Genomic DNA, 72,089 nt, shown 5'->3' on the forward strand with positions numbered 1-72,089 from the left:
TCATTGTAAAAAAATGTATAGTCGTTGTGGTATTGCTTTATGTATTATTATATTATTGTGTATTCTTTTGGCGTGTATAAATTGGATTGTTATTGCTCTGCAGCGAAAAGTTGTCTCTCCTTCTACCTCTTCGTCTTCTTCTACTGTCTCTCCACATCTATTTCATACACTTCCTCAACATGAACTCACTAGGAGAACTGAATACTACAACAACTCATTTGTCCAATTGTTACATCAACACCAATTAGTGATCAATACAACTGACTGTTGGGTGTGTGGACTTATGCCACATACCGTAGAAAAAGGAATGCCATATTTAGTTCTTCCGTTCTCCTATGAAGGTTCTGCTTGGGCTTATTTTGTTATCTTCTCCAATGCCTATCAAAGCAAATTCAGACGATCCGTTAGTTCACATATTGGTGGTCCGGATTTTAGTCATAGTTCATTGATAAAGGGAATGGTAGCTATGGCTAAAATCATGGAAAATAGTAAGATCTCAGTTGACGAAAGAAAAGCGTACACTAACTGGAACGTCACCCATTATGTCACTAGCCTTAGTGATAAAGTTAAAAAAGGAAAATCTTCACCGATTTGGACTATCCCACATCAGGGCAATTTCTGTCTACAGATAAATGGTCAGTCTGCTGACACCGTACAAAGAAATAGCTGTTCCCACACATGTCTACTCCTCTCAGAATTCACCGCCTCTAGTACCATCTCAGGGTACATATTTTATCTGTTATAATAGGGCTTACACGTGGTTGCCAACTGTTTTTTCTGGTACCTGCTATATAGTTTTCCTTCTTCCCCCTACATACACCACTTCTGCAAATCATCATCGAAACAGATATGGCAGAGGGATTATTAATTCCAAGGACACAGCAGGACAAGAGGGAGGAGATTTCCTGAAAGGATTTCTTCCTTTTTGGGGTCCAATGGCCAACAGTAGAAATATAAGGCAATTGGTTCGTGTTGTAGAAACCACCATAGACATCACTGTAGGAGCCTTAAGTAATATCACGGCAGAACTACAGGCAGATCGTCTTATGACGTTACAAAACCGAGTTGCCTTAGACTTTGTTCTTGCAGACCGTGGTGGAGTGTGCAAATTGATCGGGTCAAGTTGCTGTATTTTCATACCTAGTGACGCTCCGACAGTATACCAAGCTATCTCTAAGTTACATATAATCTCTGAGTCGATTCACCAGGACGAAGGAGATTGGTCATTATTGGAGTGGTTTTGGGGACTACTGTCCAAATGGAGTTGGAAGAGATTGACGTTCCTTGGAGTAATTTTAGCCATCATATTCTCTTGTTGCCTTTGTGTGCACTGTGGCCCCGCCATCTGCGACCTCTGTGCTACTATGTGCATCCCTAAACCCAAGTCACAAAGAGCAGAGAATATCAGAATGATGCTACAGCAACAGCTCGATGACCTCATGGCCATCGACATTGACTCAGATTAATGTGAGTCTGTGTATCTTGCCTGAGTTCTGGCAAAAGGAGGGTCTGAGGAACTTCGATTTTCGATCGTGGTCACATCGACCCACCATTTTGTGCTCCGCCGCCATTTTGTGTTGCCCTCACTCAGGCAGCACGACGATCAAAGTCTTTTTCTGCTTTTCCTGCAATAGTGTAACAAAATAACCTTGTGCCTCTGTTTACAAAAAGCTGGTGTTTGAGACTGACCGAGTACACTAATCCCTGTCTGGTTTTCCTAATCCCTGTCTCAACTAGCTGTTGGTTCACACTATTCTCTTCTGATTTTATCTTATCGTCTGGCCTTCGCTGTCCTCTGCTCGTATTCTCTTGTTTCACAACTATCCTTAAAAACACACAAACGTATCTCGTCACCTGCAAGACAGCTACAAGTTAGATAATGAATTAGCTCGTGGGGAGGGGTGACAAACACAGTTAGAGGGGAGGCTTCTTCGAGTTACTTGATAATTTGTTTTCAAACCTTTTCTATTGGTTCTGTCCTGTTTTCCAACTTTTCTTATTGGCTCCTTCTTATGTGTTCTGGGTGTGTATTTGGTTAATGTATATTTCACATATGTGCTATAAAAGATTGTGCGCCACGGAATGAAGTGGCAGTCTCCTGAGAACATACTGTGTGTACTTCTAGGACAACTGTACTAGCTGCAGCTAATAAATCTAATCTTTTACGCCGACAGAGTGTCCCCGTGTCTCTGTGTAGCTAAGCAGGAGAACCCAGGAGATTAAGGCGTACCCTGCGCCGCCAGGTCCAAAAGGTTCTGGTTCTTCACCTTACGGGTACGCACTAGTAGTACATGTACGTGTTCTACTAGTTCGATCCCCTAACGGGTACGCACTAGTAGTACACGTACGTGTACTACTAGTGCGTACCCATAAGGGGAACACACTAGTAGTACACGTACGTGTACTACTTCTATTGCAATCCCCTTACGGGTACGCACTAGTAGTACACGTACGTGTACTACAAGTGCGTACACGTACGTGTCAAACGCACTGTACAACAGGTGCCGTAGGGGTATGTGTGAAACGCACAGTACCTGTGTGTGGATTTAAAAATTACATAGGGGACACATAAGGGACAAGTGTTAGGCCATAAATGCATGCTGGTTGTCATGGATACCGAGTTTTCATTTGAAATTTGTCCATCAGGTGTCCTGGAAAAGTCAGTTGGCCACAAAATACAATGTTGCAAAGTGGTTGTTGACTTGACATAATGCTCAAAGTTTGAACGATGCAAATGCTGTCACTGGTGTATGTTTAAAGGGATTGGAGTAAATGTACGATGCGAATGATTCAGACCAATCACTATGTACTCCTCAAAATGAATGCCCCTCAGCAAGACAGATATAAGGCAGCCAGAACCCATGAGAGGGCACTTGCCTGCACAACTCAAGAGTCGACAACACTGCTGCTGCCTCTGCTTCCTCTGACCATGTCACGTACTGTGGAGAGGGCCCAGCCATTCACCCAGGAGGAGAATGAAGCCTTGCTGGACGTCCTCCTCCCACAGTACACCAGCCTGTATGGGAGACCAGGCCAGGGGAGCAGGTGAGTGCTGACTCCACTACCTTTGCTTATGCACCTGTTGTGTGACAGTCAATATAGTGTCCAGGTGGGACACACATGCAATGTTGTTTAGAGTGTGTCCCGGGGGGGTCATGCTTATGGCTCACATGCAGAGCATGATGTAGTTCCTGTGTGCACTCCTCACTTGCATGGTGCTTTAAGTGACTTTCACTGCATAATGCATGACACATTCAGCCTGGCAAATCCTTGGTGGCTTTTTTTCCTGTTGTCCTGAGGTGATTCAGTGGTCCCCCCGGTGTGACAGGTGACTGTAAACACACATGTGTATGAGTTGAGTGGACCTGTGGTGAGAGTGTCCAAATGATGTGTACGGCCTCATGGACATTGATGTGTGTGAATGTTCCTTGTCATGTGGGTGAGTGTCTATGTGAAGTGTTGCACCACAGCTGCATGGTGGAGGCAACAGATCTACCCATCTGATGTGACAAGTAAGCCGTGCTTTGTGTCTGACTTGCAGAGCTAGCACGACACCTGTGACTCCCCACTGGCAAATGGCACATGTGCAGAGTGAGGGTTGTATCCGCTGTTGTCAATGACAGGCGAGTGATCTGTACCTGGGTGTGTCTGTCTAGTCTGCTGAGGGTGCGTCAGTGGAGTGGGACCTGTGACTGCTTGGCACGTGCTGGCCATTAGCCTGCTGTTGCATGTGCTGCACAGTGTGGGGCATGATCAGTGAGTGTGTTGCACCCCTCATGCCACCTTGACTTTCAATGCCATGTAGTGCATTAGCGCTTGCACACAGGGCTATTTCTTGTTGTGAATGAGGCAATTCATGTCAGCATCCTATGCCCTGTTCAACATTTCAAAGATGCTATAATGTGTGCCTCTGGGACATGGAACAGGTGTATTGATGTTGTGTCACTTTGTCATCCTGACAGGTAACTGGATACGAGAAGGGGGTGATCTGGAACAACGTCGTCAGGGCTGTGAGACCTGCGGGGGAGCGCAGTCGGCAGCTGCCCCAGGTATGCAAGAGGTGGCAGGACATCCGGTGCTGGAACCGGTGGATCGTCCGGGTCCAGCTGGGGTTCGACAGTCCTCGCCCCCACGGCGGCCGCCGACGCCTGACCCCCCACATGAGACGTGTCCTGGCGGTGGTCTTCCCTGACCTCAATAGGCAGTTACAGGATAGACTGCAGCAAGGAGGGGGTAGGTACATGGCTTTTGGTCGTGTTATGTGTCGCCTGCTTTTAAAGTGCTCTTTCGCATGAATGCACTCCCAGAGTTGATATGTGCAGTGCATTTTCTGTTCCCCATTGTCACCTGGGGCTCTTTTTCATCCCTTCCCCTCCTTGACATGTGTCCCCTGGTCTGTGTGTAATCACATTTGCACATGGTCATCTAGGGTGCCAGTGAATCTAAGTGCACATAGCTTTCTGCATCATATTGGAGGGTGGTCTGTGACTTGTGTTGGTACCTTGCCTGTGGCATGACCTGCTCACTATGTTGGGGGTCCATATTTGTTGTCACTGATGATGATTTTCAACATAGGAGTGTGAGCTTTCAACTGAACCCCCTTGCAGCATGCATGACCAATGTTGTGGCCTCAGACATGATGTGCATGAGTGGGAGATATGCATAGTGCCATGACAGTTGAACATGGTACAGTCAGCTCATTCCAGGACCACGGAGCAGTGTGCCCACGACAGTCCCCTGAGACACCCTGGCCTCCTAATCATGTGTGTCATCCAACACTGTGCACATTCACTGTGGGTTCAGCATAGGTCTGCCTCTGTGGCATTGTTACCTTGCCAAGTTTGTATTTTTCAAATGTGTGCTACATGTGTCCACTGGACAGGGATACACCATTTTGCTTGTGCATACTCACACTGGGCAGTGCCTGTGTGGCTATTCACAACAATCTGTTGATGGTTGTTTGTCACAAATATGTGTTGCCAGCCCCACGAGGTGATGTTGTGTCAATGAAGCAAGTTTTCAAGCACAGTTATTGTAACCCTGAATAAGAGGTGTCACTTCTTGATCTGTATCAGTCACATTGACTCAGGTATGGGGGGGGGGTGTGCGGGAGGGGCATACATGTGCAACCCTGATTTTTCATTGCCAGGTCTGACTTGTGTGTGAGAATTGGCTGTACAGAAAATCAACATTCAGTGCCCCTGTGATGGCGGCCAGTGCTTAATGTTCATGCTTTGCAGCCTGTGTCAGTTTTTTACAAACATGTATCGTGCTCATACATTTTTTGACACCTGTGTGTGGTTCAGATGCAACGCAGTTTTGACTTTGTGTGCTGACATCTGTGTGTACATTCTGGCTTGCTATGAGGGTGTCCCCACAGTACAGCTAGGCTATTTTTCAAACCAATTGCAGGCCCATTAGCTTATGCATTGTCCTGGGTGTGGACATGTGTGCCACTCCAGATGACAGGCAGTAGGTCATATGTGTAGCCAACTGTGTAATCAGGTGACGGATAGCCATGTGACAAATGACATAATTCAAGTTGTTACTCTAAATAAATTGTACCTTGGCACTCACAGCACTTGGGAACAGTTCTTCATGTTTTAAATGTGGTAATTTGATGATTTGTGTTAAGAACAATGATGTGCCTGCATGAAAGATATCTCCCAAGGAAGTGCACACCAAACGGCATTTCCACTTTCATTGAACACACTGGCACCTTTTCAAAGAAGCCACTGTTAGAATTAATTGGTGTTGCAGATTCTCCATATACATGTTCCCACTGTGGTCTGGATTTTGTGAGACTCCTTTGTTGTTGGTGATACGAACTAACGAGTGTCAAGACATCAAGACCTCCATGGGCACATGTATATGTACTTTCTGCAACACCATTTATTTCTAACTGTGGCTTCTTGGAAAAGGTGTCAGCTTCTTCAATGACAGGGTAAATGTACTTTTGTGTGCACTGCCTTGTGCGACATATTTCATCCAGGCACATGAGTGTTCTTTTCACGAGATGGCGAATTTCCACATTCAAAACATGTCGATTGTGTAAAGTATTGTGAGTCCCAAGGTAACCACAATTTTTTGTTTTGTGTTCCAAAGTACTTACAGGTCTCTGAGTGTGGTCACACCTTGAGTATTGAGGTGTGTTAGTTTACCTTGGGTGCACCACTACTTTTTCTTTCAGGGTAAACAAGAGGTGGCAAGACTTCATTGTATTGCTGTGCTCACCGGTTCACAGACACTAGCTTCTCAGTGTATTTCTCATTCAAGTTGTGGCCTGGTGTGTTCTTTTTTTCATGGTGTCCAAGTGGCATAGTGGGTCTACCAACTGGGCAGTACAGGGCATACATATGTGCGGAGTAATGTAGCTGTTACTCATGATGCATTGCCGGATATGCACTGTGACCAATTGTTTTGTGCTCATGTGTCAGATGTATACAGGTGACTGATGCATTTTGGTTTCTTATCCTTGCCCACAGCATCATCAACCGAAAACGAGGGAGACACCTGCATGGACCTGGAGGAGGGACCCAGCGCCAGTGCCGCCAGTGCTGTGGAGTCAGCAGGAGCCAGTGGCACGGAGGGCGAGGGGAGTCAGTTGGAGGACCTGTCTGGAGGCGAGAGCAGCTACGACGCCGACGTGTCCAAGGCTGAACTCACTGAGGAGGCGGAGGCTGCAATACCAACTGGCAGCATCTCCACATCTGTCCCCGCCTCCTCCATTCCCATCTCCGCCCTCCCAGTTGCTCCCGTCCCTCCTGTCCATGCAGCGTCCCACCGTATCTCCTTTGTGCCAGGCACCGCACCCCCTGCCCCTGTCACCCCTGCTGCCCTCAGTGAAAAGTCTGTGGACATACTGCGGGAGTTGCAGGTTGGGCAGGCATTGATGCTGCATGTCCTCCATGACCACACTAGACTGCTCACACAGGTGGTGTCGTTCATGGAGGGCATGTCAGCAACGATGTCTGACCAACGCAGGATTCTGCAGTCCATGGACTCTTCACTGACGGCAGCAGTTACTGCCCTGCAGCGCTCCGTCTCCCCCTACCCCGGACTCATCCACACTGCCCTCTCCCATGCTTACCCAACGCACACCCAGACAGTCACGGGCACACACCCCAACAGACACATCCAGCACACCCACAAGTAAGGCACAGCGCACACATCCTGGCACGCACACTCAGGGGGATGTAGGCACACCCCCAGGGTCTGGGGGAAGACGACAGACACGCAGCCACAGTCATAGTCCGCAGTCCTCACAACCCAGTTCCTCCAAAACCACTCCCCTTAGCTCCCCTGCCAAACTGTCACCCAAGGACAGCTACATGGCTGGTCTGGCCCTCACCCCCACTGTGTCACCACCCCACAAGCATGCGAGGAAGTCCCAGGGCAGGGGAGTTGAGTCCCCCCATGTCCACCCCCTCCCCAAAGAGCACTGCACCCCATCCCTCGGCCACCACACCCTCCGTTGGCCCTGGGGTATCTTCAGGTGCAGGGGTTAGGATGGAGGCCCTAGCAGAAGTGTGCAGCGCCGTGTTCACCTCCACCTTTGGCGCTGCCTCACCCCCTGTGGTGGAGACGTCCACCCCTGCACCCACCACACCTACCCAATCCCCTCCTGTCCCTGCGGTGCCTGGTCCTGCCACAGATGATGCCCCCCCCGATCGACAAACCTTGAGGTTCGTTTGTGCAGGCAAGGTAGGGGTGGACGCGGTCCCCTACGTCCCCCCTTGGACTGGAGAAATGGACTGGCCATTGGCTTTTGTACATAGTCTTATTAATTTATTATTTTTCTGTGGTGAATAAAGCCTTTTCTTTTCCTTTCAACACTATTGCATTTCAGATACTTGATGTTGGTGATGAGGCTTATGAAGTTGGTGTTCTGGTAATGTGTTAGGGTTCTGAGATATGTTTTTGTATGATGGTCATGAGGTGGACCATGGTATCTGTGTGCCATCACAATGTCTGTGCAAATAATCATTGGTAGTGTGTGTTCATTTCCTTTGGAGACATTGTCCCAAGGAGTGTTCCTTCCTCTGTGGCACCTGACATCGTCCCTGCAAACAGTTGCACAATTGTTGTGCTGACCTGTGTCCACATTTCCTTTGTTGGTGACGGATCCCTTCAACAATGGCCATGCCTGCTCACAGATGTCTCCTGCTGAATCGTCTGTGCCATCCTTGCTAGTCACTGTACTTGTGTTTTGGGTATGTAGGAATGGCATCAGGGAAAAATTTTCCCTTTTCAGCACTATGCATGTGTGTAATCACGGCCTAACACACAAATGGTATGTGTTATGCAGGGTGTTTGGGCACCTGACTCACAATTGTGGGCATTGTATCTAGTGGCATTGAACCCTATTCCTTCCATGAGAGACAACATCTTGGGGGCTGGACCAGCACCTGGACATTCCTATCAGTCCTGAGATGTGCGTGACAGTGTGTGTTCCCTTTGGCTATCTTAGTTTTGTATGCAGTTACATGACTATACAGTCTGTTGGCATGAAATCAGGGTGTGTATTTTGCTGCATCCGCCATGGGTGGGTATGCATGTGTTATATGTCCTCACACCCACATGTGGTGTGTCATGCAGTGTGTGAAATACATCCATCCTCCTGGGAGTGTGACATTGCTGGGAGTCCTCTGCACCCATCCCTCAAATGTATGGACACTGCTGGTAGTGATATGCACCCACCCCCATATGTCTGGACACTGCTGGTAGTGATATGCACCCACCCCTCATATGTCTGGACACTGCTGGGAGTCATATGCACCCACCCCTCATATGTCTGGACACTGCTGGTAGTGATATGCACCCACCCCTATATGTCTGGACACTGCTGGGAGTCATATGTACCCACCCCCCATATGTCTGGACACTGCTGGTAGTGATATGCACCCACCCCCATATCTCTGTCCACTGCTGGGAGTCCTCTGCACCCACCCTCATATGTCTGGACACTGCTGGTAGTGATATGCACCCACCCCTCAAATGTCTGGACACTGCTGGGAGTCATATGCACCCACCCCTCATATGTCTGGACACTGCTGGTAGTGATATGCACCCACCCCCATATCTCTGTCCACTGCTGGGAGTCCTCTGCACCCACCCTCATATGTCTGGACACTGCTGGTAGTGATATGCACCCACCCCTCAAATGTCTGGACACTGCTGGGAGTCATATGCACCCACCCCTCATATGTCTGGACACTGCTGGTAGTGATATGCACCCACCCCCATATCTCTGTCCACTGCTGGGAGTCCTCTGCACCCACCCCCATATCTCTGTCCACTGCTGGTAGTGATATGCACCCACCCCCATATGTCTGTCCACTGCTGGTAGTGATATGCACCCACCCCCATATGTCTGGCACTGCTGGAAGTCATATGCACCCACCCCCCATATGTCTGTCCACTGCTGGAAGTCATCTGCACCCACCCCTCATATGTCTGGACACTGCTGGGAGTCATATGCACCCACCCCCCATATGTCTGTCCACTGCTGGGAGTCCCCTGCACCCACCCCTCATATGTCTGGACACTGCTGGTAGTGATATGCACCCACCCCCATATCTCTGTCCACTGCTGGTAGTGATATGCACCCACCCCCATATGTCTGGACACTGCTGGGAGTCCTCTGCACCCACCCCTCATATGTCTGGACACTGCTGGGAGTCATATGCACCCACCCCATATGTCTGTCCACTGCTGGGAGTCCTCTGCACCCACCCCTCATATGTCTGGACACTGCTGGTAGTGATATGCACCCACCCCCATATATCTGTCCACTGCTGGGAGTCCTCTCCATCCACCCCCATATCTCTGTCCACTGCTGGTAGTGATATGCACCCACCCCATATGTCTGGACACTGCTGGGAGTCATATGCACGCACCCCCCATATGTCTGTCCACTGCTGGGAGTCCTCTGCACCCACCCCTCATATGTCTGGACACTGCTGGTAGTGATATGCACCCACCCCCATATCTCTGTCCACTGCTGGTAGTGATATGCACCCACCCCCATATGTCTGGACACTGCTGGTAGTCATATGCACCCACCCCCATATGACTGGACACTGCTGGGAGTCATATGCACCCACCCCTCATATGTCTGGACACTGCTGGTAGTGATATGCACCAACCCCCATATCTCTGTCCACTGCTGGGAGTCCTCTGCACCCACCCCCATATGTCTGGACACTGCTGGTAGTGATATGCACCCACCCCTCATATGTCTGGACACTGCTGGGAGTCATATGCACCCACCCCTCATACGTCTGGACACTGCTGGTAGTGATATGCACCCACCCCCATATCTCTGTCCACTGCTGGGAGTCCTCTGCACCCACCCCCATATGTCTGGACACTGCTGGTAGTGATATGCACCCACCCCTCATATGTCTGGACACTGCTGGTAGTGATATGCACCCACCCCCATATGTCTGGACACTGCTGGTAGTGATATGCACCCACCCCCATATGTCTGGACACTGCTGGTAGTGATATACACCCACCCCTCATATGTCTGGACACTGCTGGTAGTGATATGCACCCACCCCCATATGTCTGTCCACTGCTGGGAGTCCTCTGCACCCACCCCTCATATGTCTGTCCACTGCTGGTAGTGATATGCACCCACCCCCATATGTCTGTCCACTGCTGGTAGTGATATGCACCCACCCCCATATGTCTGGACACTGCTGGGAGTCATATGCACCCACCCACGCACCTCCTTGGAGCTGTACACTGCTGGCCTGGACCTACACACACACCAATATGATGTTGACATGCTGGGCCAGTCCTCTAAGCCCACATTCATGGCGTGTGTACGCCTCGTATCCCAAATGTACTGATGCCGTAGGGGTACGTGTGGTACGCACTGTACCCACGCATTCATGCGTGGGTACGGTCCGTACCTGAGTTGTCATGGTGCCGTAGGGGTATGTGTGGTACGCACCGTACCCACGCATTCATGCGTGGGTACGGTCCGTACCACTGTTGTGATGGTGCCGTAGGGGTACGTGTGGTATGCACCGTACCCACACATTCATGCGTGGGTACGGTCCGTACCTGAGTTGTCATGGTGCCATAGGGGTACATGTGGTACGCACCGTACCCACGCATTCATGCGTGGGTACGGTCCATACCTGAGTTGTCATGGTGCCGTAGAGGTACGTGTGGTATCCACCATACCCACGCATTCATGCGTGGGTACAGTCCGTACCACTGTTGTGATGGTGCCGTAGGGGTACGTGTGGTACACACCGTACCCACGCATTCATGCATGGGTACGGTCCGTACCTGAGTTGTCATGGTGCCGTAGGGGTACGTGTGGTACGCACCGTACCCACGTATTCATGCGTGGGTACAGTCCGTACCTGAGTTGTCATGGTGCCGTAGGGGTACGTGTGGTATGCACCGTACCCAAGCATTCTTGTATGGGTACGGTCCATACCACTGTTGTGATGGTGCCGTAGGGGTACGTGTGGTACGCACCGTACCCACGCATTCATTCGTGGGTACGGTCCGTGCCTGAGTTGTCATGGTGCCGTAGGGGTACGTGTGGTACGCACCGTACCCATGCATTCATGCGTGGGTACGGTCCATACCTGAGTTGTCATGGTGCCGTAGGCGTACGTGTGGTACGCACCGTGCCCACGCATTCATGCGTGGGTACGGTCCGTACCACTGTTGTAATGGTGCCATAGGGGTACGTGTGGTATGCACTGTACCCACGCATTCATGCGTGGGTACGGTCCGTACCACTGTTGTAATGGTGCCGTAGGGGTACGTGTGGTATGCACCATACCCTCGCATTCATGCGTGGGTACGGTCCGTACCACTGTTGTAATGGTGCTGTAGGGGTACGTTTGGTATGCACCATACCCACGCATTCATGCGTGGGTACGGTCCATACCTGAGTTGTCATGGTGCCATAGGGGTACGTGTGGTATGCACCGTACCCAAGCATTCATGCATGGGTACGGTCCGTACCACTGTTGTGATGGTGCCGTAGGGGTACGTGTGGTACGCACCGTACCCACGCATTCATTCGTGGGTACGGTCCGTGCCTGAGTTGTCATGGTGCCGTAAGGTTACGTGTGGTACGCACCGTACCCATGCATTCATGCGTGGGTACGGTCCGTACCTGAGTTGTCATGGTGCCGTAGGGGTACGTGTGGTATGCACCGTACCCACGCATTCATGCGTGGGTACGGTCCGTACCTGAGTTGTCATTGTGCCGTAGGGGTATGTGTGGTTTGCACCGTACCCATGCATTCATGCGTGGGTACGGTCCGTACCACTGTTGTAATGGTGCCGTAGGGGTACGTGTGGTATGCACCGTACCCACGCATTCATGCGTGGGTACGGTCCGTACCACTGTTGTAATGGTGCCGTAGGGGTACGTTTGGTATGCACCATACCCACGCATTCATGCGTGGGTACGGTCCATACCTGAGTTGTCATGGTGCCATAGGGGTACGTGTGGTACGCACCGTACCCAGGCATTCATGCGTGGGTACGGTCCGTACCTGAGTTGTCATGGTGCCATAGGGGTACGTGTGGTACGCACCGTACCCACGCAATCATGCGTGGGTACGGTCCGTACCTGAGTTGTCATGGTGCCGTAGGGGTACGTGTGGTATGCACCATACCCACATGCGTGGGTACGGTCCGTACCTGAGTTGTCATGGTGCCGTAGGGGTACGTGTGGTACGCATCTTCCTTACATGCGTGGGTACGGTCCGTACCTGAGTTGTCATGGTGCCGTAGGGGTACGTGTGGTATGCACCGTACCCACGCATTCATGCGTGGGTGCGGTCCATACCACTGTTGTGATGGTGTGGTAGGGGTACGTGTGGTACGCACCGTACCCATGCATTCATGCGTGGGTACGGTCTGTACCTGAGTTGTCATGGTGCCGTAGGGGTACGTGTGGTACACACCGTACCCACGCATTCATGCGTGGGTACGGTCCGTACCTGAGTTGTCATGGTGCCGTAGGGGTACGTGTGGTACGCACCGTACACATCCACTTCCGTTGTTGCGGTACGCAGGTGTTGCTGGACAAGCCCCCCAAGTGACCAGAGCCTTTTGGTAATGTATGGCCTACATATTATAAGTTTGGGTTTGTGTATGGGGTATGTTTCCTGCCCCTCAACCCCCCTGGCCCCTGGGTGTTGTTCTCACCTTCTGCGGCATGTGCGTCGGGTGCGGTACACCAGGTCGTAGGCCAAGAGGACCGGGATGACACGTACGATGGGGTTCATAGCGTGTACGTCGCGTACCAGGGCTCCGTTGCGTAGCGGTTCGCGTCGAACTCTGCTTTTCCGGCTGTGTTTGACTCCCGTAAAAAAAGGGCCGTACGGAGTGACGTAGGGACGAATCGTACTTGCTGGGCCGGAAACCGCTGCCTGAATACGTCCGGACGTCGCGTACAAGCTGTTTCGGATCAGAATCGTAGGTTTTTTTTCCACGTACGGTCTTTTGTACGATTCGTACGGAAATAGGCTTTCTATACGAATCGTACTTCCTAGGTTGTAGGGACAGTTTACCGGGTGAGAGTCGTACGGAGAAAACGCTCCGTACGACGATTCGTAGGGCCTTTTTACAGGTTCGGAATCGACCCCTTGGTCTATTGTACTGATGTGTGGACGAAAGCCAGCCTGTAAGGGAGACATTATATCTTTATCATTGATCCAGGTCTGAATACGACTCAACACTAACCTTGCCATGATTTTTTGCATCGAATCAATCAAACTTATAGGCCTATCGTTACTAGGATTGGCGCGGTCTCCTTTTTTGTAGATTGGGAGGATTTCTGCTCCACTTTTACATCATTTGAACCTTTTCTTGATAAGATTCTATGTCCTCTAACTGAACAGCTGTATATAAAATTTAGACATGGAATTTAACAGATTAAGAGTTTCTGTATTTGTTGGGGAGATAATTACTGTACTAGCACTTTATCTCTGGCATGTCATCAGGAATCTGAATCTTTGCACCCTTTTTCTCCTCTTTTGCAGTGCTTACACAAAATCTCACAAGAAGTGGATTAAATCGGTTGGTCTTCTCATAGGAATCGGACAGTGCGAAATTGCATTGAGGATTTTGATGACTGATATGAACAAAATGATTTTTATTAGTGTTGCTATTTGCTGCTTGGATTATACATAAGAACATTTTAAAATCTAAACGTTGGTTATCCACCTAATACATCTGACATCTAGTTGTTGCTCTGAACCGCTCCTTTCATGTTATTATTAGTACTTTACAGCGCTTTATTATTCACGTGCAATAATATTGTTTCCTATAATGTTCCCGAAAGGATTGATGCTTCCTTTTTTCTTCTTCTTCCTCTTTTTACATGAGGTTAAAATCGGGACATACAATGTTTTAGCAATCTTACTGGCTGTCCCACTGATGTGTACTGCTGCTATTTATTGCCATTTTTATGATCCACTATGCTGTTTTTATTGATTGCATTGTGTCGCTGGATTTTATATTTCATTCTCTTTTCCAGTTTTGTATAGAGTGCTGATTGTGATGATTTTTATCTATTTATGTTGGTTTATGGATCTGTGGTTCTGAGATAAACTAAACTGAACTGTTTCTTTTTTATGTTTGAAATGCTTTATTTGAAGAAAAAGCATAGCGAGCGACAAATACAAGTCATATAAAGAACATTGTCATACAGAATCAAAAAGAGAAAAAATAATAAAGGGTCATTATGCGCTAAACCTAAGGAACCTGAGAAAAAATTCAAAAAGCATTTTATAAAATTTTAAAGGGAACCAGAAGGAAAAGGGGGGAAGAGGAGAGAAAAGGGGAGGAGAAAGGAAAGAAGGGAAAAAAGAAAGAGAAAGGGAGATATGAGGCGTTAGGAGAAGAATAAATGATGTAGTCAGAGAGAAAATAGATAGAATAGAAAGAGCAAATAAGCCAAGGGTAGGGAATAGTTGAAAGGCAGGGAATGAAAATGTAAATGTGAAAAAGATAAAAGGAATAGAGAGGAAGAAAGGAAGAGGAAGGGCAGAGCAGAAGTCTCTCATGGGGGTTTGAAATTCTCAGAGGATAAAGGAGAAATAGATTTCGATTTCAGAGCCATGCGGTCAAGATAAGTTGTGAGAGGCAACCAGAATAGATCTCTATTGAGAGTAGGAGTGGAGGCAGCAGCGAAACGAACATCAAGTCTGTGAAAGTGACAGAGGGAATTCCACCAGCATTGTATCGAGAGCTTAGAAAGATCCTTCCAGTTAGAAGAAATGTGTTGGAAAGCCAGAGCCAACATAAGATCTAATAGACCTGAGGAGCGAGAAGGAATATCAAGAGTGTCAGAGATACTACCTAAAAAAAGAAGAGGGATAGAGTACGGAATAGAGATAGAAAATAGGCAAGAGATATAAGACCACACCTGATCCCAAAGTGCTAGAACAGAGGGACACAGAAAAAGTAAATGATACAGATCAGCATTAGGGGCAGAGCAGGTCCAGCAGGTAGAGTCCTTATCAGGAGAAAAGCGAGAAATAGAAAGGGGAGAGAGATAAAGTCTATGATATAGAAAGAACATAGATTGAGTTAGTGAGGCGGAACGGGAGATTTTTAAGGATCTGGCCCAGACTTTGTCCCAAACAACTATTGACCATTCACAGCCCAAATCAAGCTCCCAAGCAAGTTCCAGTTTAGATTTCGGACGGGTCGGGTTGGGGGAGGAGAAAAATTTATAAATAAGAGAGGCTTTGGGGAGAGTAGAAAGAATCTGAAGAAGCGAGGACTGGGAAACAGAAGAGGATGACAAGGGGAGAGAATAGTAGACCTCAAGTATAATGGCCATTAGGACAGTAAATCTATGGAAAAAAGACTGGGGACAGTGAAACAGAAGTCGGAATCGAGGAAAAGAACATGGGAGAAAACCATCGAAAAGTTGGTTAACCCATATCAGCCCCTTTGATCTCCACGCAGTCCAGCAAATAGGACGATTATGGAAGAGAATAAGTGAATTGTACCAAATAGGGGAAGCCAAAAAGGATTCACGGGAGATCGGGTCAGGACAGACCAGAGCATGTAGAAGAGAAGTAGTATGCTTAAACAGGGGTAGAGGGGTGGTTAAATTCTTAGCAGTGAAATGTACAATTTCAGATAGGGAAAAAGGGGAGAGGAGTGAGCGTTCAATAGAGAGCCAAAGAGGAGCGAGAGGAGAAGGTGTAAGGACAAGCCAATTAGAAGCCTGACGAAGAGAAAAAGATTTATGATAAAGGCGGAAATCCGGAAAGTTGACTCCGCCATTGGCCTTCGGCTTACGAAGGGCAACGAGCGCAACTCTCGATTTTTTATTATTCCAGAGGAACTTAGAGAGATAGGAATCAATGCGCTTGAAATAGACATCAGGGATATGAATGGGGAGCATGGAAAAGATGTATATAAGAATGGGAGAAATCATCATTTTGATCGAGTCCAGCCGACCCCACCATGAGAGAAAAAGAGGATTCCAAGAAGAGAACTGCTTATCCATGCGGGATAGTACAGCGGACATGTTCAACCGAATAGATGAAGAAATGGAGTTAGAGAACCAGATTCCAAGGTACTTAATTTTAGAGGGATTCCATGCAAAGCCGGTGGCGGAAAACTGATGAGGGAGACAAAATTTAGTAAGAGGAAGGATCTCAGTTTTATCAGAGTTGATCTTGTAACCAGAAACTTGGGAAAAGGAGTTAAACTCAAGTAGTAAGGCCGGAATGGATTGGTCAGGATCAGAAATAAACAAAAGAATGTTATCTGCATACGCAGAGAGTTTCAAATGAGTCTTGTCATAAGGGAAGCCAGAAATAGAAATGTTGTTTCTAATGGACGTCAGAAACGGCTCTAAAGCTAGGACAAAAAGTAAAGGGGATAGAGGACAGCCCTGACGGACGCCACGCTGCAAAGGAAAGTAAGGGGATATCCGGCCATTAACTAACACAGACGCTTTAGGGGAGGAATAAAGTAAAGAAACAAGAGAGATAAAATTAGGACCAAAACCGTGCCAACGAAGGGAGGCAAATAGAAAGGACCAATCTACTCTATCAAAAGCCTTCTCGGCATCAACTGATATAGCAGCTAGAGAGAAGTTGAGAGAAGGTACCTTATTGAGAACATTGAGAAAAAGACGGGAATTATCTGAGGTAAGTCTACCCTTTACGAAACCGCATTGTTCCTTACCGATAAGGTGTGGGAGGAAAGGATCTAAGCGCCGGGCAAGAAGTTTAGCAAATAATTTATAGTCTACATTGACAAGGGATATTGGGCGATAATTTTTACAAAATTGCGGGTCGCGACCTTCTTTGGGTATTAAGCAGATCGTAGCCTCGTGAAAGGTACCAGTAGCCATGCCGGAGGTGAAGAAGGATTGAAAGAGGGAGAGAAGTTTAGGAAGTAAAAGACCTGAAAAATGTAGATAAAATTCCACAGAGAAACCGTCCGGCCCCGGAGATTTACCCTTGGTTAGAGATGTTAAGGCGCTATCCAGTTCGGTGACAGAGAGGTCAAGCTCAAGATCAGGGAAATTAAGATGAGAGGTGGAGGGGGCAGGAATTTTGTCCAAGTAGGATTGAATGAGAGTAGCCGAAGGGGGGGATTCAGGAGTATAAAGAGATTGGTAGAACTGTTGAAATCGGGCGAGTATATCCTCCTCCTTATGGAGGAGAAGGTTATCTTTGGAATATATTGAATCAATCAGGTTACGCTCCTTGCGGGACTTAAGATAGTTGGCCAGAAGCTTACCTGACTTGTTACGACCGCCGTAGTAGCGGGCGCTGCTGCGGAGAAGTGATGAGGATGCATTGTCAGTAGAAATTTTGTTAGACTCGAGTTTGGCGCGTATAAGGTCTGGTACAACCGTTGGAGTAGAAGAAGTGTAGAATATATGTTCCAGGGATTTGATATGGGAGAGAAGGTCTTTCTGTTTCTTAAGATAAGATTTCTTTTTCTTTGAGACAAAGTCAATCACAAAACCGCGAGCCGTAGCCTTAAAAGAGTCCCAAATAACATAAGGGGGTAAAGAAGGATCAGAGTTGAGTAGGAAAAATTCCGTAGCGAAGGAAAGAAAAGAAGAAGAAAAGAGGGGATCCAGGAGGAGAGAATTATTGAAGCGCCAGCGGGAGGATTTGGGATGAGGAGGAAGAAGATCAAGAACGGTGACAATGGGAGCATGGTCTGAGATAACTATCGGCTCTATAGATGAGGAAAGAAGATTTTGAGAGAGAGACTGAGAAAGGAAAATGTAGTCAATCCGGGAGAAGGAGGCATGAGGGGGTGAGAAGAAAGAATAGTCCAAAGAGTCAGGATGGGACAGTCTCCATGAGTCAAGAAGGTGAGATTTGGAAATAGTGTCAAGGAATTGTGTATGTGATTTGTGGGGGGTGAAACGGGCAGAGGATTTGCGATCAAGAAACGGGTCAACAATTTGATTACAATTCCCACCCAAAATGAACAGGGAATCACTGTATTGAAAACACTTAGAAGTTATTAGAGGCCAAAAGTTACAATCAGGATGAGTGGGGCCATATACATTAAAAACAGTCAAGGGAACAGAATTGATTAACAGCTTATCTAAGACCCAACGACCCTCAGTATCATTTTCTTGAAAAAGAACTTTACATTTTAGCTTCTTGTGACACAAAATGGCCACACCATTCTTTTTGTTAGAAGTAGGAGAAAATAAAACCGTTCCCACCCAACCTCTTTTTAACTTAAGAGACTCCGCCTCAGAGAGATGAGTCTCTTGTAAAAGAACTAAGTCAGGAGTGTAAGAGGCTAGATGGGAAAGCACTCTCTGCCGTTTAATAGGGCTAACAAAACCTTTCACATTCCATGAAATAACTTTAAATCAAATCACAATAAAGTGTGCTAGGAACAGAGAAAAGAGATGAAACCAAAAACGCCACAAAGGAGAATAACGAGTGAGTGAAAGACAAGAGCAGGACAAAAGAAAGTCGAAGGACATAGTGAAAAAAGAACAAGGAAAAAGGAAAGGAAGGAAGGGGGAGGAAAAGAGGAGAAGAAGAAGAGACAGTACATATCCAAAACGGACGACTGAGGAAAACATACCTGAAGGGGGAAGGGGGAGATAACAAGATGACGACGATGGGGTGTGGGAGGATTCGACAAGAACAGCCCTCCGAGCCGGAGAGCAACAACCCACCGCAACAGGACGGAGTATGAGGAAGACGAATCAAATGGTACGAAGAGGACTACAAGAGGGTTGGTCGAACAGAAAATCTAAGGGAGGGAAAGAGAAACATGTTATGCAGAAGTCATGGGGAGGTAAACAGTACACAAAGAAACAATTGTATGCAAAAACAGAAACCCAAACAACAACCATTATACAATCATATCAGGCAGAAGGAGAATCAACCAAGGAGGGAAAAAATTCCAGCAAGACCCTGTAAGGAGAAAAAACCAAACAGGTAAATAGTCAACCAGTAGGAGGATTAGATGTATCCATGCCAGCAGTAGTCTGAGTGTGGATGAATTTCTTAAGTTCAGCCGGGTCTTGGAAAGTCCAAGTATTATTTTGATGAGTTACCTTGAAGGTACAAGGGTGAAAAAGGCCATATCTAGCTCCCATAGAACGCAGAGGAGCGCGCAGAGATAGAAATTCTTTTCTTCTGGCAGCAGTGACACCAGAGACATCCTGAGAGAGATAAACTCTCTGACCCATCCAGGACACTTGGCGTTTCGCTCGAGCTGTGGAGAGGATCAGGAGGAGATCCGTAAATTTGAGGAAGAGGATGATGACCCCCCGCGGTTTGGTAGAGGAGGAGGAGCGAGGACCAAGTCTATGGGCTCGTTGGATACTGAGAGAGGTGGTAGCAGGAAGGTCTAACAATTTCAGGAGGAAAGAAGAGAAGAACGTGACAGGATCATCACCCTCCAAGGATTCCGGCAGGCCATAAACGCGTAGGTTATTCCTCCTGTTCCTATTTTCCAAGTCCTCAGTGTGTTGCTGAAGGGCAAGAAGAGACCTCTCCAGAGAGGAAATGCGATGGGAATTTGACTGAATTTCTGGAACCTGCTGCTCCACAGAAGAAACACGGGCCTCCATAGTTGACCATTTGACCTCAAAAAGCTGCATCTTAGTATTAGTCTCCTCCACGAACGGGCGCAAAGCGCGAATCTCCTCAAGTATCAACTCCATAGAGATAGGGGGTGGAGATGACTCAGATGGAGGAGGAGAGGAGTCCGGCTTCAAACGCTTAGGTAAGGAGGCAGGAGGAGAAGACTTACTGGAGGAAGGTTGTGATGAAGAAGAGCGGGTGGGAGCTGTTGTCGCCATTTGATCTGTGGAAGGAGGATGAGGAGAATGGCCTGTTGGTGAGGAGGAGGCAGAGGAAGGTGGAGCCTTCGAGGGCACAAAGACAAACTTTGGATTGCGAAGCTTGCCCATAGAAGCTTAAAACGTGCCAGTGACAGTGAACAGAAGTCAAGTAAGCAAACCAACACAACAATCTGGGCTCAGAGGCAGGGAATGTCAATATGTCAACATGTCCGGTCTAAATAGCCCAGCGGTCATCAGGAGTAGTAGAGGACACTTGGAGAAGTCGTGAAGAAACCCCGGACCTGGAGGTAATGCCAGCAGATATTAGGAGATGTTTCCACACAGAATTGGTGTTTAAATAACGTTGCCCAATAGTAGGCTTAGCACCACATAAGATTTAGCTGAAGTATCCTTAAGAGTGTATAAAAGTCACAGAAAGAGAGCCCCTGGTGCAAAATCTATCTCCATGCGCCTCCATAGCGTAGAAAACAATGTAAATCATCTCACTGAAGCATTAAAGCAGGTGTGGCAACCTCAGGGTGCAGCAGAAAACCACAGAGGTATTCACCTACCAGGGAAGTTGTAATGAATCCCTCATGCAGCTATCCCTTAGAAAAGCGCTTGTCAAACAAAAAATATTCCACATTGTCATGAAAAACAGAGCGCGTCTGAGAGCATGAGGAGAACTTACTGCTCCAGGTGCGCGCGCCGGTTCCGGATGAGCAGCACTGAGGCGACAAAATGGCGGGCGTTCTGAGGAGCGCATTCAGCGCGGCGAAAACAACGCATTCCAAGCGCAAAAGAGTTCACCTTGGGCTCACCAGGCGCACAACACGTTCCGCTAGCTGGAACATCCCAAAAAGCTTGAAGAAGGAGCGTGAAGACTGCCGTAAGTGGTACGGGTCCGTCCCGGTGCGGCGGAGCTCCGGGTCTAAGCGGCCATCTTGATCAGCGTCCAAGCCACGCCTTGAACTGTTTCTTTTTGACAGTAGTAACTTACACTCGATCCCATTTTTCAGGGTGTGAAGACCTATAACTCTACTCTTTAGAGTAACTTTGCGCTCAGATTCCGCGAATAGCACTAAGTAGAAAGTTACTCAAAAGTATAAGAGTAAACTTACATGTGTAAATTACTCATAAGTGTAAAGTTCCTTTGAGAATAGTCCCATCAGCTTTCACTCTGGTCTTTGTTGCTATGCAGCTAGAAAATCTTTGATAAACTTGAAGTTATAATATTTTTGTTTCATGCACAGCAATCTGATATCTTGTAGTGGAGTATACTTTTTAAGCATGCCAAACATAAATAAAAACATGTAAATTAAACTTGTATTAGAGTCCATGAATGCTCTGCTTGCTTACCATGCCTGTGCTTTATATTTCCCTTAATATGTTTATAGTCTCTCTCAAAGATGTCACACTCCAGCTTGATCCTCTACCATGTTGCAAGGGCCTGAAAGCATGTCATGCTGAAGGGTGGACAAGAAAACAAATTAGGCGTGAGGGCATTAACTTCCATTGTTGCCTCTTCCCAGTCATTCCTGTCCTCTATCTATGACAACCCAATGCATGCTGGGAAAGACTCTAGATATGCCGGCTGAGTGGGTCTGGTGCATGCTCTGCTGGAGGGTGGATAAGCTGGCTCGACGCCCACACTAGCACCACAAGGCTCTGGAGTATGCCAGGCTGGAAGGTGGGTGAGCTGGCTGGGTAGTGCTTAGGTGCACTTAATACTGGATGGTGGGTGAAGCAGATGGATGGTGCTTTGGCACAGCATGCTTGCAGGTGTCTGAACTTGCTAGACAGTGCTCAGCATATGCTGAGCTGGAGGGAGGATGAGATGGAAAGAGCCGTGGACCGGCTGTAAGTCACTCTAGCCTGCCATGCCTGAGGGGGGTTGAGCTGGCAAACATGCCTTCTTGTGACATCTCTGGCCATAGCGCTATTCTGCTGCCGCCCAAACGCTGTGTTCAGACCTCTTTGGTGGGTATTTCCGGTTCCATACGGGCACACTCATTGTATCATTCGACTATATATATTTATTATAAAGTTATAATTTTTGTGTTATTTGTTTTATCAGTGTTCTGTTTTTAGGTGATAGCACACGTGGCAAAAGATTAATAATGCTAATAAATAATTAACACATAGTTATTTTTACTATGACAATGTACATTTTACAATTGTAACATATCTCCTAGAGGTTATTGGCATACATCTGTCAAATGCATAAACCGTACCTGGGTTATTATGCGACAAAGACTTTTTATGTACTCTAATTTAGCACAACTCAAAGGTTCTTGTTCCAAGTTAAATGGAATTACCATGCAGCCCTGGGCTAAATCCGCTAGATTAACTTGTGGTTTTCCTCCTTGGTAATATTACTGCCTGATTCTGAGTTATTCAGGTTGGGATATGGAAAGGTTGGTTTTATTGCGCTGAAAATACTCACGTTTGATATCTTCTGAACTGTTTTTCTGTTTATATATTAAGTATTGGCACAAAAATTAAACTGGGAAAAATTGTGACCTTGTGAAAATACTACACAATGTGTTAACAGGATGGGAACGAACATTATTTGCACCCAAATCAGGATTTGATTCCAAACTGGGAATGAGAGGCAAAAATGTAAAAAGCTGTATGACAGAGGTCATTGTACATATGAAACACAGATGGTGCCAACGTCATTTCTAAACCTGAATCTAAGGTGGCGTAGATTTGATGAAGGATTCTGAAAAGGCCTTGTTGTCCCACTGTCTAGACTGCACGCACAGTAATAGAAGCCAATCCCATTAGCCGAGCAAGTGTAAGCATTTCACAGGCTGGTTAAGAACCCTTCAGGCCATCTGCATCTGACACTGAATGCTAAATAAACGCTATCTCGTGCCAAGTGTCACCGCTAATGCTTTGCCAAGCAACACAAAGAAGCACGCGTCAAATGCAAGGGAAGTGCTCTTAGCACAGAATTCTGAATTCTCGTATTACCCGCCATTCATCAAAGTCATCACTCAAGGCTGAGAGGTTCTCTGTGCTGGTTTTAGCTATTATGATTTCGCTTATATTTTGGGTATAGTTTTACCAGGGAAAGTTTCAACAACTTGTAGCTGAGGGTCTGGGCCTCAGCCAGAGGAAGCCTGAGCGGTGGAAGGAACAGACAGACACACGCACTTGCCCACACACATACATGCACACAAACTCACCCACACATATAATTATGAAAATACAGTAATAATAATACTAATACTAATAATAATGATAATAACAATAACAATAACAATATAATAATAATAATAATAATAATAATAATAACAATAAAAACAACGATAATAATAATGATAATATTAATAAAATTAATAATATTAATAATAATAATAAAAATAATAATTATAATAACAATAATTATAATAATAATAATGATAATAATAACAATTAAAACAACAACAATGATGATGATATTGATAATCATAAGTATTTTATATAATGCTTGATAGCATACTCCTGCCATCTCTAAGGCTCTGATTATGACTGCCCTAGACTAGTGCGTGGTATTACATGTATCCAATAAATACTGACCACGCGGTGAGGTATATATTGAATGTGGTAAAGTATCTCACATTTTTCCAGTGAAAATTGAGAATGATGAGCACAATTGGACACCACTCTAAATTGCACCTGTGTAGGCATTTATCCCATTCTTTTACTCAGTAAATTTAGGCAGGTCTGCCCTGTTGAAACTGACCTGGGAAAACTGAGGAGATGCAGATTTAGCCGCAACGAATACTTACCCCATGGGGTAAAATCTAGACACATAAATTCAAACACACACACAAAAATGAGTGCACACCCACAGAGACACACGTTGCCAAAGATAGGCATTACCTTGATAAACAGGTTTTCTTTTTCTTTCGCCCAGGTAGGGTTTATTTAAACAACATCTGAGTTATTTCTTTTAACCTTTACAAATTTAGGGCCTGATTATTATGGGATACCAGCACAAATAATTGTTATGCACAGGGGCAATAATTATAAATTGTGTGATGTTTATTGTTCACACCCTCCGTTACATTTCGCACGTCAAACCTGCTGGCATTTAACAAGCGAAAAAGTGCCCTTTATTTATCCGGAGATGGTCATTTGTATTTGGTTTTATGTTTTTAAGAGGTGTTATTTGTGTGGCTTATGTGTATTAATGTATTTAATAATATTTATTTTAGCCATTTTTACTTTCCAGTCTGTGTGGATTTTATTCAGAAATAAAAAAATATATTTTTGACTAGTAAAAATAATTACATACATATTTATAACTAGATTTATTTGGTATGCTTTTGTTCTTTAGAGTTCTATTTTAGATTTAGTTTGAATATTTGGATTTTTTAAAGTAGCGTATTTTTTGCTATGGGTTATAGGATGGTAGCCTGGGTATTTAGAAATACTTGAACTGTGCATTGTAGCATATTGTACATTTATTTGGTTTATTTATTTACTTGATTTATTTACCTGAGTTTTATATAGCGCTGGCTAGACCCGGAGGTATCAGAGCGCTTTATATGAGGAGAGTTACATAGGTTACAAGTTATACATTGTTACAGAAGGTACATCAATTACAAGTTACATCTGTTGGTTCAAGGCGTGTAGAAGGTAAGGGGGTAATGTAAAAGTACAACGGGAGGGAGATTAAGCGAGGAATTGGCACAAGGAAAAGCAAAGCAGGAAGGGGGAGAGAGATTCAGGGGAGAGAGGAAAGGAATGGGGGAGGCAAGCAAAGAATGAAGGTGGGAAGAGGTGGTGGGGTAGGAGACACAGCGAGGAGACAAGGAAGTAACTGTGTCTGATGTCCGGCTGGGTGGGAGACGGCTCCCCGCGGTAAAGGGTTTATTCCCAGTCTTCCATTTTGTGTGATTCCCTTGTCGCGATGGACTCTCTCAGCAGGGTCGCTGAGACTCCAGGGCATAGATGCTGGATCCCTCCCCAACAAGGGGAGAGGAGTGCTTTGGTCATGGGCACACTTAGAAGAATGAATGAGGGAGGAGGAGGGGGAGGGGGTAGAAAACCCAGCGTGAACACAGTGTCCGACTTCCGGCAGGGTAGGAGACGGTTCCCAGTGGTAAGGGGATCAATCCCAGTCCTCCACTATGTGAGACTCCCGTGTCACTGTGGACTCTTTCAGAATGGTCTCTGAGACTCCAGGGAAAAATGCTGGATCCATCCCCAAAAAGGGGAGTAGGAGTGCTTTGGACAAGGGCATACTAGATGCGGCCATTGTAAGGGAGTCGGGTTGGTAGGGTTACATAGGTTACAAGTTAGACATTGTTACGGAAGGTACGTCAATTACGAGTTACATCCATTGGTTCAAGGCTTGTAGAAGTGTAAGGGGATAATGTAAAAGGGCAACGGGGAGGGAGATTGAGTGGACCATAGGCACAAGGATAAACAAAGCAGGCAGGGGGAAAGAGATTCAGGGGAGAGAGGAAAGGAATAAGGGAGACAAGCAAAGAATGAAGGAGGGAAGAGGTGGGGGAGGGGGAAGGAGACACAGCGAGGCGACGAGGAAATTCAGGCTAGACCCAGAGGTATCAGACTGCTTTACATGAGAATTAAGACCTGTGACAGCGTTACATCAATTACAGTTACATTACAGTAGATCCGTTGATGGTGCATTCAATAAATATAGAAAAACAAGATGAGGATGAAAACAATATCTGATGTCCAGGTGGCCCCTCTGCTCACCTTTGGGGACCACACAGGGCGTAGACCTGAAATCGCCTGACCGGCGCCATTTTAAATATAGGCGACATCACCCACTATGTGACCTGTAGTGTCTTAATCAGTATTCTCCCTGGATTCCTGCAGCAGGGGCGATGGGGACACGGTGCAGCCCCAGAAGCTCTCAGGACCTCAGCGCCTCCGCAGTCCCCCAGTACAGCAGCCCGAACCAGGCCGGCAGCGCGGCTGCGTCTCCCCACAGTCACACAGCTGTGAGCCGTTTGGCTACACAACTCATGCCTCCCCCCCAGCTCAGAAGCCCCCGGCATAAGTTCCCACTAGGCGTCCAAGAGTCCGAGCCGCTCTCACCTCTGTAGTGGGAAGACCACAGATGAGAGAGAGTAATTACGGGATCGCTCATCCACGATTCTCCGGTCAGCCGCCACTCCATCCCAGCCGCCTCTTCTACAAAGTAGCCCGCCGGCTCTTCCACTGCACTGCCTGGTTTCTCCCACTGCACCGGCGTTATTCCTTGCAGCTACAAATCTCGCATATACCACTCGGCTGCAATGATTGTTTGAAGGTTTGTTTTGATACTTTAGGATTTTGGGGGGTTTAGATTGTTCTATTCTAAGTCGTTGATGGCCTAATTCTTTTTTAATATTTCTAAGAATTGATAGAGTGTAGGGTAGCTTCAGCCTAATGTTCCTTGGAAGGAGCTGTGCCACCCTTCCACTGCATTGTTTGGTCTGACTTGTTGCTCCATGGCATTGTCATGTATGTTACACCGTGGTATATGATACTGTGGTTGATATCTGTGACCAGAACGATACAGTCTGCCAACCCAAGTATCTTCAAAATAGTCACTTAGGAGAATGTATTCGTCTTTTTGTCTTTGGTAGTAATGTGACTATATTAGGGGGTTATAGTGGTTTGCTACTTCCTTTACTGGAACATATGCTAGGCCAATTCATTTTCTTATTTCATAGACAAATTGGGTGTTTATTGAGTCACTACAAACAATTTGTGATAGTATTCACTAATTCATTTGTCATTTTTACACACTAACACTGTCAAGACAAAGGTTTCACCTCATTAGTACCAGTTTAACATCCAAGTACAGTAATAAGCAATAGAAGGCTGACCAGTCGACCGTTGCATAGGGCCTCGCAGTGCTCGTCAACACATGTTGCTGCATTTTAGCAACTTTTCGTCTGTTTGACATAGAAACTCTTATGGCCTCTTGAAATCTTATGCATTCTCCCCACAGTCTTGCTGTTCCCTGCTGCCCAGTGAGTGAGGTCATTGGATGGTTGGAATGTTGAGAGTGTTTGTGCTTGGATGAGTGGACAGCTGGATTGAGAAGGGCTGAGCAGCAGGCTTCTGCTCCTGGTGGGGCATTACATGATTTACCTGTAATCTGATCTAAACCTAAGAAACCTACTCCTTTAGTAATCTATAGAATACATTCTTGATAATAACACTGGCAACGAGCAGAAAAGAAACTGCGTGTGAGGAACTAGAAATTAAGAAGAAACTAGAGGAACAGCAGAAGAAACACAGGGCCAGATGTACGACCCTTTTTTGAGGTTGCAAATGGGAGATCGGCCCGTTTGTGCCGCAAAAAAGGGTCCAGGCATGCACAAACGCTATTTTCTGAGTCACTGAGTCGCAAAATATCGTTTGCGATTTTTGCTATTAGGAAGGGGTGTCCTTTCCTAATAGCGAGTCTCAATGCCATGTACTATTGTTTTGCGACCGCATTTGCGGTGGCAACACGCTCGCAGTTTACCACCTACATCAAGTAGGTGGTAAATCACTCGAAAAAAGGGAAGGGGTCCCCAGGGGATCCCCTTCCCCTTTGTGAGTGTGTGCGAAAATATTTTTTAAGAGCAGGCAGCGGTCACATGGACCACTGCCTACCCTTTAAAAATGAATCTTAAAAGTTTCTTTTTACTTTTTTAAATGCATCCCGTTTTCCTTTAAGGAAAACGGAATGCATTTAAAAAAAATAATAATACTTTATTGAAAAAGCAGTCACAGACATGGTGGTCTGCTGACCCCAGCAGGCCGCGATCCCTGGGAGTGTTAGTCATTCCCAATGGGGTCACCAATTGCGCTTGCCTCATGAATATTAATAAGGCATTCAATTTGCGACCCCATTGGGAATCACAAACAGTCTCTGAGACACTGTTTTACATTCACTATTGTGAGTCACAAATTGTGAGTCGCAATTCAACGCAATTTGTGACTCGCAAAAAAGAATGGTCGTACATCTGGCCCTAAGTGGATTACAAAGAAAAAGAGTTTGACGCCTGTAAGGATGAATTGCGCCTAGTTGCCTAGAGTCTAAGTACATCAGAGAGCCTGCAGTCCAAGGCATTTTAACAGGCAAGCGTAAGTGTGCAGTAGACTTAGAAGGCTGCCTATTTCACATGGATGAGAAACACTGGTCTGGAGTGAACCAGTGAGGCCAGGAGAATTTGACCTGCGGGGAGCCTATACCTGAACCTAGCGTTGGAACAACCCTGGTATGAAAGGCGTTTGGATCTATTTAACTTAATTTGTGCAACCAGCGCTGTCAAGGTTTGAGTTTACAGTTGGCAGCAAGTGTCTCAAGGTACTGATGACTAAGCTTCACTTGTGGTGAGTGTGTCAGCAGCGTTGTTGAGGAGCGTGTGAACTGCGACTCTTGGCGTGGAGCTCAAGCTGCGCTGCTTGTCTGTGTGGGAGGCCAAGTGCATGATGGGAGTCTTTGCACACACGTCATAGTGAAAACTAGTGCACGTCTGCTGACCAGCTGTCTTGTGTGGAAAGACCTATGTGAGTGCACTTGTCGTTTCTGGCATTTCATGGACATTCTACAGAGGGAGCACGTGTTCCTCTGGCGCTCTGTTATATTTTGTGTCATTAAAGAGATTCTCAAAGGGGTGTGTGTGCTACATGTTTGTGGCATCCTCCTGCCACTTGGTTATGTCAAGAGGGAAGATAAAATGCACTCGAAGAAATATGAGTGCTAACTGCATTTGATTAGCAGTCTCTTTATTATGAAACATGAGCATGTTGACTTCATCCAGCGCAGCAGATTCACAAGCGGCACTGTGGAAGCGCCTGGAACTGCGCGTAAATTGGTAATGGATGTAAAGCTTGTGTGACATGCCTTGAGAAGCCTAGAACGCCAGCACTGAGCACACTGAGTTGAAATAAGCATTGAGGCAACAGTGCTTTTAAGGTAAAAAACCTAGCGAACTACACAGTGATGTGCACTGAGTACGGGAACAGATTCACCATTGACATGGATTTTGGATTCGGGTGAGCAGTCACTCAACGGAGAGGTGGGTTTAAAACTCCCTGCCAGTGAATAATTTTCAGCGCTATGTTTGTGTGTAGTGTGTTGAATCTTCAATATCGTGCTGAATCTTAGGAATGTTTTTATGGGGTTGAATGTTACAGTCACATGTGCTCAGTGACATGTTAGGGTCTTTAGACTAGTTTCACCTTTGCTAAGGGGTTAAGGATGTAGGGGCAGTGCGTAAGCCCAAGGTTCTACCCTTCCTAAGGGATTTAGGGTGGTGCGTAAGCCCAAGGTTCCACCCTTCCTAAGTGGTTAAGGGTGTAGGGGCATAAGTTTAGCCCAAGGTTGTATGGGTGTACGTTTTCTCTGTCCTGTTTACTGTGCAAAAGGAGGCGAGTGGGTTGAGTGACATTTTTGTGAAGTGTGATTTTGAGCATCCCTCCTAAGGGGTTTAGGATGGAGGGGCAATGTGTTAAGCTTGGTGGGTAGTTACCATCCGAACTATGGGTTAGGATGATAGGGCAGTTTTTAGCCCAATGTTAAGGAGGTACGTTGTTACACCCCTATGCAGTAGAGGGTAGGTGAAACCCTGGTCCTGTTTAGGTGTATGGTGATGGGGGTACGTGGTTACACCCTAATGCAGTATAGTGTGGAAGAAGCCCTGGTCTCGTTTCAGTTTTGTGCTATTGAGGGTAACAGGCTGGTCCTGCTCGAGTGTATGTGTTGTGAGGGGAATGGGTAGTTGTGTTCAGTTTTTGGGTTATCTGCACTCTTGCATGGTGAATTTGTGGGACGTATTGGTTGCCTATGTATGTTACCATCCCACATCCCACTGGAGCATTGAAGTTATTATAGAAAGTTTTATTTGACCTTTTCTGTTTGTTTTGGTGGGGTGTTATTTAGAGTTTTGTTGGACGTATTGTGGGAGGGTGTTTTGCACTCCTGCGTCCTGCTAAATTTCCTGTTGTTTCATTGGGGGGAGATGTCTTTGTATCGTATGTATTCTCCCCACAGTTTTGATGTTCACTGCTGCTGAGCCAGTAAGTGAGGTCATTGGATGGTTAGAATGTTGAGAGTGTTTGTGCTTGGATGAGTGGGCAGCTGGATTGAGAAGGGCTGAGCAGCAGGGTGTTGCTCCTAGTGGGGCATTACATGGCTTACCTGGAACCTCATCTAAACCTAATAAACCTACATCTTTTGTAATGTACAAGACTACATCCTTGATTGTAACAGAAACATAATTCGTTTTTGGTAAAATCTGTAGATTGTATATCAGATGCTGCATTATGTGGCAAAGTTGGCAAATCTATAACTATGCAGAAAACGCTGCGGCCACAAAATCTCATAATTCCAGTGGCCCTGATATTAAGTATGCAACAGAAGCATATTTTTAATAGCTAGGTTTACTCTATAACTGTGGTCATTGCGCACATTGCAACTCTGAGGTGTGAAAATGCCTGGCAGCCCCAGGTGTCTATCTTTATGCAACCCAACATATTGGTGACTTATTACCCACATATGCATCTCCCATTACAATTTTAACCCGCTTTACAAGTCATTTGTCTTCAATCTGCTTGACAAATTAGATTTTACTGCTTTGATTTTTTCCTGCTGTTTGCACATGAAATCTAATCATAAAGCTGTGTTGCTGCACCATAATTACATTTAGCATGAGACATAGTGAATCCAGAGGAAAGAAAGTATAATTCAACAGCAAAAAGTGGCGCATCTGATAAATGACTTTTCTGGGTGTGCACCAAAACTACAGACACCAGGAAACCTTTGGACGGGCAATATTAGTATATTTATGGTTTAGGCATACAATTCTACGTAATAAAGAGAAGATTGTGCATCCATTCACTTTAAGGAGACCAATGCATGCAAAACTTGCAAACCTTCTGAAAGACTAGTAATACCTTGAAATGCGATTTGACGTCTTCAATGGGCCTATAGTCATGTTACGTCATTTACATGAATGTTATCATCATACTACTTGCTGGTTTGAACCTTGCAAACTTCTACCTCCTTTTTCGGTCGATCCTTTTAGACAATACATGTGCTGTCTGCTGCAAGGCATGTTGTGCGTTACCAAGAACATAAAGGGGCTTGGTACCCAACCAATGCTTACCATTGGTGGCTTTCCTTTTTACTCTAATTTGCCTACTTCTTATTCAAGTCTCAGCTTGTCAATCTTGTGTTTGTCCCTCCCATGAGATCTTCTTTACAATCTTGTTGATTCACTGGCATAATTGCTTCCACTGTTTGCTTTTCAAGTGCTGCTGTTTTCTTTAGTATTAAGTACTCTGTGTTGGTTTCCTTCAACCCTCGTTTTCATTTTGCATCCAATCCACACCTCCCCCATTGCTTTTGCATCTCCTCCTGTGTTGTTTCTCCATGGGTTGTCACCCTCTACTCTGTTGTTTTGCAGATTTCCTCCACCATCTGCAATGTTGCTGCTTCTGCTCCCCGCGCCTGCCCTCATTAAAAAAATGTTTTTTTAAGGACATTAGCTACTGATCCAACTCAGGTTGGTAACTAAAAAATCAAAAAATGCACCTGAAGCATTTTGTAGGTACGTACACGCATGAAGCACACACCTATAAAATAAAAATACAGCTGGATCAAATACTTTTGTTTCTGAGCTTTACCCATGGTGCACATCATTACAGATGCTGCGCAGAGTGACTAAAACCGTTGCAAAGACAATTGGTCACAAAGGTGAGACCTATTGGCTTTGCCAATGCTTGTTCATCACATAATTTTAGCAGTGTGGCTTTTGGGTGTATAAGTCTGTGTGCAATTTTATATGTGTATGTTTGATCACAGTAAGGACTTGAGGAAAAGCACTGCCATCCTCGCTAGGTTTTAACAGTAAAGCTGGCAGCAGAGCAGCCACTAGAACATAACATGTGTATTTGTATAGCGCAAGTTCACCCGTAGGTATCTTGGCCCTGAATAACTGATGTTTATTGTTACCCCGCTCCACGGTACTAATTTTATCGACCTCAGATGGATGAAAGGCTGAGTGGAGTCTCTGGAATTCGAACCTGTGACCATGAGGTTAAACACAGGCTGCTGCATTGGAGACATCAGCCACTGAACCACAAGACTGAACTCACTGATTGGACTCACCATGAGGTTGGAGAGGTAGGGCAAATTGGAGGAACAATATGTTTTTGTTAAATAGAAACAATGGACTGGAACACAAAACATTTTGGCTGGTGCTATTTCATGCAATGCTGGCTCCAAACAACTTTTACCACTGTACTATAAACACAGGATTCTTTTGCGGCTAATGTAGGGCAAGAACATTTATTTGCATGTGTTGTGTGGCATTGTATTACTGTGGTGATGTTTTCTGTTGTTTTTTTTTATTCAGCTGTGTTTTGCTTTTGCATTACTGTAATGAGACTTTGTTATGTTTTATTGTGACTGTTGGGTTTTGTTCTGTTGTGAGATTTTGTTATGATGTGCCCTATTTAGTTTTAACTGTGTTGTTTTGTTGCTTCGGGTACGTTACTGTGTAATGGTCTGTTGTTTACTTTGGCTATCTCAACAAATGCTGGTACAGTTCTACTGCAAAATAAAATAAAAAGAAATACAGCATTTGTAAAGTGCACAGCCACCTCCGGAGAGGTGTCCCGGTGCAGGGGGCCGTCGGGAAGTTTAAGCAAGCTATTGCCCAGAGTAACATGGTGATGGGGTAATTTGCTGCCTGGATTGAACCAGGAACCCTGTGGTTGGGAGTCAGGGACCCTGGTGGCTGCACCACACCTCTTCCACAAGCAAAGCAAGTATATGCCCTGCAAGTCCCAGCTACAAGCAATCATGTATTATTGTCCCAGCTCTAAGCCCAAAACTATGGCATAGACTGCCCTCCCAGTGCACACTTTGTGTGAAGGGGCCCTATGGGTGGAAATGTTTTCCTGAGACATTCTTGTGCATATCTAATGCCCGAGCCTTGAGCCACGGGTCAGAAAAAGTACCTTTCACTCAGTCAGTGAGACTATTCATCATCCTACTGCTGGGAACCAGTGCTTGAATGTTAAAAGCTTGTCGGCTGACATCTTTTCTTGGCTCTGACTCAAGAGGTTGACGTTTTGATGTATTGCATGGGTTATTTGCTGGATGATGGATTGACTGCCCTGGCTTCGTTGTAACTCGTTGTAAAATGCTTTAAGCGCTGTTAAGTGTTCACATGCTTGAAGGGTGTTATTGGAAAAATACAAAATAATTGAATGCAATTTCTTTGAGGTTGGTCTACATACAAGTATGACAGCATAGCTATATTGTGTCACGGTTGGATTGCTGCAGCGTGTACTTTGTCACTGTGCATGTCAAGTTTCTCAAAAGGCCATCCAGAGGTCAACACGCTTGAATTTCCACCCTTTTAGACACAACTAGTCACAGTGGCTTTTTCGAAGATCCCAGTTGAACGGGCCAGAGACTCGAGGTAGAACCTTATCGATGTGAACATCTGCAGAGTGTTGCTCCCACCCTGCCCTCAGTTGTGAGACAGCTATGTTATGTGCTATGCCCTAGCAGCTCCAGCGGTATAGATAGGGTCGTACAATGACATTTTATTACAGTGGCGGCCGGCACGGATCAGGGCGGGGGGATGTGGGGGTTAAAATAAAAATGAAAAAAGTACCTGATTGCCGTGTCCCTACTCGTCTCTCCTCAGTTGTCTCTTCAGGTAGGAACAGGGAAGCAGGAAGCACCTGGCTCCCAGGTTCCCCATGGCCAATCACAATGCTGCAATGCAGCGTTTTGATTGGTCTGAGGGCTGTGGTTCGATGCTCAGTTAGGGACTTGTGGCCTGGGCGTGTTCACCACCAAGGCTGTAATGCAGCCTGCCTGGAAAACATGCAAAGTGTGCATGAATGTTTAGCCGTCCCGAGATGACCGCCAAGCATTCATGCGCACTTGGAGTGTGCAAATCACTCCTCCTCTGCCCCGCTCTGAGAGCAGAGCTGCCCGGCCGGCAGAGCTGCTGCAGCAGGGAAACATAAAATGATAATAACAACGAGTTATTAGCATTTTATGTTTCCTTTATTTACACTCCTAAAAAGCAGTGGGGTGATGCTCTTCCACCTTAGCGGAGTAGCCACCACTCTTTTATTAGCAATATGAGCACCAAGTACCATAGCATACAAAGACTAACACCCATAGTGTTAGGATTTTCTGAATCCCACACTCTCCACCAATGCAAGTACTCACAAAGAATCTCAATGAGCTGACCCAAACCGTACCATGAAATTACTAGAATATCTAATGAGTGCCTTTTCAGAGTACCTATCAAGTAGCAAATTTAAGCAAAAATTGACCTGCAAAATTCACTATTTGCCCCAAGAACTGTCTGACCCCAACATCACCTAAGCAAGGAGGGCTTGAATCGTTTGCTTGTTTGCTGCAATATGTCTTTGGGTATTGTCCTTGCAGGGTATTAAGCAGTGTATTGTGGGAGCTTGGCAGTGCTTGTGGGCACAATGGGTGACGGCCTCGTAAGAAAGATTTTAGGCATCTGCATTTATTTTTATTTTTTGGGACTTAATTTTGAACTACAACCTGTCTGTGTGTGGGGGGTGTTTTGTGTGTAGCCTGCCCGCAAAATACTTAAGGTCTACCTGTCTCCAAATGAGGCAGGCAGACTGAGGTTTGGCAGGCAGGGTACTCCCTCGAGGTTTGTCTGCCTCTACATGAGGGAGGTGGACCGAGGGTTTGGCGGGCAGAATACTCCATCACGTTTGCTAATGTTTTGTGTTTCTCTATGTTATCACCTTGTCGGTCATGACAGTTTTTACTCGAGGTGACGAACAGGAAAAAAGGGCATTATTCCATCACTCCTATAAAGGATGGATGGTGTAATGTCCTTCTTCTGACAGCGCCAACTCCATCGGGCCAGTGAAGGAAATATTCCATCAACAGAGTCAACGCAGGCCATGTCCACGGAATACTTAAGGTCTGCCTGTCTCTGAACAAGGCAGGCAGACCGAGGTTTGGTGGGCCGGGAACTCTGTTGTATTTGTCTGCCTCTAAATGAGGCAGGTGGACCAAAGGTTTGGAGGAAAAGACGCTGTCAGGTTTTCTAGTGTCATTTGTTTCTGTGTGGGATCACCTTATCCATCACAACAAACAGGAACCCAAGAAAAAAGAGCATTGAAAGGCCCATCCTAAGTAGGGTAGGGCTTCCAGTACTCTAAATCTGTCCGGACATCTGGTGGCGGACTGGCTGCTAACAAATGCGTACCCACGGTGGATCCAGCTCTGGATCCTCGATTACAAACTTCGAGGTTTCCCCATGTCTTATTGACAGCAACGAGTTTGGCATGGGCAAAGAACTTCTTATTTCATGAAGCTCTCCCATCCTGGCAAACTATAAATGAACCCCATAGTCTGTTGAAAGGAAGTTCATGACTCTCCCTGCCTCACCCTCAAGAGGAACTGCTTGCTTAAATAGGAAAAGGAGAATTACAGATTCACAACATGTTACACTCTGCAATGCCATGTGTATGAGAGGAATAGTCTGCAGAAAAGGACCGAGAACCAAAAACCTCCTCAAAATACCGTGATACAAGCCTCACATTGCAACAAGCAAACATAGCCAACATACTACAGCTAACCGCAACCATGGTGGTGGGGAATATTGGTTCTGCCGCACGAGAATGGAGTTAAACTCTGTTTTTACTTCAGCATCTGCCATAAAATCCAGGAGCATCATTCGGCTAACTCAGTAAAATTGACCCATATCATAGTAACCCATTGGGAAATCTGTTGCCTTCCCCGTGTCCCATTCCGTGAGCCGTGTTTAGGTATTTACACTTCATACTTGCACTGCTCAAGAGTCAGGCTAATCATTTTGGCTCGCTTCATATAGCTTACCTTTTGCATGAGCAAGATCTTGATGTAAGGTCAATGTAATAAAAAATTTGATGCTATACCTTTATGAAAATGCATGACAACTTGTCAAGTTGCTTCACCATGTAGCTGGTCAAAATCAGACGAGAAATTCAGCTAGAAAATATTCTTGCACCAGCTAACGCCCCTCAGTTATTTCTTGAACATAGCTGAAACTACAAGAACTAATTCTGACCAGACGCCTCGTAAATCTGATAAATTCCCCATCGGAGGCATGCCTGTTAAGAAATAAGAAGTTTTTTTTTAAAGGAGAGGCAAAAAAAAAACGTTTGCCAAGCATGCATACACTAGCCCTAATTGTACACTTGCCTTACATCATACCACACACCATACGTTAATCAAATCCCAACCCCTAACTTAAATGTCAGCAAGCCCCAATGTACTGAGAAGGAGAAAAGGGATAGGGGAAAGAGAAGATAAAGGTACAAATGGGGTGTAAGGGTCCCCAAAGGTTGTAGATTTGAAAATATTTTGGAGTACGCTATTCTTTCATTGGCCCAGCCTTCTTAGAGGTTTTTAAGTATAAAACCAGCTCCATAGAAACAAAGTACAAACAATGTATTGAATGGTTATTCAAAGCTATGACAACGGAAAATTAAATTAAAGAATTAGACCAACAAAATTGTGAGCAATCTGGTCCTTGAAAACCTGAAACAAAGTTAATCCCAGGTGACCATGATGAAACAGAGAAACATCTTTAGGCGTAAAATTGTGTCTAGACTTAAAACTTGGTGACATTTTCTAATTGGCGATAAAGAGCAGACTTTACAAAATGGTTAATTAATTGACATTACCAATTTCCCACTCAACTAGCAAATTGCTGCCTTACTGCAGGTACGCACTCAAGCTGCGTTACATGTGTTTAGGCCCGTCATTATATCCACTAACAGACAAAAAGGGCAAAAGGAAATTATGCGAGACACAGACTCATTTCTAGATCTAGTGCCAATTCCTTACACTCAATGAGGGCTTTTTTGTAGAATTTTGAGAATCCATCAACCCCCCCGCCAATACAAACCAACCACAACAATCCTACCCATAATAACACCCCCACCCTAACATACACCCACCCCTCACTAAACCAAGCCAATTACACTCAGTACACAAAAACCCTCCCACCTCAATTTCAAAGAAGTAGTGCATGGATTATGTCTATGTGCCTCCAGAAGGAAAGGATGCCTGCCTTCTCAGGGATACCTCATTCTCTCCTAGGTCAGACTGATGTTACTGTGGCTGCACCTGCTGTGGGATCTGTGGCTGTGGATGCAATTGTTGCAGTGCGGATTGTGTTCAATGCTGGTTGAAGTGAATGCCACCACCTCGTGTTCTTTCTTTCAGGGAGATGTAGACCTTAACAGTGGTCTCTGTTCAGCTGAACCATTGCCATTTTGTTATTCCCTGCCATCATCCAGCCACTGTTTTGAGGCCTTCTGGGTCTGGGAAGATGTGTAAGAGATGGTAGCTAACCCCTTTCAGAGGACTACGGGAAAAGCAGGAGCAACTGTGCCCAACCATTGGGGTTGAGGCCTTTTATACTGATGGGCAAGTCCATCCAGGCTTTAGGAGTTAGATAGGAGGGAAAGCACAACTGCTGAATCTGGCACTGCATATGCAGAACGAAAGTGTTTAGTAGGTTTGTGGAGGTTTATGCGCTTGTTGAAGTACTTGAGGCCAATGTTGTGTGAGGGTTTGTTTGCGTGTGTGAAGAGTTTGAAAAGTGCTCATTTTCAGATTGGGAGCCAGTGGAGCGCTTTGAGGAGCGGGTGAGGTGGGTGTGGGGTAGGAGGTAAAGTGTGAGCCTGGCTACTGACACAAAAAAGCAAGCACTGCTGTTTTAGAAGCACCCTGAGGGACCAGGCAATGGGTTTAGTGCTTTAAGTTAAATACATTGATGGACAACTTACAGTACACTTCAAAGCAACCTCTACAACAAAGAGCCATGCCTTCTGGCAGGTAGGTGCCATGCACAAACAGATGTGCTGGGTAAGTAGCTTTGAAGAGCATCACCAGGAGCAAGCCCTAGTAACTATATTAATTGAATGACTGATCACTGACACTACTGAGGGCCACAAGAATGACTTGTTCTGTGCATTTCTCCCAAAGTGCCGAACAAGGAATTCTTGTTTTATAGGGCGTTTCGCCTGCATTCTTCCCTTAATTTCATTCAAGACTGGCAGATGTGGTAACAGTTCTGTATCCAATTACCACAGATAGAAATAAAGGAATTTCACCCACCCTTCTGGGTCAGCCATGGCATATGTTGGCATATTTGAGCGCCTGTGGCTTATGGGGGCACCCATGATAAAATGCTGGTCCTGGTGCAATTGATCAAATTATTGACATGCCGGGCGCACTGACTGAACAGATTGACAAAAATTGGTCAACTCCCAGGGAGCCCTAGGCTTCATTGGCCTGGCACCAAAAGAATGAAGGCTACGTGTGTTTCTTATTATCTTTTATTTAAGAACCTGTCGATTTTATTGTAAAAATAATTTGATAAATACAATACACTAACCTTACTTTACTATGAGCCTGGCACACCGGGAAAGTCATTCAGTATTTAATCAGTGGCCTATTTATGTAAAAACTGTACTACAAAATGCACACTTTGATCGATTTTTTAAAATATATTCTCACAAGGAACCACCAAATCCTCTTAGAAGAAGCCAAGCTTGCTTGTTCTGCATAATGGTATTCACCGCAAACATTATGCACCACCACAGTCAAACATTACCATTTGCCACCTGTTCCAGCTAGCTCAGTACTGACTGCAGTAGGAAAATGTGAAAAAGTGAAGTCAGGCAAATCTGATGGTTCAAAACTACTGATCAGTGACCACGCCCATCCTGCAATCCCCTCCCTCATTGTTACTCTACACAACTTTAACCTCTGAATATTATACCTCCTTCCTTTCCTCATACATTTACATATAACACACCTTGAATGCCTGTAGCATCTTGGCCTTTCACAAAGAAGAGCAAAGATTCCCCACTGCGCCATTTCCAACCTATATCACTGCAGCCCGAAGTCCTGCTGTCGGCAACACTATACAGGGCTGGTGGGAATTGTTTTCTCCGCAATCTGTCATGACAGCCGTTATCTCCCTATGCAGTAGTGGGGAAACCCATCTGCAACCCCTATGAATGCAGATAACCACCATGGCTGCAGGAATGATCATCCTTTCTATCCCCCTACTTCCTGCTGCCAGAATACCTCCATCATGTCGTCTGGTAGACCTCACCTAAGGAGATGGTGAGAACTAATGATCAGTATTTTTGTGGCCTGAGTACCTGACACAGTCACTGAGGTATGTTTCTCCTGTCTCTTTTTCCATTTTAGTTTAAGTTCCATCAGCTGTGCCACTGTGCCAGGCTCTAAAAATCTTGACAAAATATAAAGTATGTGAAGTTGTGAGGCACATAACATAACAACTTCACACGCTACCAACAACAGGAGACGCTGGGGAAAAAAACTGATAGATATCTCACACACAGCTAATTATAACCATTTAAAAGATTAAATATTAAAAACGACTTACCTGCTGGCAAATTAACCTCAATGCTGAGATACTGCAGGAGCTCTCACTCCCATCTAATGATGTCCTTCCAGGGCTGTTGGCCTTGGCATGGAGAGAATGAAAATCAGGATTTTCACCATATGCACCAAATCCACCAGCATACACATTTCCCCTGGCCCCACTGCTTTGGGAGTAGGACCTTCCCATGTCTTCCCCTTGCTGCTAATGTATGAACTAAATGTTTGAAGAGTCCAGAGCTGGTTTCTGCTTTAGGGGTTTGGGGCTGCGCCCCTCTAAAATTCCTACAGCTTTTCTGCAAAAAAATATTAAAGGCATCAATTTATTTTGAGGTACAATCTCACATCATATCAGTAAATAAATTGATGTATTTAGCTCTGGGCTGTCTGTCCCAAGCTGTCTGCCCTGCCTCACACTGAACAAGGAGCCAGAAGCCAGGCACTAAATCAACTTTCTGCAATGTGACACATGACGCAGGTCTTGCCTTTCTAAAGCCCTTTAGTGCGAGTCTTTTATGATTTCCACTGTAGACCAGTGACGCTGCCAACATCACGGTTTCGGGGATTGCAGGCTGCATCCCTGTATAAGGCCAGGTGTCATTCCCAGGCACAGATCCCACCCTTTCCCATATGTCACAGAGTAAGATTGGATGCCGGCACACTAAGTCAGTTATAGTGCCTTGTCCTCGGTAATGGTAAGTGTTAATGCTAAACTTGCATTAGGTATATTGTGCTGAGAAGCCTGGTCATGCTGACCCCACCCATTGTGACACACCATGCCGTGGCTGTAGGATGCTTGCCTCTTTAGAAGGGGAGCTGCTGTATTTGTTCCCCGGATCCAAAATCGTGCAGGGCTTTTGCTCCCTTGAGGAGTTGTTTAAAATATCCTCAGTTTTGAGGGAATCAAGCGCAAAGGGATCAATATGTACATATAGTGTCCTGATTTGTGTAATACCAGAAACCTTTTTAAAAAACATTAAATGCTATGAGTAGGAATGTCTGGAGCATGGCACTCATACTTTGTGCTTATTATGGAACTGATGTATTTAGATTGATCAGCGCAGTGGTTCTTGAACATTCTATCCCCACTCATGACATGTTTTGATTTTAAAGACAGATGCTCTAGCATGCTTGATGTTTGTGGTTGCCTAATTCTGGGGACCTTGATCTGTCATATGGCATTCAAACAGACATTGGAAAGGGGCCCTTCCAGGCCCTATATTCATGCGCTTAACAATAATGCCGAAAACACTGATTGAATTCCGAACAATCAATGTTAAAAAAGTTAAGGTAATACATTTCACGATTTAGTTCTAGTTTCTAGTTCACATTTTACTTAATCTTGCATTTCCTAAGAGTGTTAGCTATTTCCATCATGTTGTGTTTCTGTAGTTTTGTTTATCTTATTACTCTTGTATAGTGCATACCTTGAAGTGAGTCACGCCTGGTGTTTATGATGGGTTGCAATCGAGAGCTCTGGTGCAGAGCACACAGAGCAATGGTCACAGTTGCAATTGAAATTATGTGTAAATGTGTGTGAACTGGGTACATGGTTGTCTAAATATTGACAAGGCGAAAATAAAAGAAAATAAAGAGCGTACATGTGAGTGAGTGCAGTGAATGTTTGGTAGTGGTAACATGAAGGAGATCTAAGGAAGAGAATTCAGTAGAGAGTGAAAGGAGTGTGCTGAAAAGGAAAGATATGAGGTTTAAAACATGCAGCTAGATGAGATGTAGAGAGATAAAGGGCATACATGTCTGACATAAAGTGCACATATCTGAAGACCATTACTCCTTCCATAGGCCTCAATAATATTTAAATCACAGTCTCACAATTTCAGAATTGAAACAATTGCAATATTCGTTATTTACAACAAAGTTACTGTTATTACTCGTTTATTTTTAACAGCTTACAATCATTGACAAAGCCAAAAGTCATGGTAGCTTTCAGGTGTATTTCAGTTGTTGTGTTATATTTCTGGGTGCAATGGCAGAAAGCTTAGAGAAAAAACAAATACTGGTCGGGTGGCAGACTATGAGAATCACTAAATTTAGTTTCCATGTTTAAGTTGTGGCCCTTTTAAAGACCCCCTACTTTTAAAAACCCTGTCTGCGCATATTTCTGTATGGCTGATTGCAGCCAGCAGCTGTGGGTGCTTCACCAAGTCTGATTAGAGTCTTTATTTAATGCGGCATACAATGCAAGACACTGGGCAAGCACACACACTCTAAAGGGCCTGTATTAATCACACCTTACAATTTGCACACTGCTGTAACTGTTGAACACAATAATGCAGTAAGATATGGGCCAGATTTTAAGGTGTTTAAATATTTCTAGATTACATGTTCAAAATTGCTTTAGAAAACTTCTTGCTTTGTCACTAAATTCTTTATTAAAATTTGCTTTAAAAGGCACCATTTCCCAATATTTTTCCACATTTTTCTCGGGGCGAGGGCACCTGAACCCCACATTTTTCCATCGAGCTCATTCAATGTGCTCACTACATAAAATTCAAAACCAACTTTGATGCCCTATCACTTTCAAATTTCTCCAGCCACCACTGTTGCAAGCAAAACATGAGTGCCGAAATCTCCACAGCAGAGATGTTACATAGCTTGGAGTTTGGCAGGCCTCTTCCTGTCTTGTTGATCTGCCATGCTGCTGACAAAAAAATAACTAAAGTTAAGTCTAGTAAATATAGAAAGAAAAAAGAAAAGAAAAAAATAATAATGAATACTGTAAAAAAAACAAAAAAGCCAGCAGTAGCGAGAGATTAAAAAAGGTTAGGAAGAATGGTTGGGAAAAAAACAAGAGGGCAAATTGTGGGTAAAAAAACGGAATATTTTCACTGCTGTACAGACATGGTCACTCCAGCACAAGCCACTCTTTCAGTACCAGTAGAATTGTAGGCTTCCACAATACACATACGGCCATAGGCAATATGATGTGTTTTTTTTTTTTTACATAAGTGCATGTTTTTCGTACATTTTTAACAGTTTGCATAAATTGTATAATACACGTAATTCTTGCATGAATTATGTCGTTTTGAACATAAAAGAATATGCATATTCACTGACGCATAAGCCATTTTTGGGATTTCACTTACATTCTAGTAGTTGTCGTTTTAGTTTTTGGTGCCAAAATATAAAGTAAGATGAGTTTTGAATGAGCTAATAATTCCTGATATGCAGTGTCATTTTAACGATTTTGAGGGCCCCGGGAAAGGCATTCTTTAGGGGCCCCTGTTCGTAAAAACTTTGAATTCTAATACTATTTCTAATTCAAACTCACATGATGCCAACAATATTAAATAATATGTTAAACTTTGGTGAAAAATGTCTTGCCTGGAATACCAAAAGTCCTTAAAGTGACACTGGGTAGACAGACGGATAGTGTCAGAAGCAAAGGCAGGCAGAGAGTTTTAGATAGCGAAATGGAATAGACAGAGAGAAAGTCAACTTTCCCAGAGGGGCCTTTTTAAAGGTAGGGCCCCTCGCGGTTGCCCACTTTGCCCAGGCATTAAAACGTCTTTGCTGCTCTGGAGAACTGCTACTTTGGGGGATAAGGGGATTCTGCGCTGGGAATGAGTGGAAAACGGAAGAAAGGCGGAGGAAAATGGGAACACTTTGGAAACCTCTGTGCGAATCAGCAGGAAGGGTGGTACAGTGGACAGGAACCAGGGACATTCGGGACATAGGGCCACTTTGCGGATGAATTGCAGAGATGGAAGGCAGAGATATAGGGAATCTCAGCAAGGTAAGCTCTATGCTGATGAGGGAAATGCAAAAAATAATTTTGTATAGCACATGCAAGACTAAACAAAGAGAGCGCCTCCTGCACAGGTGGCAGAAATGAGCCAGCAAAGCCAGAAATGTCAAGAATTACATTAACAGCCTCACAGCCATGTCTTTAACATAGGGTGACCAACCGTCCGTAAATTTCACGGACCGTCCGTCATTTTGGTGTGGTGACCGTTGTCCGTAATCATTCCTTTTACGGACGCCTTTTGTCCCTAATTTTGGACATTAATTACAGCGTTCCCTGCGAGAAGCCCCAAGTGATTAAAAGTTCTCAGGGGCCAGCTCGCACTTCTCTGTTGAACTCCAGAGGCTGCAGCAGCCCCTCCCTGAGCTCGCACAGACTGTGGGCAGGGCCTGCAGCAGCCCCTCCCTGAGCTCTCACAGACTGTGGGCAGGGCCTGCAGCAGCCCCTCCCTGATCTCTCACATACTGTGGGCAGGGCCTGCATAAGCCCCTCCCTGAGCTCTCACAGACTGTGGGCAGGCCCATTGTCATTCCGACTGAGGCTGATTATCCCCTTTCTAATGACAATGCGCCCACAGTCTGCCTTTAACATATCATGTGCCAGTGAGATCATAGTTAGTGATTACAGAGGAGCTTTCCCCAAACAGAGAACTGTGGGGGAACTTGCCACCTTTTGTAATTTGTCAATGTTGTACACAGAGTGAACAGGGCAGGAGCAGTGACGGGACAGAAGAGGCGACAGGAAAGGAGAGGTGATGGGGCAGGAGAGGTGACCGGGAAGGAGAAGTGACGGGGCAAGAAAAGTGACGGGGCAGGGGAAGTGACAGGGCAGGAGAGGTGACGGGTCAGGAGCAGTGAGGGACAGGAGAGGCGACAGGAAAGGAAAGGTGATGGGGCAGGAGAAGTGACGGGCAGGAGAAGTGATGGGGCAGGAGCAATGATTAGGCATGAGCAGGAGCAGTAACCAGGCAGGAGCAGTGAACGGATAGGAGCAGTGAACGGATAGGAGCAGTGTACGGGGTGGGAGAAGTGATGGGACAGGAGAAGTGATGGGGCAGGAGTGGTGATCCAGCATGAGCAGGAGTGCTAACCGGACAGGAGCAGTGAACGGGCAGAAGCAGTGAACGGGCAGGAGCGGTGACGGGGCAGGAAAAGTGACAGGGCAGGAAAAGTGACGGGGCAGGTAAAGTGATGGGGCAGGAGCGGTGGCGGGGCAGGAGCAGTGACGTGGCAGGAGAGGCAACAGGAAAGGAGAGGTGATGGGGCTGGAGTGGTGACCGGCCAGGAGTGGTGACCGAGCAGGAGAAGAGAAGGGCAGGAGTGGTGACCGGGCAGGAGAAGTGACGGGGCAGGAGAAGTGAAGGGGCAGGAGAGGTGATGGGGCAGGAGAAGTGACGAAGCAGGAGAAGTGACGGGGCAGGAGCGGTGATTAGGCATGAGCAGGAGCGGTAACCAGGCGGGAGCGGTGAAAGGACAGGAGCTGTGAAAGGGCAGGAGCGGTGAATGGGGCAGGAGCAGTGAACGGGGCAGTAGCAGTGACGGGGCAGGAGCAGTGACAGGGAAGGAGAGGTGACCGGGCAGGAGAGGTGATGAGGCAGGAAAGGTGACGGGACAGGAGAGGTGACGGGGCAGGAGAGGTGATCAGGCATGAGCAGGAGCGGTAACCGGGCAGGAGGTGTGAACGGACAGGAGCAGTGAACGGGGCAGGAGCAGTGATGGGGCAGGAGCAGTGAACGGGCAGGAGCAGTAACGGGGCAGGGAAATGACAGGGAAGGAGCGGTGAAGGGGTAGGAGAAGTGACCGGGCAGGAGAAAGTGACAGGGCAGGAGAAGTGACTTGAACTTGTGTTCCTTGCCTATATATTTATATACTATTGCATGACATCCACTGATGTGTCTGCAAAGTATACCTGTTGCCCCGAATTTTTGTCCTGAATTTTGACCTCCTGTCCTGAATTTTTGTCTTGAATTTTGACCCCTTGCCCTGAATTTTTACACTCACCATCCTGAATTTGTGCCCATGCCAGTTGGCCCCCCTACTTTAACAGCACCTAGTCCCGCTGCTTAAACCATAGCCCCTCCCTCTTAACACTGCCCCCTCACAAAATTTGGCACGTATTTCAATTCTTCTGTCCTCATTAAAAGCACTGACCCCAGTGGTATGCACCTCGGTGCTATGTAATTAACACATTGCTGTAGGAAGTCTCTTTTGGTGACACCATTAATTTACAAGTACCTCCCGCGACCTGCGTCATAGATTAAGGTGCCTTCCATAAAAGAGAAAAACTGGGCCGGGTTTGAATTTGACATCTTGTTTTCAGGGCTATGAGCCAATTATCTATATACATCACGTGTTCTCTTTCAAAGTGCAGGTGATCAACTTAACCACATGATCATCTTCGTCAGTGTCTCTCATCAAGTGCTCACCAGATCTTTCAGCGTCGGTTCCTTCACTTCACAGCTGAGACCAGCAGGAACACGGCTCAGTGCAGCTGCAATTACAGCGTCTCCACCTTGTCAAAACCAATCGAGATCTTTGCCGTCAGAGCACTTTTGCAATGGAAAGTAGGATTAGCCGATCCTGCTCCCAAAGTAACATTTTAATTTCCCGGGAAACTCTGTCCATCTTGTTTGAAATCTTAAAAGAAGCCCTGGCAGCTTCACTGCGCAGTGTAGACCTCATTTGTGCTGCGGCCGGTGGTCCCTGCTGTGTGGTTAATGAACTGCGTATACACTACATCAAAGGGGTGACGCAAGGCTTTGAAGATTATATAACACGGCCACGGAACTTGGCTCTGCAGACTTGGTTTATTTTTGGTTGTTCAAACATTGCTTTAGCAATTTTTTCGCTTTACATGCTATTTCAATCCAATCAAGGACGGCTATGGGAGTAGTTTCAGCTATACATTGTTGGTTACGTCATCGTTCTTGTGTGCTTTCGCAGCTCACTACAAATTAAACAGGTCCACCATCAGGCAGGGTTCAGGGAGAGTGCATTCGCACATAGGGGCATATTTATAACGGACTTGCGCCACTTTTACGCCGCCGTTGCGTCACTTTTGTGACGCAGCGGCGGCGTAAACCCTGCGCCATTTACAACGTGACGCATCTAGGAAGATGCGTCACATTGTAAAGCCTGCACCACATGTGGGCGTACCTACACGGGGAGGGGGTGTCCGGCGCATGAACGCCTCTGAAAAGTGGCTGAGTGAAATCTACAAGATTTCACTCAGTCACTTTTCCGGCCATGCTGCGTCAAAACCCTGCGCCTGCTTGAAGCAGGCGTAAGGATTGACGCAGCATTGTAACGATAGGGCACCCCCGAGCCTTGCTGGAGCTGCGTCGCGCTTGCGACGCAACTCCAGCAATGCGCCAACCTTCCGCCATCAGATGCGTCACGCATCTGTTTATCCTTGCGCCACGATGCGCTGCATTGTAAATGCGGCGCATCTATTGTGGCGCATGGGTAAACTTTCGTGACGCATCTTCCCTGGCGCATCCATGCTGATTTGCAGGGATGCGCCAGGGAACATAAATCTGCCCCCAAGTCTGTGAAAAAGATGCTCACATTTCAGTTTAATGGGCTCTCTAACAGTATTACACCCAGGTTCTCTAAAGTGAGCCACGCTCACGCGCTAATTAGGAGTGGCCACTTTATTCAAAATTATGAATCTGCGGGAAATATTTTTTTACTTTAACCCGGATGTTTCAGTTACTTAAGACAGTTACAATTTCCAGGTGAAACTCTGGGACAAAATGAGGAGTTATTGCTGGATTTAGACTTGGCATTACTGATTCCCTGGTAACTGTTAATTTCTTAGGGGATCTTCAGGGTCCATCTTGTATTGGGCCAGATTTTCCCCACCTCTATTGGTTATCAGAATCCCTGGTAGTTGTAACTCCGGTATAGGGAAGTACTGGCCCATTTCCCACACCACTCATAATTAGGGCTTCTGCGATGATGCAATGTCCTCAAGGCGTGTGCATAGGAACACCTTGTGAGAGCCATGCACGTCACCCCACCCTGGGTTTCCCTAGGTATCTAATTGAATCATTTTTACATCAGGGGCGTATCACAGGCCACCGCAGTGCGGGGGGGGAGTCCCAAACTCCAGGGGGCCCCCTCTTCACAGCACTTCGTCCGGAGAGCTCCTGATAGAGTCCGGCAGGGGCCCCTCCACTTACCTTGCAGGGGGGCCACCTCAGTTATCGTTACGCCACTGTTTTACTTGTTTGCTAGGTTTCCCTAGGTGCAGGCTGAGGTAGGGCCAGGGCCCAAAAACAACAGCTACGTACACTGCAAAAAAGGGTCCGGTTTCAGTGGGAAAATATGATGTGTTCATGGTGCATTTTGGGCCCTTTTCTGTTGTTGGCACTAGGCCTGCACGCTCAAGTGAGGTACCAGTTTTATTAAGAGACTTAGAGGAATGCTGGGTGGTAGGACATTTGTGGCTCCCCTCAGATTCCAGAACTTTCCACACAGAAATGTGAGTTACATGTTTTTTTTTTTGCCGAAGTTCAAGGTTTGCACAGGCTCATGGGTAAGGAAAACTGATGAGAGCCATGCAAGTCACCCCCTGGATTCCTCTATATGTCTAGTCTTCAAAAATGTACATGCTTGCTAGGTTTCTCCAGCTGCCAGCTGACCTTGGGCCAAAAATCCACAGCTTAAAACATTGCAAAAGAAGGGTCAGTTTTCAGTGAACATTTTTTATGAGTACATATTGCATTTTAGCCCATTTCCTTTCATATGCACTTCTACCCACAAAGCTGAGATGACATTTTTATCAGAAGGCATGTGGGTACACAGAATAGTGTAACATTTGTTTTTACCAATTGAATTTCACTGCATTTGTGCCTTCCAAATGTAAGCCAGTGCGTAAGAAAGAAGACATTTTGAAAGATGCCCTCTGAATTACATGCTAGTATTGGTACCCACAAATTCAAAGATGTTCAAATCATCACTGATCCTTAACTCTATACTGGCTGCCCATTTCAGATATACATAGGAATCCTTTATACCCATTTTTCAGCCTACATATTTCACCATATGGAGTGGTCTATACTCAGTACACAATGAAAAACCTTTGCAAAGTGCAGCTCAGTTGTTGACTCAGGGTACCTCAAGTCCTTGAGCAACCTACAAACCCTATGTATACTCGCAAACAGAAGGGTCTAGCTGAGTTAATGGTATATTGCTTTTGTAAATTGGCCATTGTGACTAAAAGTTACAGATGTAAATTTGTCACAAATTGATGTTTTTTCTTGCTTATTTTCAATGGTTTATTGCTTTTGTAAATTGGCCATTGTGACTAAAAGTTACAGATGAAAATGTTGTCACAAATTTGTTTTTTCTTGCTTGTTTTCAATATTTCTTTATTTCGACAGTCTCTTTGGAACCTCAACTTAAAAGTAGGTTGATAATAAAAACAAATAATAGGATAAATGGACTACCTACTAAAAGAATGCCAAAAGTGTGGTTAAAAAAGTGTTTTTTCAAATTCTGCTCTACATGTTCATGAAGCTGGGAAGATGGTGGGTTTAGCACAGCGACCCTTGAGTTGATGCCATTTTTAGGAGAAAAAAACTCAAAATGTAGCTGTATTGTGCCTATTTCCTCGGTCCCCTCTAGGGAAGTCCTCAAACCCTGGGTACCTTTATTTTGGGAAAAAGGTCACAAATTTGACACAGATGCATTATGTGGGGAAAAAAGTTATGGAGGCCTAAGTGCAAAGTACTCCAAACACTCAAAAAAGGGCTCAGCAGTGGGCTGGTAAGTCTCAGCAGTTAAGGGGTTAATTAACTGTGGGATAGAGGGCATTACCATATGAGACAGTGTGCAGAAAGACAGCACAGACACCTAATCAAAATAATTGGGCTATCAAAAGCTTTACTCAATGAATCCCACTAGGTCCCGTGTTTTTGTCAACCTGTTACTCTTCTCTATGCATGGTTGTATGTCACATTATTGACCCCTGAAATACACACATATCGTGATAAAATTATCAAGTCGCGAAATATCATCAAGGTAAATGTAGATTCCATATTATTTCGTAATAATTAGTACCAATATTTCATTGTTGATATCATGGGCAAGATAAATGTAAAGGTCAATATTTCTACTGTGATAATGTAGAACAAACAAGGGGTGGGCGGAACTCGAGGAGTTTCACTCCATGGAGTTCCGCAGAGTTGCATGGAAACACTGCGAGATTCCGCTGAGTTCCATGAGCAGGTGGAAATCGACACGTCACGCTGCTCGCACTGATTTGTAGCATTGGTAGCTTGTTCCGTGCTGCAAATCAGCACAAATGGCATCACACAGCATGCCAGAGGGTAATGCTTCTTTTTTGCTTCTCGATTTTCTACTCGAGCGACATCTTTCTCACCGCGAACGGTCATGACAGCCCTCAACCGCTCGTTTTGAGAAAATCTTGCCGGGTACCTTCCTAGCACCCATAAATTGTGCTAGGAGACACCACTTTTTACTCGCCAACTTACTATTGGCATCTGCGCATGAGAAAAAAATCTGCCACGTGGCGGTTGGTGGAGTTTAGCCAGTACTCCATGTTACAAGCATAACGTGGAGTGGCCAAAACTTTGCAAACTCCGCTGGGCGAGCAGAATTTACCCAAACACAAACTCTGTCCCTCTTTCTCACACTCCTTTCTTTCAAAATACGGTATCTCTCGTTATCACATTATTTCCTTTCAAAGCTCATTCTATGATTCATTTCTAATCTATGATCCACCTTGCTGTCTTTTTCACACCATTAATTCTTTTATCTACATTATTTGGTGTGTTCTTTATCTTTATTTCTTTTCCTTTTTCCCCTTCTTACCCAGGGAGGGTTGCTACAAATAGCTTAGCAGGTGCAGTGGAACTGGGGCCCAAGGTTAACATGGAACTCACTCTGCCCAAATTATAGCTGTTTTCTACTACTGAAGCTTGTGATGTAAGGTTCACTTGCCTATCTTTGTGCTCATGTACCCCCTTTGTCTTTCCTTTATCCTGCCTCTTATCCTTATCATGCTTCTGTGGTTTCTCTCTTTGTCTTTATTTTCTCTCTGCAGTTCTCTCTTTCTCCTCTATCACACTTCCTCTTTCTCTCTCTCTTTCTTTCCCAGTTCTTTGTATTCTTCTTTCAAGCTATTCCGCTCCTGCTCACGGATCAGTCAGCATTTGCCTTTCTTTTACTCCATCACTCCCTTTCCATCTCTTTCTCCCTTGCTCCACCGCCCTTTTCATTTTTTCTGACTTTTTATTTTCCCCTTCTTCATCACTCACTTTTTTCTTTAAACAAGCTTTTTCTCTATATTTATATGTCTTTTCTATTGTTCATTTCCATCCTTTCCCAACCTCAGTCGAGATTTTGGTTCATATTGAAATGCAAAGCCTACATGAGCTCTTCAGCATGCAACATAATGCGCCACGACCTGAGAAACCCTTCGCCACCGGCATTAGCCAAGACAATAGAATCTTCGGGTTGACAAACCCTCGCAACCAAACTGATATCCCATTACCTGACCTCCCGCCCTGAAGAAGCCCTAGGCCTGATGGCCGTTTAGAGGGCGAAACACGTGTTGGCTGTGCCATCCCTTTTCTTTTCTGCCAAACAAATAAAAGCACAAACTTTTCACTGGCATCGCTTGATATACTTGCATCAATTGGATATTTATATCAATCATAAAAAAATCCAGAATCTTGCCCAGACACACCAAAACTCGTTCTACTTCATTTTAGGGGGATAGGGGTTTCTCCCCCTGTCTCTGGGCCAGAATAAACAGAAGACAACATATGCTTATTATATGATGAGTAAGGGATGTGGATCTTTTTCCCCTCACCTAAAACGCAACATGCAACATAATGCCCCTTACAGAAGTAAAACCACTGGTGCTTGCTGAACACATACCGCCCAACCAATTGAGTTTCCATCGAACATTAAGTCAGGCGCTTATGACAGGTGACCACATTGAGGTCAAATTTATACCCTTTTTGGGATTGTTGTGAGGAATCTCAAATTCTAAATATCAATGTGTCACAACCATAATATTGAAGGACAAAATATTGAATAGATAGGTGCGCAGGGGGAGACAAGAATATACTATGCTTAACTCAACTTATACGTACCTTGAAGATATATATATAGCCTTTGCCCCGTTTGACGAATCTTCGTGAAACTTTCCATAAAAAAAGTTCATCTGCTTCAGCTCATTCCTGGAAAGTTTCAGTATAATCTATCAAGTGGGGCCGAAAAAAAAGAGAGAGGGGTACAAAACCTAAATTTCCAATGCCTTTTCAATAGACTTCTTTAGGCAGGGCTACATTAAAAACTGCTGAACGGCATTATAAGAAATTTGGCAGGAAGCTAAATCTTGGTCCTCAGACTGTGCTTTTTGGTGTAAACCAGTTCAATAGTTTTTGAGAAATGAAGGGTGTAAAATAATGTTATGTTTTGGCAGTTGGGGTCATGAGAGTCCCGTGAGCCTCCAGCGAGAGAGCAAAAAAAATGGAGCACTGTGAATGGTTAAGAGGCCCATTTTTCCCATGAGCCTTCATGCTCCTGTGAAAGCGACAGGCTCCTGTGAGTCCCACGAGAGCGGGCACTCTGATTAGTTGGCTGTTGGAATGTTAAAAATAAAACACCCATTACCATTTACTGTGACAAATTAGAGATGTTGTGGAAATGAAGTTAAAAAGCTATATAAGGGGGCAGCAGAAAGGCATGCTCTCCCCCTAGATTTAGAGAGGTGGTGTCTAAGGGATAAGTACTGTTAAGAAAATAAATGTATTTTGTCTTTAACTAATTTTTGCAATCTTAGAGGACTCTTGTGGGACCGTGAAAACTAAAAAGGATTGGATGAGTTCTCAATACACTCTATTACTAGGAATGCATATTGTGGTCCTTGTTTTTGAGAGTAAGTGTGTAAGAGATAAGTACAGTGATGATTAGAATGTTCATTTTTTTTTAAGTTGCAATCTCGCGAGACGCTTGTGGGATCATGAAAAATAGGAAGGATTAGGTGATCTTTGAAGACACTCTGCTTTGCACACTTGTTACTGTAGGAAGAAGTCTTACATGTGATGGTCTTCATCAAAGTCTACAATTTACGCTCATTGGCTTGGGAAGAGTTGTGAGTAGAGTTCAGGCTCATCCACACACCCTGCTATGCACACCCACCATCTGATAGAGAGGTCTCAGCGGAGAGGCCAGTCTCTCACCATACACCATACAATGCACGCCTGTCATCTGAGAGAGAGGTCTAAAAGGAGAGGCTAGTTCCTCTCCATTCCCTACTATGCGCATCCATCATCTGGAAGAGAGGTCGAACAGTAGAGGGTAGTTCCTCCCCATACACTACTATGCATGCCTGTAATCTGAGAGAGAGCAGTGAAAGGGGAAGCCAGTCCCTCCACACACCCTACTATGCACACCCATCATCTGAGACAGAGGTCTCAGTGGAGAGACCAATCTCTCGCCACACATTCTACTATGCACACCCATCATCTGAGATACAGGTCTGACAGGAGAGAACAGTCCCTCTCCACTCACTACTACTCACACCCGTCATCTCAGAGAGAGGTCTAAGAGGAAAGGGCAGTGCATTGCCACTCACTACTATGCACACTCATCAAATGAGACAGAGGTCTCAAAGGACAGTTTACATCACTGATGACATCAGCTAAGCTTGGTTTTCCCACATATTGTGGCATAAATTGTGATGGCTTTACACATAGTATAGTTCACATTAACAATCAACCACAGATATATAAAAAACCCTCATTGAGTACGGTGTTCAATCTGTATACAACTGTTCAGAGAAAGCCAAAATAGTGAAAGCCAATTTCAAAACAAATGCCCTACTACAGGCAGCTTTTATCAGTATCAAACCACTGACACACACCAAAGCTGCATAAAGAAATGACGTTGATATCAGTAGAGAACTGGGTACTGTAAACAGTTTTCACTCTATGGAGAAGGTTCATTCTCATCACACTGTTTCCAAACAGTGAAATTCTCATGAGAAATACACCACAGAGTAATCAAAAGAATCTACTAAGAACAGTGTACATTCTATGCCACAGTTATCATAAAAAAGACGCTATTTGCTAAAAAGTAGTCAAGATCTAAATGTGCTAAAGTCCTACTATCTGCACCCTTCATACTGTGGTGAAAACATTATAGATAGCCCTTCTTATAAAGCAAAACAAGCACACATACATAGGTTAGTTAGTATCGGGTGCACACACTCTTCCATATTAAGTACAAATTATCATGGTGACACAATTCTCTCTAATAACTCAAGGCTGTTTACAAAAGTTAGGGCCTTATTACGATGTCGGGCAGACTTGCAGCCACCCGACACCGTTGCAGAAAAGGAACCGCCCAACCATGTGTCGGTGGTTCCGCAATCTCAATTTGGATGCAACCGCAAAATGTGCGTTCGGAAACTTAAATTTTTTAATGGAAGCTTGTGTGGCGGGCTCAAAACTCCGGCAGCACAAGTTCCCACTGAAAAATTGAAGTTTGTAAACATCCTGGCACTGTGTGGCAGGCACCATTTGGTGCCTGCTACACGGTGCAGGGATGTTGAGAAGCCCCCTAGGCCCCAGAGTGGAGGCGGTGGAGGGATCGGGGCAGGGACGGCTCCTCCATTAGGGCAGGGGAGCGTCACCCCACTGCTTTCTTGCAGTGCGAGAAAGCAGAGACATAAAATTGTATTTTAAATACCCTTTTATGTTTCTTCTTCTCGCGCTGCGAGAAAGCAGAAGGCAGGGTATGCCTGGTTGGGGGTGGGTGGGAGGGCAGGCCTGGTTGGGGCAGGCAGGGGGTGGGTCGGGGAGAAGTGGCTTGGCAACTCTGAGTGCCCAGACTCTTTGGTCAGCCCTCTGGGGCTACCAAACCAGTCATGCGCACTCTTCATGCAGCCTACTTAGAGAAAATGGCCTCCACTTAGGCGGCCGGCTGGGCGCTGTCTGAAGCAATCCCAACGCTGCCATTGCAGCATTATGATTGGCTTAGGGGAGGGGAAGGGAGCTGCCTTCTTCATGTTCCAGCACTGCAGCGGGACCCGGTCAGGAGTGGAGGCAGCGTGGGATCCAGTAAGTTATTTTTTTTTACATTTATTTTTAAATCCCCCCTGCGCGAACCCCTGCGTGACCCCCCGACCCATAAGTCATGTGAGTCTTGACTGGATGGGGGCCCTGCTAGAGGCCCCCAAAGACACTTTAAGCCAGCAGTTCCATGTGAGAAAGGCCGACGTGGAACTGCTTTTGGAAAGTGCCATCATAATCCGGACGGCGCAGCTGAGGCTGGCTTCACCGTCATTGTGGATTATGGATGGCTTGCGATGCACCAACGGGCTCCTTGAGCCGGTCTGAAGTGGCACAGACAGTCTCCCGTCCAATGCCTGACAGTTGTGTGAGATTTAGGTGGGTCCGTCACTGACTTGGTATCAGTGTCAGACCCCCAACATCATAATTAGCCCTGTAGTATCTACTACGTAGAATATTTCTCCTGTTTGAAACTTTTTATGCAGAACTAAAAAGTTGGGTGGAGAATAATGACTGCAAGTTAACTGTTGCTTGCGCACAGTTACTCTTGAATGCAAACATTTATAACTTGTCAAATACCTCTTTACAGCTATGGTGAATTAGGAGCACACTGGTTTTGTAATCACTTCCACCCATTAGCTGCACCTAAACTGTACAAAATTACATAGAAATAATATGGTAGGTACTAGCCACTATGTAAAGTGCAAAACAAACTTCCACACTTATTGGATGATGTCATCAGTGATATCATCAATGATGCCATTTGAGATGTCATCAGTGATTTCATAAATGATGTCATAGAAAATGTCATGAGTGATGTCGAACGTGAGATTATAAGCAGTGCATGGTGTGGGTGCAAGTTATAGTTAGTGCTACTAAACAGAACTGCTGAATTTCTGTGTTTTTTAGTTCAAAATGTTAATGTTGTCACTGAGAAATACACCTAACTATAACCTTGACCTTGATTCCGATTGCTATTTTAGCTCATTATGACACCTCTGTACTTCCTAGGGGAGCATAAGTTGAATATTTAATTACATTGAAGGATATTTTCTGACACAGGACTTTGCTGTTAAATTTACCTATGCCCATAAAAAGGAATATTCATCACTCCGGAACGATGAATCATTGCACACATATAAATGCGTATCCTCTGCTGCTAATGGGATGTAGCTCATGTGGGCGCAATGTCGAAAATGTTAGTGACTATGCAACATGTGATTTTGCTGTTAATCAACCTGTGCCCATGCAATTAATATTCATCAGTCAGGAATGATGATGCTATGCACACGTACAAATGCGCATCCTCAGCTGTTAATGGATCTGAAGCCCACTTGGGCACAATATCAGGAGTGTCTATAACCATGCAAAATCTCTGGGCTCAGCAGTAAACACAACCTTTCAGTACATATTGGTGTGAATGTAAAACCACATTGCTTTTTTTTATTTTATATTCTTGTCATTTTTGTTTCTAAATTAATATAGCTGTAACATTTCTTAAGTGCGGCTCCGCACAAGCTTCTATTTCTGTGACATTATGCATACACATCCTGAGGCACGAAACATGTTACAATATGGCCAAAAATGGATGTCCTATTTGGAGAGCTCCCAATCCCTCTTCTATTTTCACTCATACTTTTGTTTTTTAAAGAGTGCCGGAAATACTGCTGGGTCTCCCCTGAGCAAGGTGTGTTCACACCGAAACGCGTTGGGTTTCATTTGTAGTATGCCTGCACCGGAATAAACACTCCTTTTTTCAAGACTAAACTGGTCAGAACTCCCCACCCTTTTTGGATGGGGGCAAAGGTTTGAGGATTTGGTGAATCAACTGAAATTAAAGAACATGTGCACAAGCTGCTGAGTGATGTTTACAAATCAAAAACCAAGCTAGCTGCTGCAAGATGTTAATGCTGACATGGATTCCCTTCTCATTCGGCCAGAAAGATGTCTGCATGTCACATAAACTAAGGAAAGAATGAGTTTCAGGCGATGTGGCAGCAGGTTAAATGAAAAAGGGTCCTTCAGCAGATGGGTGATCACCACATCTTGAATAAGTGCTCTAGTTGATGCCCCTTTTGCACGTTTTAAAGTCCAGAAAAAAACTCAAAGTTCCAAATATGAAAGGCATGTATTTAGGGCATTCCAGAAATTGTCTCGTTATTAAAAAAAAGCTTCTAGTTTTGGAGACTCAGGAGTATTCTGGATTAACTGATGTCCATATTTTCCCTTCCTTTTCATTACCATCTCCCTTAGTCCCACCTTCCTTTCACCTTTTGAGAATCTTACAAATTCTATTAACTGCACTGCTATCTGCTTTGCTCTCAAAATGTAAGTAAGGATGCTTCCAAAGGAGTGGCATGACTTCCAAAATTGTAAACCCAGACGTTCAATGAACTAACCGATTTTGTGGTCACAAACTCTGTGATTCACCAAATAGGAGCGTTTGCGAGGGCAAAATAGATTTTTCAGATGTGTGAAACCCATTTTAGAAGTCGGCAAACTTTTACAGACTCGTAAAATGGGTTTTCCCAATTGTTACCGAAATGCAGTTTGGAAGGGACATGTTGTAGGCATCCCTTACAAATCGCAACTTGATACCATATGTAGCAATTGTTTTTGACAATAATTTCGGTTACAAACCATTGGAAAGTTACCAACTCCCAAGATGATGTGGTACATTTTTTGCAAAAGGGAAGGGGTCCTCTTTGAACCCCTTCCCATTTGTGGATTGTTGAAAAAAAAGTCAGGGGTGGAGGGTAGGGGTTGGTTTGCGGGACGACTGGCAACTCTCACAGAAACTTTTTAAAATATTTCTTTTGTTTTTTAAAGCAGTCGGGTTGCTTATGAAGCTTATCGCTGAAGCCCACCATACCTTTGATTTCCTTCATTCACAGCGAGTCACAGTTTGCAAATGTACCTTATGAATATTAATCAGACAAATCGGACTGTGACCCACTCTGATTCTGAATTTTTGAGAGCTGAGCGATTTCTACATATGTCGGGTCACAAAATTCAATACTGGTTGTTGATTTCAAACAGTTTTTGAAACCAGGGTAATGATAAATTTGGACCAGAATTCTTAAGTATGCTCTCCAAATAGATAACACAAAATGATGTGGCCCGCATGCAGAACGTGAGGAGGAGCTCCATAGTCTTCCATATCTCACAGATATTCATTGGCCTTGAGCTGAATGGGGGCCACTTGCTCTGCAGGGCCTTGAGTTGCGCCCCATATTCTTGCAAAAAGTTGTCTGGTGCTCTGAGTGGATGTGCATTGCAGTTACTCAGCGGATATACTGCACTCAGTGTGATATGGTACAAAAATACCCTGGGAAACGATGACTCCAGATTACCATTAGAAATTAGAGACAAGTTTTTGTTCCAAATTTCAATCCTCAAACTATTGTCCATAGGGTCATCCAGACTCGCTCACTTTTCACTAATTAACTCCCTCACTTGAAGGTTTGTTCAGCAGCTGACATCCAGATATTACACTGCTTTAAGTGTCTAAGTAGTGCAACCAACTTTGTTTCTGAATTTGTCTGCTTTAGCCACTGAACTACTTTATCCACCTTTATAATTACTGTGGTAGCCAAGGGTTTTGGTGCTTGTTGATCCCGCTGACAAACCTCGTGTGCAGAAGATTTGCTTTGTGAAAATCCGTGTTAGGAATTCTTAGGAGGGTTTTTTTTGCCAGGTGTGGGAAGCTACATTTTTAAAAATGTTATGACTGTGTATCTGATGATTGGCAGTAGGCCTGAGTTGGCATGGTCACAAGTCAGTGATGAAGATTACAAGTGTGTCATCTGGAAATGTTGGGTAATTATAGCTTTCATTGGGAAATGCTATATCAGATGCCATAGGTCTGATCAGTTTATTATGGAAAGTTATGATAAAGTCAGTAGATCTGATTAATTTATTCTGAAAATCCTACATTAAAGTCAATTGGGCTTTAATGGTGGATTGTTATTCTAATTTTATAGCCTCTATACAGGAATATTGTTACCAGGAATCTCACAGAAAACTGTAGTAGGCAAGAGTTTCAGGTTTAGCTATCTCATCTGACAATCCCTGGGGGTAGAAGGTTTGCTGGGTTATAATCATTGTTAAGCATTTCTGGGATGGATTGCGCATTGTTTTGCTAGCTGTATTTTTGTATGCTTATAATTTTATGACAGTATGCCTGACAGCTGCCTTCTGGGCCTGCTTATGCTCAATATAGAAGGCCTGAGTTGATTATGATAACAAGCCAGTGATAAAGGCTGTCGGCCTGATTGGTTTGTTCGGGTAAAGTTGAATCAGATGACATAGGTCTGATCGCTTTATTATGAAACGTTACAAGAAAGGCAGAAAGGCCTAACCTATTTCTCATTAAAAGCATATGTTAATATGTTAATGCTAATTGGCTTTTATTTTGGATTGTTATTACACCATGTTAAAGCCTGCAGACAGGAATTTTGTTATATAGCGTCTCACGGACTGCCTTAGGTGTTTGGTGTCGGTGAACCCTTTTGATAAATACTGGAGTAGAAGATTTCCACTGTTATAATCCTTGCTACACCCTCTTAGGAGGGCCTGAGAGTCTTAGCTGTCTATCAAATTCTTGCAATTAAATACATTTACTAAAAGATACATTTATAGAGGTGCATACATATATATACAACACAGAGGGAGGCTATTTTATGCCATCATTATATTTGTGTAGCATTCACATTCTGCATCAGCCTACAACATGATACAGCATGGCACAATGATCAGCCCATTTCAGCTATTGATTCTGTTGCCCTGTGAGTGACAGCATTGTGTCTAACCATGCAGAGATGTTTTAAGGCATGGGCAGAAAGGGCAATTGCCCACATTTGTCTATTTCTCTATCTCCACCTTTCACATATTAGTCAAAGGTGTTTGACATCAGAGGGCTTGAAATAGAATAAAATGGGTAACAAAAGAGGAAGTTGTTGCAAACGGTAGCCCTTGAAGTGTGTCTTGCCAAGGGCCCCTAAAATCCTTAAGACGTGACACTGTAATCATATGCTTGTCTTTATTAAAATGAGAATGCTTCAGTGCCAGATTTGATGGGCCAGTCTTTTAGTTGTCCATATTTCCTTTTATATGCTCTCTTTTGTTTCTCTCCTTCTCCATTTTTTTATTTTGTTTTATCTTTACAAGATGGCTGCCTGATACATCTGTGCTGACATGTATGATTATTAGAGTACCAAGAGCTTATCAAATATTGATTGCACTCAGAGAAAAATGCAGCATTCCACCCTCTTCCCATCAGCACATTCATTGATGCCACTTTCAGCTCATGAGTGGATGTCCTCGCTGCCTGGATTGATCAGGCATCTCCGCACTCGCGCTTATCCTGGTTGGTTGTCTGTGAGCGTGTTGAGCACAGATCAGGTACAGCAACAACAGGGCTTTAGAAGTCAGCGATGCATCAAGGATGTCAGATCTAGGCTTCTTCATTCATTGAATAAAAACAAGGAGTTTATGGAAAGTGGAGTGTCAAGAGCTTAAAATAAGCCTTTTCCAAGACAGTGGTCTGTTCATAGAAGGATGTCAGAGGTTTTCAATCCAAGATGTATTGAGTCTTGAAGAACATAAAAAGAGAGCTATACAAAAGGCATGTTTCTTCTTTAGATCTCAATCACTCTCTCTGCTTCACAGCATAGGAGCCCCTCCCCCCCCCCTCCCTACTACAATTTTACTTACTAGCATTAGGGCCCAGGTCACCCTTGCTGTACACCGAATAGGGCCCAAGTAACAGGGTGAGAGGGGTGGCTAGATGTGTGTTTTGTTAGCATAAAGTGGCAGAAAGCCTGCTTTGGGCTCCAGGTATAGGCGAGATATCCCCAGGGAATGAGCAGGATATACAGCCTGCATCACAGAGCTGTAGGTATCATTGGTGCTACAAAATTGTGGCTGTTTTACAATCTTTACCTTCTTGCATTGCATTAGGGGTTCACTGTATACTTGCTATGTCAATGTTAAGTTGAGTCTTGGTGCAATGGGCCATGGGAGGGGAAAAGTGAAGCAGAGGAGACACCTTAGTTTGAGACTCGGAGAATTTGGAGAGAGGGTGATGGTGTCAGATAGGAGCCTGTGTTGTTAACAATGGGCAGTAGCTATTATTAGTGAAGCAAGTGCAGTGCCACTGGGATCCAGTGGTCTGAGGGGCAACTGCATCACAATTATGAATATCTTACTTTAAATACAGGCATGGGAGCTCATTTCCCCTGCTAGCATTAGGGCAGAGTGGACCCTTCGCCCCAAAAGGGGAGCAACATGCAGGAGTTTATTTTCTTCGGAAAGGGACATGCAGCCTGTTTCAAGATTGAAGTGGTGGTCCAGCATTGTGGGGAAGGGGTGAAAGAAGAAGAGGAGATAACCTGCTTCTCAAGGCCACGCTATCATCAGTGCAGTGGGTGCAGTTTCACTGGGACCCAGGAGTGCAAGGGGCTCACAGCACCCTAAACATGGGGAGTAGTGTTTTTTGGTCAATTCTGTTTTTGTTTGATGCATTTGCTCTTTCATACATGTCACGTTTAGTGTGGATTATGAACTACAGGAAGGCACAAATTCAATTATTTTATACTCCTCACCCCCTGCGATCGTTATGTCACTCCCACTCCCCCAAGCTTTGCCATCAAGCTTATGGGGGGCTCAGTGCAAAAAATACCTCCACTTCAGTACCACATTTCAAACCCAGGATACAAGATTGCCATAGAATTGTTTTGACTTTTGTGATATGTTCCTAAGGAAACACTTAACACCTTTCACATTATGCATTCTGTGCAGAATGGTACTATGGCTACTGGGAGGAGTTACCCTTTCAATGGACAATAAAGAAGAGTACTCTATAAACCTTCTCTGTGTCCAGTCCTTGGTGCTCCCAACTTTAGAAGCATCTTGTTGGCCATCTTGAATATGTATAAGAGTGATGCACTATGCCAATTTCATTCCAAGATGACAGGCCAGTACAATGTTTACAGAATATCCATCTCCAAGTGGTATTGTTCATCATGTATTGTTATTTTACCACGCCAAAACAGCCAAAGAGTTGCTTCTAAACTAGGCGACCATGCTGGAATTTTAAAACAACAAAGCAATATGTACAATACCATTTCAAGGTGGTTTACCACCGCTGTGCATAATGTTTTTTATTGCAAGCGTATGTCAACCATGTTTAGGTCTCAGCATGTCTTATTTTTCTACTCAACACAGCAGATTTCCACAAATTAGAACCACTATCCATACTGGAGAACCCGCAGAGTAAACTACCTTTAGCCTTTTTCTCCCTAACATCAAACATTCCGTTCAGATAGGACCAGAGAGGAGAAAGGAATAGAGCAAGGAAACAAAATGCAAAACACAAACGAAAAAATCACACGATAGGGAAACACATATTGCTTGCTACTCACCCCTATCTACCTCACAGAGGAGGACTCCAGGTCTATAAACAGTCCTCCCACTCATCCAAGCCCCCAGTGACAAGCCTGTGCAGAACTGTTCCAATAATGCACCAGGTCATCACCCAGGATCTGAGAAAGACAGACTTTCAAAAAAGTCTCTTGCAGCATCCAGCTGCATAAACACAGCTACAGCTGTCACTTTTGCGCCACCGGTGCGTCACTTTTTGTGACGCACCAGTGGCGTAAAACATGCGCCATGTTGTGCCATATTTACGAAGTGACGCATCTAGGTAGATGCATCCCTTTGTAAAACCCTGTGCTACATTATACCTGCGCCAGGTATAATCTATGCAGGGTGGGTGTACCCCTGCAAGAAAAGGTCGTGGGAGTGGCGCAGCGACATCTATGAGATTTCGCTGCGCTACTACTAGGACGCCAATGCGTCAAAACCTTACGCCTGCCTCATGGCAGGCGTAAGGGTGACGCAGGCCCTTTCAGATGGGGCTTGCCCCATGTGAAAGGAACATTGCTGGAGATGCGTCAGGCTTTCGACACAACTCCAGCAATGCGCCACTTTTTGCGCTGACAGATACATCAGTTATACTGACGTGTCTGTCCTTCCTTGCAACATGATGCGTCATATTATAAATATGACACATTATTGGTGTCGCAAGGAGGGCGCACTGAGAAGTGACACATCGCTGCTTTCACGCAGCGATGCGTCACTTCTCATAAATGAGGCCCATACTTTGTACCCTAAAAGTTCATTGTTAAATTTGCTGGGAAGTTGACTGAGGCTATAACACCTCTCTCCAACATCCCACTCCTCACCTCCATTAGGGTGCTCTTCGTACACCGATTCGAAGCACTCAAGTCAGGAAGGAAAAGGAGTCTGTTGTTGTACAACACAACTGCAGCTTTTTTTCACTGCTGGTCAGGGCTCATCGTTGTGGCCATCGGAGTGCTGCCTGTCGCCAAAACACCACCATGTGGCCTTTGTGGCATTCGGAACACCTGTTTACCTTCCCAGCATTCAGAATCACCGGATCACTCATAGTCAAGAATTTGATCATGAACCCCAAGCTCTCAGCGTGTCCCACAACACAGGATCTGTAGGTGTTGCCTCTTTGTCTCTATTAGTTCAAAGCCCTCTATCGCCTTCAATTTAAAGGACACCAAATTGTGAACTCCAGTATTTGAGTCCTTTACTTAATGTTCTAACACATGAAGCCTATTCACCAATTCCCTTCTCAATACCAGCCACTTTGTCAGCACTTCCAGTGAGCATTTCACAGCTCCCACCATATATCTCACTGCAGTTTGTCTGGTCTGGTAGATCACTTCTTAAATCTCTGATTGATCTCAAGAGGGTCTGCTCCCCTGCTGTGTACTTCATATGGGCGGGGTCACTGTAACAGGTTCTCCGTTGCTCTTCCCCAAAGTGTCTTTCCAATGAAGAAAATCCTCTTTGCGTACCATCCTGTCCACCATATCACCCTAAAGCAGCACAGCACAACCTCAGTTAATGGCATTCAAAACAGGGTAAGAATTCTTATAATTCAGAATTCGTAAATGTATGCCATTCAGTGACCAGTGTGTTGTCAACCAGCCAATCACTATTGGGGAGGACCGATGGAAATCAGGTGTAGAGAGAACCCAATGTTCTCAATCTCTGAATGATTCACAGGGCTTAGGATACCATCTCTTCCAGTGAGGACCAACTCCTCCTGCCCCCTGGGCCATTTTCATCTCCTGCACCTCCTTTTACTTCAGCCTGCCCATGCACTGTGTGGGTCTGCACCTTCAGGCAGTGCCAGGCACTCAATCGTGGTAACTACCTTCATTGGTTTGCCACCGTGCCCTGTTACTCTACTGTCTCATGTGAGGATCAGGCACTTCCTCGCTGGTTTGGGGCTAACCAAGTACAAGGACTATGCCAAATCTGCTGCTGGTGTTGTCTCAATTGCTCCATCTGAAGCACCACACTTCTGCAGTGTTCTCCTTGAGCTCCGACAGACTCTGGCCAACTGGAGAAGGGCAGAACCTGAGTCCAACTGGAGCTCTAGCAAGGAGCTCCAGACGGTTCCTTCATCTTCAGCTATGGTCAGTTCTTCTCCATCACACTTTTATTTGTTTAGTTTATCTTGCATATGGTTCGTGTGTTTTGCTATGTGTTTTATTGCGGATGTGTTAGAGGGTGAATGTGTGAATGAGTCGGTGCGGGAAAGAATAGATGCATGAGTGTGAGGATGAGCGACAGAAAGCATCTATGATGACTTACTGAGTGGTTAAACGATTGACAGAAGAGGCAGGAGGACCTAAGCCATAAGTCAGAGTTATTTAATTACTAGTGCCTGTTTTCTTCATTGTAGTTACTTTAACTGCCCATTCAAAACAGCAGCTACTTGGTTGCAGACTGCCCACATTTACCAGGTCAGCCTGGATATGTCAGAGACAAGAGCTCAGGGAAGCATGGCATTCGAGTCAGGCAGACCAGACTGGACTTAACAAACATTGGCAAAACCAATAGGTCTCACATATGCAAGAGGTTTTGGCTTTCCCAGTGGGTTTTAGCCGTGTTGTACACCAGCATGGCTGCTGTTCAGCATAGCTAAAAGTGTGTGGCGTAGAATAGAGTAGTGTAGAGTGGAGTAGAGTGGAGTAGTGTGGAGTGGAGTGGAGTAGAGTGATTTAGAGTGAAGTTTCATGGATTAGAATAGAGAGGAGTATAGTGGAGTGAAGTCAAGTGGAGTGTTGTGGAGTGGAATAGGGTGGAGGGGTATACAGTGTCATGGCATGGAGTAAAGTAGATTGTTATAGATTGGAGTAAAGTGCCATAGAGTGGAGGGGCACACAGTGGAGGGCAGGGAGTGGTGTAGCATGGAGTAGAATAAAGTTTTGCAGTGTGGAGAAGAGTGTCATAGAATGGAGTAGAGTGAAGTGATATAGAGTGTTGTAAAGTGGAGTGGCATAGAATGTCGTAGAGTGGAGTGAATTTGAGTAGCGTAGAGTGGAGTAGAGTATAGTAGCGTAGAGAATAGTGGGGTGGTGCAGAGTGCCATGGAATGGAGTGGCATAGAGTGGAGTGTCGTAGAGTGGAGTGGCATAGAATGGTGCAGAGTGATGTAGAGTGACACAGAGTAGCATACAGTAGTGAATCGTAGAGTACAAAGTCATAGAGGGGAATAGAGTGTCATGGAGGGTAGTAGAATGTTGTGGAGGATTGTAGAGTGGAGGCCTAAAGTGACGAAATCCTAAACTTACTACTCATGGTATTCACAGAATGCACTTACGACTGTCCTAAGTTTATGTCTGCACTCGGGCCGGAATTTCCGCACCCGGAGTGGAAGCTCCGCACCCCGAGCAGAATCTCCACCATCGGGCCGGAATCTTCACTTCCGGACCGGAATACCCACAATGCATCAGATATAGTCAATTAACACCAGATTGTGGGTATTCCAGCCTTGGAAGCAGAGATTCTGTCCCGATGGTGGAGATTCCGCTCCGGGTGTGGAGCTTCTGCTCTGGGTGCGGAAATTCCGGCCCGAGTGCGGACGTAAACTTAGGACAGTCGTAAGTGCATTCTGTGAATACCATGAATAGTAAGTTTAGGATTTTGTCTCAGACTGGTTCTGTGAATCTGGCCCATAGAGTGTAGTAGAGTGTAGTGGCTCAGAGTGGAGTAGAGTGTTGTAGAGTTGAGTGGCGTAGAGTGAAGTAGAGTGGAAGGGAGCAGAATGCCATAGAGTGCAGTGTTGTAAAGTGGAGAAGAGTGGCTTAGAGTGAAGTGGCATAGAGTGGGGTGTCATAAAATGGAGTAGAGTGGAGTACAGTGGTGTAGAGTGGCATACAGTGGAGGTGAGTGGAGTAGAGTAGAGTGGAGAAGAGTGGCATTGTGTGGAGTGCCATAGAGTGGAGTGGTATAGAGTGGGGTGGCATAGAGTGGAGTGGTGTGTTGTAGAGTGGAGTAGAGTAGAGTGATGCAGAGTGGTATAGAGTGGAGTGGCGTAGAGTGGAGTAGGGTGTCATGGAGTGGAGTGATGTAGAGGGAAAGGGCATTAAGAGGTATAGCATAGAGTTGAGTAACGTATCGTGGAGTAGAGTGGAGTGCTGTAGAGTGGAGTGTCATGTCGCAGTGGAGTAGAATCAAATGGCATAGAGTAGAGTGGAGTAAAGTGTCATGGAGTGGAGTGGCATAGTTTGGAGTCGAGTGGAGTAAAGGGGTGTAGACTGTCATAGAGTGAAGTGGTGTAGAGTGGCATACTGTCAGAGTGTCGAGGAGTGTCATAAAGTGGAGTATCGTTGAGTGGAGTTTCATGGAGTGGCTTAGAGGGTTGAGTGAAATGTCGTAGAGTGAAGTGTCGTAGAGTGGAGTGGTGTAGAATGGAGTGGTGTAGAGTAGAGTAGAGTTGTGTAGAGTGGAGTGGGGTGGCGCTGAGAGGAGTATCATGTCGAGTGGAGTGTCATAGAGTGAACTGTCATAGAGTGACATAGAGTGGAGTGGTATAGAGAGGAGTAGAGTGTCGTAGAGTGGAGTGATATAAAGTGGAGTATGCATGTTGTGGTAGCTCAATGCCATTACAAACAGCACATTTTTAGTTGAAATTACCATTACATTCGCACATACAATTTTACCAATAAAACTATACAGCGCACACATGACAATGTGTGGAAATGGAATCACCTAGTGTATTGAATTGTTTTAATCATATTACATTTTTTGTTTCCACCACAATTACCAAATTATGTGCTTCATTTGTGCTTTCCTATTTCTGATATATTTTAAAATATTTGTACAGCTCATTTACAGACATGTAAATCTTGTTGTGTGCTAGGAAAAACCTAGATCCAATTCCCAGTATCCGGCAAGATTGTCACATAAATCCTCTCACTTTGAAGTCAGCCAAAGAAAAGTAAACACAAAGCTACATGGAGGACAGAGCCTGACATTTGAACTCTGTCTTTGAAGTACAGCAAACGTGATAACATAAGAACATAATTTAAAGTCATGTTTACAGAAAGCGAGCACTCATGGAAGAATACGAGGAGTGATAATAAACAGGCTATACTTTACAGGAGGTACAAAGACATGATGGACAGTCTAAACCAAATAAAGCCAGCAAATAGAAAGCAAGCACATGTGAGTAACAAACGACAAAGTCAATGGCAAGCAATGGGTGAAATGCATTCCCTGGGAAGCTTTCAGAATGTCCCCAAGATTTCTTTGCAAACCAGACAGCGGCTCTGTTTGGTAAGCTTCTACCTAAAAGCAGCAGCGGTCCATGGAGGTAAGCGCGGTGGGGAAGAACAGGGCGGGGTGGGAGAGGTTGGAGTCGACAGATGACAAATAGGGAAAATTAAATAAATAAATAATTCCTATTCCGTCATCTGTCAACTTCCCCCCCACCCCACCCCACTGCGCTTACCTGCACGGATAGCTGCTGCTTGAAAAGTTAATGCATTTGTTAAAGAAATCACATAAAGGGCCATTTAAGGCCATGGGAGATACACTTCATTTCGTCACCACACTGCTTGCCAAAGGGGCCAGGAATGTAGCTAACATTTGTGCAGCAGGTCTAGTGTCACAGAGGCCCGGCGGGCCCACCGAACCCAGATTATTGCTGTATTTCACCATTCTAACAATGGCCAAGGGACCTGTATCAGCCATGGGGCTAATTTCCTTCCTCTCACTAGGGCCCATGACACATCGACTCCGCCAATAAGTAGAGCACGGATCCCAATGCACGTGTGAACTTTGTTTTCTGGATCCATGTTAGCCAAGACTTGCTGCAACTCCTTTCTGTTCCCATGCTTGTCCCTGTGTGCAAACTCAGAGTGACCTTATTTAGCCATTGAGATATGCACTGTTAGCTCGCAGAGCTCATGGCAGGATGAGCCAGGTTTCCATTGAAACAGGGGCGTAGCTTCCATTGGTGCAGCAGGTGCAGTTGCACCGGGGCACCCGGGCACCGAGCAGTCCTAAATTTGAACCAGTGATTTCCAATGCTCTGCACCGGCACTTAATTGTGAGCACCAGCACTTATGACAGTCCGCACATGGTGGCACTTTTAGACAAATTTAGAGATAAGGATAAAAACTATTTTTTATTACAATTCACAATAAAAAAATAACTAATACCTACCACCCAGTTAGTGTTCATAGATTTGGGGCCGTGAATTTTCATAAGATTAAGAGAATGATGATTAGTAGTGTGTGGGTGCTGTCCTTATCAGCTCTGGCAGAGCAAACGGGTGGTGCAAGCTACAGTGGTCTCCTGACGAGGGCCCGCCACTTATGTTTTTTATAAATTAAGCACTGGCACCAGGGCACCCGGATTCAGAGGCCTGGGTGGCTGTAGCGGCTGCTACCAACCAGGGGTGGTGGGGCGGGGGGGAGGGTGCATGAGATCGGGGGAATAATAAAATAAAACAGCACTTACCTATTTACCGCCAACTGCTGGCCACTGCCTCTTCTTTCTCCGTCCTCCTCTCGGCATGGAGCACACAGCATCCAAGAATAACCCTGACCAATCACAGCCTTAGCAGTGTTGTGATTGGTCTAAGCGATGTGGTTCGGCACTCAGACAGGTGCTAGCAGGCTGTGCATGCTCTCCACCCAGGCTATAATACAGCCTGCCTGGAGAACATGCATAGTGCGCATGACGCTTTGGCCAGCCCGAGATAGCCGGCTGAAGTATAATGCACACTTTATGTGCTGCCACCACTCCTACCCCTGTGACGTTGGGAGCATAGCCCCACCCGCCTGGCTTCAGCTGCAAGCTGAATACAAAAAAACAAAATGACAACAACAAACGTTATTATAATTTTTTATTTTTTTTACATTTTGCGGCTGAAGCAGTGGGGCGACGCTCCTCTGCCTTAGCAGAGGAACCGCCACTGTAAATAGGCCCACTCAGCCCTGCTCATGCAGTAATATATCATTCAAACCGCATCCAGGGGGCCTTGTCCTTTCTTACACTAGGTCCATGGCACACTGGCTACGCTACTACGTTGAAAGGTTAGTTTTCAGCCCCCACCTCGTCGCACTGCGAACCCTCCCTAAAGTTTGACGCAAGCTGTGAAGTTGACACAAGAAGCATGCAAGGTGACTGGCCATCTGATATACCTCCATCAGATACCTCTCTGACATACAGCTCTTCGTTGTGCGCAGTTAGATCAAAGAAACCTTTGCTTGAACTCTAAACCACACCCAGAGCTAACGTTGTGGCGTCCATAAGGCTCGCAGTATTTCATCCTTGAGGACAGCCATGTGCGCATCTGTGGGATTCTGGAAAAAAATCCTCCAAGGTTCTTTCATCTCTCGATAAACAACGTTTGAAGTGGCTTTTGTTGTCCTTACAAGCCTTACAGCGCTTATGTTACTTCCCACATAATAAGATTGCAATTATATTCATTCACTTTAGGCTGCAAGCAAGGCCTTCAATTTTGGCGGTTAAAAACTTGAAAGCAAATTAGGGTCCTGACCTATGAGCAGCACATTTTTTGAATTATGCTTTGCGAAATTTAAAGATGCGGAAAATGTGAATCACAAATAGTAATATACAAACGAACCTGGACCTGCAAGTACAAAACGCTATGATTCGCGCACGCAGTGCAAGATATTGAAATATATGAAGATGTAAAATCCGCAGATGATGAATGTCCCACTGACAATAACTGATACCAGCACACTAAGAAGTGAGCAAGGTGCAGTGTGAGTGCAGAGGGAAGAGGGAAGAGGAGCACTGCACAGAAGTACTAAAGACAAGCAAAATGGTAAGCAGAACCCTCATGTGTGTGTCTCACGCAAAAGAAAACACAGATTCAGGGCGCTAACCATGACATGCTAGGGCAAGAGTGTGTACGCCGGCGAAGCAAGGATAAATGCAAAAAGAACTATTAATGCACAGAATGCAGAACCATGTCATACATTCACCCCAGTACAGAGATCTGGGCCTAAATCCATAGTTTTTTTGCTCACCATGCTATTCCAGTTTGGACCCAGCCATATGCAAATCAGTCTTGACCCTGTGCCCAATGGGAACAGTCCACCCGAACTGCCAGGCCAGGTCCTCCCTGGACTGGAAACAAGCATCCTAGGACCGGTTTCCGGGTTTCACCCCTCTTCAGCCAGGATAGCTTGATTCCAGTGGCATGGAGAGCACGGGACTCACGTCTGAGCATACCTGTCCCACTCGGGGTGACAAATGCAAAAAGAACTATTAATGGACAGAATGCAGAACAATGTCATACATTCACCCCAGTACAGAGATCTGGGCCTAATTCCATCGTTTTTTTGCTCACCATGACATTCCAGTTTGGACCCAGCCATTTGCAAATCAGTCTTGACCCTGTGCCCAATGGGAACAGTCCAGCCCGAACTGCCAGGCCAGGTCCTCCCTGGACTGGAAACAAGCATCCTAGGACCGGTTTCGGGGTTTCACCCCTTTTCAGCCAGGGCAGCTTGATTCCAGTGGCATGGAGAGCACGGGACTCACATCTGAGCATACCCATCCCACTCGGGGTGACAAATGCAAAAGGAACTATTAATGGACAGAATGCAGAACAATGTCATACATTCACCCCAGTACAGAGATCTGTGCCTAAATCCATTGTTTTTTTGCTCACCATGACATTACAGTTTGGACCCAACCATTTGCAAATCAGTCTTGACCCTGTGCCAAATGGGAACAGTCCAGCCCGAACTGCCAGGCCAGGTCCTCCCTGGACTGGAAACAAGCATCCTAGGACCGGTTTCGAGGTTTCACCCCTCTTCAGCCTGGATAGCTTGATTCCAGTGGCATGGAGAGCACGGGACTCACGTCTGAGCATACCCGTCCCACTCGGGTGACACATGCAAAAAGAACTATTCATGGACAGAATGCAGAACAATGTCATACATTCTCTGCAGTATGTCCATCAATTGTGTGTCTTTTGCTTTCTTGCCCTAAGTGCGCCAGGTATGACCAGACGTGGGTCCTGGGCTCACTGTACCACTGGAATCAAGCTATTCTGGCCGAAGAGGGGTGAAACCCCGAAACCGGTCCTAGGATGCTTGTTTCCAGTCCAGGGAGGACCTGGCTTGGCAGTTCGGGCTGGACTGTTCCCATGAGGCACAGGGTCAAGACTGATTTGCATATGGCCAGATCAAAACTGGGGTGGCATGGTGAACAAAAGAATGATCGATTTAACCCAGATCTCTTGACTGGGGGTGATTGTTTCGATTTGTTCTGCATTCCGTCTATCAATTGTGTGTCTTTGGCGAAGCAAGGATGCCAAAGGCTGTGGTGAAAGCAAGTCAAAAGCCCTCCACACCACACATCAATGGTTAGGTACTGAAATACCACCACAATTGGGGTGCAGAGGTCCCCTTAGACCTCTAGTATTTGGTGTCAGTGAATTGGCTGCACTATTGATAGCTGCACCCCTGAGTGTATGGCTGCAGGTGACAATTTTTTTGACATGACCACTCTTACTGTGCCAGAAAACACCAAAATGATAATCTGGGCCTGCATCAGAGAATGAATCAAAGCAGTGGGGTGACTAATAGGACCACTAATGAAATATGGAATCAGTGGTACCATTTGAGGTCCCGTTCCATTGAGAGACTAGCAGCCAAAGAAGAGGTTATTGCCATTTGAGGATGCCTAGCACAGAGCCAGCCCACCCACTCATAAATAGAGGAGAGGATTGTCATCACATCCCACGGGAGGTCATCACAGATGGCAATATTATCACACTTCATCACTAGTAAGCACCACACTAGGTAAGCCTTCATTGCAGTATTTCAGGAGTGTACAAAGTAGGCAAGAAAGCTTCATAAGACCATGTACACTCATGCACACACTTATGTACCTGGACTCATATTGTCAAAATAGCGCATAAGAAACATTTAATTGTGCATCATTGGACTAGTAGTGCATGTGTACATGGCTGTATTTTAAAAATCCACCCATTACAAAGTGAACCTTATAGCTGCACCAGTTTCAGGCAAAGGTCACAGATGAATATTTCTCAACTCACCCTCATTTATAAAGTGTCACCTTCCTCTGGCTCATGAACTTCCTCCAAACCAGCACAATGCCTCCTATGGACCTGGATGGGATAACC

Source organism: Triturus cristatus, chromosome 11 (genome assembly GCF_964204655.1).
Source record: "Triturus cristatus chromosome 11, aTriCri1.1, whole genome shotgun sequence".
Lineage (NCBI taxonomy): Eukaryota > Metazoa > Chordata > Amphibia > Caudata > Salamandridae > Triturus > Triturus cristatus.